The following is a 72,089-nucleotide window of genomic DNA, read 5'->3' on the forward strand; positions in this document are numbered from 1 at the left end:
CCCCTCTAAATTACTACAGAGATTGCCTCTTCATCACATGTGAACAATGGTGGGTGGCACAATATTTTTTCATTTTTAAGCTATGTAATGTACTGTGTATGCCAGTTTGTGTCAATGAACTTACAAAAATTCTAAAAAAACAGTCTACTCATTTCATCTTTGTTATGGCCCTTCAATCCCTTTGAATTTCATGGATTATGTCAGCATTGTTGAGAAGTGTTTTGTCAAACAGGCATAGAAACAAAGCAAAGGGACAAACAATTGCTATCTAGAAATTGGAGTATGCTTGTACAGCTTAAGTTCTAGCTCTTTCTCTCTCTCTCTTTAGTCAGCGCTTTATGTCCTTTAAATCAAATTAATATACGATAGTAGGAATAACAGGAACAAAGACAATTGGCTCATATGGAATCATCATGAAAACCTGACCATATAGTAACAGGGACCATTTCAGTGGCTCATGGAATTTGTGGGTCTATGTTCATTTGATGAATATTCTACTTATTACAGCTGTTGTTGCTGATTGCTTACACACTGAAAGCAAACGCTTAGACAAAAGCATCAAGCCCTTAACCTTTGTAACCATGCCTTAAACAAAGGCCCCAAAAGTACAAACACATTTTCTGCTTTGCACTTTCTTTGCAATTCTGAAACACACTTTGCAAAACTCTACACACTGTTTCTTACATTAGACACTTTGTTCAAGAATGAAATCTCTTGCAATCATTGGGAAAACAGTTCAAAATGGCAAAGCCCACACACATACATGAAAACACTTACACAGTAATTGAACACCAACTAGTCTGAGCCTAAGAACTACAAACAGACCTCAGCTAAGTTCTCCTCTTTTGTGAGAACTTTGCAAACATAGAGGCAGCGAGGAAGAGAGTGGAAAAGAGGAGGAATAGGAGGAGGACGAGGACAAGAGCAAAGAAGGGGATCAGGCAATAGACAGAGATATTTTCGACGGCTTTAGACATATGATTTGGGAATAAATAAATAATATGGTGAACCATGTCATAAATCATGGCCTGACAATGAGGGAGGCAGAGAGTCCAGCCCAACCGGAGTCGCTACACGGTAGCATAATTCATACAGATATTTAGAACAGGTATGTCTTCAACCTTTTACACTAGACTGTACCTACGTAATTGTTGCACATCATCCTCCATCAGTACAATACAATGTTGTTCTACAATATTAGGTGTATGCTCCAGCAGTATTTCCCAATTTAATACGCACTATTCTCTGAATAATATCCCAATATCCCTAAACTGTTGACACAAAGCCCATTATAAAAAGTCACATCTCCAAAACCTTACACATACAGGGAAAAATGAAATTCTGGCATAAAAACTATAAACACAGCCATCAAAATTGAATAATCGGGTCAGAATCACACACCTAGACATATCTATTGCCCACACAGAGCATTAAGAAAACACTGCATGTAGAAAAATTAAACTCTCTAATCAAAATGGAAGATTCCTGTAGGAAAAAAAAGAAAGAATGCACCAACCCAGCCAGTAAAGAAAAACTTTATTTTACATGAAGTTTGGTCCTGGCCACCAAAATATTTTTTCATGTAGTTATATATAACACATATACATTTTATATCAAGCAAGAAAAAGCTACAGTATTGTACAGTACACCTGAATGGAGAGAAAAGAAAATACTGAAACCTCAGGCATTGTCCTGCCTGACATGCAGAGTTGGCCACATGTTTTCATCCTCATTTACAGTTTTTTTCAATTGCTTAAGCACAATTTTGAAAACAGGAGAACACTACACCAAAGTAGCACAACACCTCAGATTATTTGCAAAATGTAACACCTTATTTTGAGGTCATAACATAAACCCAACCATCATATGCTCTGATTCTGTTTGAATCAGTCAAACACTCCTGTGCTCAAACTAAAACACTTTTAGCATTTAAACTGAGAAAGTGGAAACATTTATTCACCAACACCACGACACCAATTGTGCAGACTAATGAAAATATTTATTTTCATGTACTCAAGTCAATTTCAACAAAACATTCATAACATTTTCCATACAGTATTACTGAACCTACCATTGTACTGTAAGCCTACAGTAATAATGTAACAAATTACATATACAGTTCAGTACCGAACTTTGCTTGAACACTGTATTTACACTGGTCCAATTAAATAAGGCCACGCATCATACAGATGTCTTTTGATTATTTATTTCCACATTCTTCGTAAGACACAGTGAAAACTACAAAAAGAAAACACACAAAATACAATGAGTCGAATATACTTCTTTCAGTCATTTTGCAGACTCTTAAGCACATTTCTTAACTAGACGTTCCCCACAATGTTAGCGTCACAACAGTACAGAAAGTGCATTTAATGCAAAGAAATTACAACAAACATGATAAGGCTGAAATACAAAAGCACAATTACCGTGTGCGCCTCTTGGACCGTGCAAAATATTTGTTTTGAGGCCATAAATGTTTTCTCTGCAGCCATGTTAGCTCTCTCAGTATTCCTTTTACCCACAATGCAACAGGTTTGGCCTTTGCTAAGCTCTGGTAATTTCACCTTTGACCTCAACATAAAAAACAGCATTTGTAATAAAGAACGACAACCTTTAAAAATAAATATAATAAATATTTTATATTTTAGGTAAAATATTTTAGTAAAATTTTAGATAAAACACCCCTTTCTAAACTCTTATTACACTATTTTAATGTTTTTAATTACTGTATGAATTTAAACACTAATGAAATTATCAGCATGAAACCTCAGAAACACTGTCCCTCAGACAGTTACAAACACGTTTAGCAAAACTTGCCTCATTGTGTCAAGACTCTACACACAAGCAAATAAGACACAACACTGGGAAATAAACCATTCACATCTATGTCAAATTGAAACTCTGCTATCAAAACCTAACAATCCTTTGTCAAAATGTCACTCTGATGACAAAATGATACCCACTTGCATCATATGAATACACTTTCAGATCAGCAGCAACACACTAGTCTACTTTATATAAAAAACTGCAGTCTTTTGTTTTCAATGTTTTTATTCAGTTCCACAGAGGGCATGTTTTCACAACAACCAAAAAATGTATTACTGATTTCAAAATCATTACATTTCAGTAGTATATTTTACAGTACAGTAAATTCAGTTAAATCAAAAATAAAACAAACAATACACTACTGTAAACACAGAAAAACACAATTGTGTGCAAGTGGGCTTATGGATCCTGCCGTCTGTTGGGGTCACATGATCTCATCAACATCACAAACAATGTCTTCTCTCGCTAAGCATCGGGGAAAATATCCCCCTTGTGTGCCGAATCCAACCCTGGATTGACCTCACCTCAATGTCTCCGCAGGCCTGTTCCATTACCTGCAGAAGAGGCATGTGGTATACGTATACGGGCATATACGTGCCATCTCCAAGTGAAAAAAAATCCTCTATAGGATTTAGAAATGGCAAGTACAAATTGATCATGGTTGGTGAACCAGTTCTGGACCAGAGCAGCCCGATGGAAACAAACTTTATCCCAGACAACAACAAACCTGGGCTGCTCTGGTCCATCCTGTACAACTGCATCATGAAGTGCATCTAGAAATGTGATTATGTGTTGCGCATTATAGGGACCCAGTTTGGCATGATGGTGCAGTAAGCCCTCGAAGACTAGTGAGTTCAAGTTCAAGTTCCTTTATTTATATAGCACATTTAAACAGCTGCTAGACAGACCAAAGTGCTTTACAGAACAAGCATATAAAAAATAAAACCAGCAAAACAACCCATAAACATATAGGGAACATCTAGACTAAGATTAACTTTAAAACAAAGACACAAATGTAAAATAGTAAAAACAGCCCAATAGTAATGGCAGCACACAATGTGATATTTCCCCCGCACTGCCCTGGGACATGCATAATTGCCCTTTGGCCAATTATATTACATCCCCGTCGTCTGTTTGAGACAAAGTAAATACATTAATGCGGCTGGGCAGCTCCATCCATGTCCAAGATTCTCTGTAACAAAAAATATATATTGTGGATGGCTTTACTCAAAGCACACACCTACACTACTACACATACAGAACCGAACCACCCCACCACACAGGTACCTGTGTAGCTTTCTGAATGTATCTATGTGATGCAAATCCAGTGGTACATATTCAACTGTTACTGGACTGCACCCATTCTTTATTGTAAATGTAAAGGACTGAAACACGAAGTTCTTTGACCCTGACACTGTTCCTCTCAAATGGGACCCTGTACAATTGCTTCATGGTCATGTTGTGCTTTACCAAGATGCGTCTGATAGTTGTAATGCTTACTCGATGCATGTTGTTGAATTCTTGCCTATCTGGAAGTATTTGTTGCTGTAGCTGGTGGAGACGGATTGCATTGTTTGCTCTGACTAGGTTCACTACGGCAAGTTCCTGCTGTTGGGTGAACAGGCGTTGGCGTCCACCCCCAGTAGGTCTTCTAGCCATTCTGTAGAAAAATGCAACCACAAATTGTTCTCGTTTGCTTCTTTTTTACAGTACTGTGTATACTGAACTTTACTGTATTTACCATACACAGTACTGAAACATCTCAACACGTTATCACAGTATGTTTCAAAAAACTGGTTTTGAGCTGTAAATTGTGGGTGTTGATGAAACCAGTTTTGGACCAGAGCCGAACGACAGAAAGCTACATTGTCCCAGATGACAATGTATTGCATCTGATCCCTTTGGTTTGCTGCTGTGATAATATTTGTCACGATCCAAGGAGGGACACGGAGGCAAGCGCAGAGATTGAGGCTTATTTAATGAAAACAAAATGAAGTGCCGTGCACTACAAAAATAGCAGAGATGGGGACAAGTCACACATGGTCAAGTCCAAGCAAGTCTCAAGTCTAAACCATCAAGTCTCGAGTCAAGTCACAAGTCACAGTTCAGATAAATCAAGCAAGTCAAGTCAAGTCAAGGGTTCACTCTAAGCAAGTCAAGTCGAGTCCTTATAAGTTTCAAGTCAAGTCAAGTCACAGTACTAAAGAAATGAACACACACACACACCCTCTGTTTCTGACGTGCGCTCGGTGCGAAGCTCGATTTCAAAATCAAATATTTTTCTCCTCCGCGGTACAATTTTTTGGGGGGACGAAGCGGAAGGATCTTGAATCAGCCTGAAGGGGTTGTATTCGCTATAACAACCGCCTCGCTATACCTTATCCCGCTTATTACATGGCTACCTACCAAATAAATCTATAATTTCACACAAAATATTGATTTCAAAAGGAATTTATTGATTTAAAAACGATTGTATTGCTTCCTCTAAAGAAAATAGTCCGTTCCGTCTCTGGTTAGAATCCTGCTGCGTCAATTGCAATGAGCTGTTTTTCAAGGCAACGGTCTGTTATCAAGAAATACACGCATATTCTGCACTGGAATTCAAACTATCCATGTAATAAGGGCTAATAATAACAACAACCTTATAAACTAATTATTGTGACTGAAAAACTGCCTAATATGTAATTACGTTGTAATTATTCTTGTCTGTATGAGTAAAAAAAAAAACTCTTCGAAATGTTTAGGTGCTAATCACATCGGCGCCTCCATGTTAGCCTTTCATACAATAAAGTTAATGCTTTTTAGTTTCCACACGCAGTCCACAAACACTTGAAAATGCCCACATTTAATACAGACATTATAGCCTACGTGTAATAATATACATGCCCGCTCATTTTAAAGATGTCCATCAACATTAAAATTCAGGCTATGCCACTGTTATAGTCAAATTTCCTTACATCTATTTACCAGACGTATTCAGTAATGATAATGGTCACATTTCTAACAAGAAAAAAAACCAAACATAATATGCAACCAAGGCCAAATTATGACAAACAAAAGATTAATTAATTACATTAGTAACTTAATCGTAATAGAGTGAAACTGAATATAAAGAGATTACTTTCTTACCTTTCCTTGTGGTTCTTAAAATAACGAATGAAATTTGACGTTGTTGCATATTTTGCATCTGGCAAATCTTTTTTTATTCACACGGTCCAGTTCAACGTCTTTGTATCCAAACGATACTATTTGTGGAGCTCGACTAACGTTACTGTCTGCCATGTTTTGCGCGGTTTGAATTGTGCAGCGTTAAAGGCACATACGCTGATTAGTGGTGCTGATGTCACAACATGTAAAATAATTGTATTGCTGTTTGTTTATTATAAGTTCAAGTCATTGTCGAGTCTTCCACTTCAAGTCAAGTCAAGTCTCAAGTAACTTGTTCTCAAGTCAAAGTCAAGTCAAGTCATTTTCATACTTTAATCAAGCAAGTCACAAGTCCTGTCAGACTCGAGTCAAGTCATGTGACTCGAGTCCCCCACGTCTGAAAAATAGTGTCAGAAACACAGAACGTGACATGAACAAACACAATGACCGACCAGGACAGGGAGAAAATTGATGAACTAGAGCAGGGAGAGCAGGAGCCGGCGGTACAGGCCAGGGAGGTGGAGCCGGTGGTACAGGCCAGGGAGGCGGAGCCGGCGGAACAGGCCGCGGGACGGGACCACCTGGACAGGAGAGAAGCGGCCGGGACTGGAGAGGGCGGTGGAGCGGCCGGGACTGGAGAGGGCGACACGGGCTCAGGCGGCGGCTCCTGGGCAGGAGAGGCGGTCTCGGGTGGCGGTGGCCAGTCCTCCACAGGCTTGGATGGCGGCGTCCAATCCAAAATCTAAAGTGCGGGTTGCATCTGGAGCATGTGAGTGTGACAATTCCGGGCAAAGTGGTTGATGGGATTTGTAGTTCTAGAGATCTAGTTTAGCGCACGGCGTCTCTGCATTTGTGTTGTGTTGCTGTTGTTATTTTCTGCTGCCTCTTTTTAACAGAAATATCGTCAGTGATCGAGGATTTCTTATTTCCTTCGGAAATCTTATTGGAGAGATGCACGAAGGAAGAGTTGTTACAGATTGCCGAGCGCTTTGATGTAGAGGCAACAAGTAATGATAAGAAGCTTAAAGAAACGCTGGTGAAAGTTGTGAAAAATGCACTTTTTGAGCGGGGTGTTTTAGAGGTAAGAGCTCAAGATATTAATCCTGAAGAGTCTTTAATCTCTCTTCTTTATGCTGCTGATCGAAATGTGAAGTTTAGTGAGATGTCTTTGCAAGAGGAACAGTTAAGTGTTGATGCAGAAAGATTACGTGCTGAGCGTGATGCTTGTGCGTTGAAAGAAAGTGATTTAGAAATAAGAACTAGAGTTACAACAGAAACTTGAGTTGCGTAAACTGGAGTTGCAATCTGAAAGGGAGGAAAGAGATTTTCAGTTGAGGAAACTGGAGTTAGAATTGCATGCCCAAACTGAAACTCCACGTTGTGCAACGCCTGTTGATACCTCATCTACTGCACCTGTTTTTGATGTTTATAAAAACATTAGACTTGTGCGTTGTTTTCAGAGAAGGGAGTAGAGAAGTATTTTCAACATTTTGAGCGTGTTGCAGTCTTTGAAATGGCCAAAATAATTTTTGACCTTACTGTTGCAGTGCATTTTAGTAGGAAGAGCTCAGGAAATTTATTCAGCGCTGACTATGGAACAAAGTCGACTGCAGACTGTATTGCTCTCAAAAAGAAAGAGAAAAGTGTTAAAACTGTGGGTTTAATATCTACATCAAATGTGAATCATACTCCTGCTCAATTTAATGAACAGATTGAACAGGTAGATATTATCGAGATGGAGAGTGTTAAAAATAGTGTTGATTTTGCACCATTTCTCACTGAAGGGACCGTGGCTTTGCCAAATTCGGTTGAGACTGTCCCTGTGCGCATCCAACGAGATACTGGGGCGGGGCAATCCTTTTTGTTGGAAGGACTTTTGCCCTTGTCTGAATGTACTGATACAGGAACACATGTACTGATTAGAGGACTTGAGATGGGGTTCATGGAAGTTCCTCTACACCGCATTCATCTTGAGTCTAAACTCGTGTCAGGTGAGGTGGTAGTTGGAGTTTGTGCTATGCTTCCTGTCTCAGGTGTCACTTTCATCCTTGGCAATGATTTAGCCGGGGGAAATGTTTGGGATAAGTCAGACACTGGTATTCCACCTATAGTAGCTTCTGCTGTTGAGAAATTAGATGGATATTGTAACTGTCCAGATTTATACCCTGCATGTGCAATATGCCAGATGAAACTGAAAACATTCTTTGTGATACTTTTATTGTTTCTGAAAATTCCTCTCAGCCAGAACCCAGTACTGTGTGTACAGATGTGGAAGATGTGATCCCTGTGCATGATCCACATGCTGTTGATGACCATACGTCTGATTCTCTGTCGGAATGTCCATTCATCTGTGATGACCCTGTTAACGCATCTTGTTCTTTATCTCCACTCTATAGTGTGTCTCGGGATGATCTTATCAAAGCACAGCAGGCGGATGATACTCTTCAAGACTGTTCTCTTTAGCTCGTGAAGGAGGAGACAAGACTTCCCAGGAAGGCGTTCCGGAGGCATCTGAAACAGATGCCCAAGCCACCTCAGCTGACCCCTCTCGATGTGGAGGAGCAGCGGCTCTACTCTGAGCTCCTCCCGGGTGACCGAGCTTCTCACCCTATCTCTAAGGGATCGCCCAGCCACCCTGCGGAGAAAGCTCATTTCGGCTGCCTGTATCCGGGATCTTATCCTTTCGGTCATGACCCAAAGCTCATGACCATAGGTGAGAGTAGGAACGTAGATTGACTGGTAAATCGAGAGCTTCGCCTTGCGGCTCAGCTCTTTCTTCACCACGACAGACCGATACATCGACCGCATTACTGCAGAAGCTGCACCGATCCGTCTGTCAATCTCCCGTTCCATCCTTCCCTCACTCGTGAACAAGACCCCTAGATACTTAAACTCCTCCACTAGAGGCAGGCACTCTCCACCAACCTGAAGTGGGCAAGCCACCCTTTTCCGACTGAGGACCAAGGCCTCGGATTTGGAGGTACTGATTCTCATCCCCACCGCTTCACACTCGGCTGCAAACCGTCCCAGTGCATGCTGAAGGTCCTGGTTTGACGGGGCCAACACGACAACATCATCCGCAAAGAGCAGAGATGAAATCGTGTGTCCCCCAAACCTGACACCCTCCGGCCCCTGGCTGCGCCTAGAAATTCTGTCCATAAAAATTACGAACAGAACCGGTGACATAGGGCAGCCCTGCCGGAGTCCAACATGCACTGGGAACAAGTCTGACTTACTGCCGGCAATACGGACCAAGCTCCTGCTTCGGTCGTACAGGGACCTGACAGCCCTTAGCAAAGGACCCAGGACCCCATATTCCCGAAGCACTCTCCACAGGATGCCGCGAGGGACACAGTCGAATGCCTTCTCCAAATCCACAAAACACATGTGGATAGGTTGGGCAAACTCCCATGAACCCTCCAACACCCTGTAGAGGGTATGGAGCTGGTCCAGTGTTCCACAGCCCGGACGAAAACCACACTGTTCCTCCTGAATCCGAGGTTCTACTATCGGCCGTATTCTCCTCTCCAGAACCCTGGCATAGACTTTCCCGGGGAGGCTGAGAAGTGTGATCCCCCTATAGTTGGAACATACCCTCCGGTCCCCCTTCTTAAAAAAAGTTACCACCACCCCGGTCTTCCATCTCAGAGGCACTGTCCCCGACCGCCACGCGATGTTGCACAGGCGTGTCAACCAAGACAGCCCCACAACATCCAGAGACTTGAGGTACTCAGGGCGGATCTCATCCACCCCCGGTGCCTTGCCAGGAGTTTCTTGACCACCTCTGTGACTTCAGCCCGGGTGATGGACGAGTCCACCTCTGAGCCCTCATCCTCTGCTTCTTCAATGGAAGACGTGATGGCGGGATTGAGGAAATCCTCGAAGTACTCCTTCCACTGCCCGACGACATCCCCAGTTGAGGTCAACAGCTGCCCACCTCTACTGTAAACAGCATTGGTAGGGCACTGTTTCCCTCTCGTGAGGCGCCGGACGGTATGCCAGAATCTCTTCGAGGCCAGCCGATAGTCCTTGTCCATGGCCTCACCGAACTCCTCCCAGGCCCGAGTTTTTGCCTCCACAACCACCCGGGCTGCAGTCCGCTTGGCCTGTCGGTACCCGTCAGCTGCGTCAGGAGTCCCACAAGCCAACCAGGCCTGATAGGACTCCTTCATCAGCTTGACGGCATCCCTTACCTTCCGGTGTCCACAACCGGGTTCGGGGATTGCCGCCTCGACAGGCAACGGAGACCTTACAGCCACAGCTCCGAGCGGCCGCTTTGACAATGGCGGTGGAGAACATGGTCCACTCGGACTCAATATCTCCAGCCTCCCTCGGGATCCAGTCGAAGCTCTGCCGGAGGTGGGAGTTAAAGATCTCTCTGACAGGAGCTTCGACCAGACGTTTCCAGCAGACCCTTACAGTACGCTTGGGCCTGCCGAGTCTGTCCAGCTTCCTCCCCCGCCATCGGATCCAACTCACCACCAGGTGGTGATGAGTTGACAGCTCCGCCCCTCTCTTCACCGAGTGTCCAAGACATATGGCCGCAGGTCAGATGTAACAACAACAAAGTCGATCATCGACCTGCTGCCTAGGGTGTCCTGGTGCCACGTGCACTGATGGACACCCTTATGCTTGAAAATGGTGTTCGTTATGGACAAAGTGTGACTAGCACAGATAACTGAACACCGCTCGGGTTCAGATCAGGGGGGCCGTTCCTCCCAATCATGCCCCTCCAGGTGTCACTGTCGTTGTCCACGTGGGCGTTGAAGTCCCCCAGTAGAACGATAGAGTCCCCAGTCTGAGCACTTTCCAGCACCCCTCCCAGAGACCCCAAGAAGGTCGGGTAATCTGCACTGCCGTTCGGCCCGTAGGCACAAACAACAGTGAGAGACCTATCCCCGACCCGTAGGCGCAGGGAAACGACCCTCTCGTTCACCGGGGTAAACTCCAGCACATGGTGGCAGAGCTGGGGAGCTATAAGCAAACCCACACCAACCCGCCGCCTCTCACCATGGGCAACTCCAGAGTGGTGAAGAGTCCATCCTCTCTCAAGGAGTGTGGTTCCAGAGCCCAAGCCGTGCGTGGAGGTGATCCCGACTACCTCTAGTCGGAACCTCTCAACCTCATGCACGATCTCAGGCTCCTTCTCCGCCAGCGAGGTGACATTCCACGTCCCTAGAGCTAGTTTCTATGTCCAGGGATCAGGTTGTCTAGGCCCCCGCCTTTGACTGCCGCCCGATCCTCTCCGCACCAGCCCCTTATGGTCCCTCCTGTGGGTGGTGAGCCCACGGGAAGGCGACCCCACGTCGCTCCTTCGAGCTGAGCCCGGCCGGGCCCCATGGGGAAAGGCCCGGCCACCAGGTGCTCGCGTACGAGCCCCAACCCCGGCCCTGGCTCCAGGGTGGGGCCCCGGCTGCGCCATACCGGGCGACGTCACGGAACTCATAATTGTTGCTTTTGTTTAATTAGGAACATTTTAATTTGTTCGTTTTTTGTGTTTCTCTTATAACTAAGATGACATTTGTGTTTTATAGAAAACAAGTTAGATACTAAAAAGGTGACTGATTAAAATAGTCTCACCCTTGGTTCAGAGAGCAGTATAGGGGGAAGATTTCTAATGCCAACCCCCCACACATTGCCCTGGGGTAGCAAGAGTAACATAGGCTTACTTGGGTGGTCATGTCTGCTTTTGGAATGTCCACAAGAATGTTAAGTTATTGTATAGATATGACAAGCATATTTTTACAAACTGCACACAATACTAGTGATGGGTAGGACAATAAATCTGAACCTTCACTTAACAAAGGATATCGGCTAAGTTGAAAGAATAACATATGTTGCTACTGACAGTCTGAGGACCATGTACAGATTTTTAATATGGAAACCTACATTTCATACACATTTTAAATAATCCATTTGGACTTTATTTATGGCTAACCATAAGTGGGAGAAGTCAAGGGCTCCAGGAAGGGGGGCAGACCCCTAGGATGACCCCAAACTACCTCTCCCATTAAAGCAGGGTAGCCTAATACTAAGTTAAAGTTAAAGTTGGGTGTTCAGACTGGTCTCAACTGTGGTAATTTCCTCAACATGAGCATATTCAGTTTTGGGATGATCAAACATTAAGTGAAGGCTAAATACACTCACCTAAAGGATTATTAGGAACACCTGTTACATTTGTCATTAATGCAATTATCTAATCAACCAATCACATGGCAGTTGCTTCGATGCATTTAGGGGTGTGGTCCTGGTCAAGACAATTTCCAGAACTCCATACTGAATGTCAGAATGGGAAAGAAATGTGATTTATGCAATTTTGAGCGTGGCATGGTTGTTGGTGCCAGACGGGCCGGTCTGAGTATTTCACAATCTGCTCAGTTACTTGGGTTTTCACGCACAACCATTTCTAGGGTTTACAAAGAATGGTGTGAAAAGGGAAAAACAACCAGTATGCGGCAATCCTGTGGGCGAAAATGCCTTGTTGATGCTAGAGGTCAGAGGAGAATGGGCTGACTGATTCAAGCTGATAGAAGAGCAACTTGACTGAAATAACCACTTGTTACAACCGAGGTATGCAGCAAAGCATTTGTGAAGCCACAACACGCACAGCCTTAAGGCGGATGGGCTACAACAGCAGAAGACCCCACCGGGTACCACTCATCACTACAAATAGGAAAAAGAGGCTACAATTTGCACAAGCTCACCAAAATTGGACAGTTGAAGACTGGAAGAATGTTGCCTGGTCTGATGAGTCTCGATTTCTGTTGAGACATTCAGATGGTAGAGTCAGAATTTGGCGTAAACAGAATGAGAACATGGATCCATCATGCCTTGTTACCACTGTGCAGGCTGTTGGTGGTTGTGTAATGGTGTGGGGGATGTTTTCTTGGCACCCTTTAGGCCCCTTAGTGCCAATTGGGCATCGTTTAAATGCCACGGCCTACCTGAGCATTGTTTCTGACCATGTCCATCCCTTTACGACCACCATGTACCCATCCTCTGATGGCTACTTCCACCAGGATAATGCACCATGTCACAAAGCTCGAATCATTTCAAATTGGTTTCTTGAACATGACAATGAGTTCACTGTACTGAAATGGCCCCCACAGTCACCAGATCTCAACCCAATAGAGCATCTTTGGGATGTGGTGGAACGGGAGCTTCGTGCCCTGGATGTGTATCCCACAAATCTCCATCAACTGCAAGATGCTATCCTATCAATATGGGCCAACATTTCTAAAGAATGCTTTCAGCACCTTGTTGAATCAATGCCACGTAGAATTAAGGCAGTTCTGAAGGCGAAAGGGGGTCAAACCCAGTATTAGTATGGTGTTCCTAATAATCCTTTAGGTGAGTGTATATTTTCCACTCAATAGCTTTAACGTTGAAATTTATGATTTTGAAACCAACTACAGTGAGGGGGGAGACCAAAAGTCATCCTCCATTGTTGATGATAGTAATTTTTATGTCAATAGAACCACAGACGTGAACAAAATATAAGTTGTGATTTATTGTTTGGCTGACCGCCACTATCTGGAATACAAATGATTCAAACTTGGAGAATTTTACTTAAATGTAGAAGGTTAATCAAGACATTGTTTGTCACACGGTAGTTTGGTTGTTGCCTGTAAAAATGCTACATTTCGGTGCTGTAGATATGGTAATACAATTGCCCAGGTGGTTGCATTAGGTACACCATTTTTTCACTCCTACAATTTAGTTGCGCAGCTTATCCCCTAGTGGCAAAACCAATTTAATTAGGCATTTGCCAAGAAACTTCAGGATATTATAAAAACATGATAGCCAATTTCATAGACCTGTGGGAAGGTACTGAAATGACATCAATGTTAAGAGATGTTTAGCTCTGTAAGACAAATGTGTCAATAGGTGATATGGTTTATAATTCCTTTGCACAAGAGACTGTGTTACACATTGATGTCTTTGATTGTGCTTGTGAATGTTTGTGTTTTTAACATTTCCACTTTGTTGTTTTGAATGAATATACAGTATGCAACTCCATATTCCAGATCCCTCCCTATTACCAATTCTATATTTTTCATGTCTGTCCTGTAATGATGGCCAGTGTGGGTTCAGGATGGCGCCTCCTGTGGCCATATTCGCCGTGATTCTGCTTTCACTCATGGTGTCACTTTCCATTGACTTAATGAAGTGAAAGCAGGGGGGATGTACAATATGATAACTGATTATGATTGGAAAAAGTTGAGCGTAGGGCTTAAAGCAAATCAAATTGGTATTTATATGGAGCTACATGAAAGAAAAAAAATATAATCTGTTTGCATAGTTATAACAGAGCATTGGCATTTGTTATGTTTTTCATCTTCCATTCTTAGGATTTGTTTTAATTTGTTTGTTTGTAAGGTCTAACATTTTAATGGTGGAATAGCATAGATCTCATAGATCTCATAATTTTTTGATTTGGCTAAGCATAATCAGTGTCTGATCAGACAAGGGAATCTCATTCCACTGCCAAGTGTTATCCGGCATGAATATAACACATTGAACGAAACATCAACCAAGCCAGTTCTGAATGGAAAAGGAAAGTTGACAGACTTTTATGGAAACTTGTCTGAATAGGGTGTACGCTTCACTCTGAAGATGGAGTTGACAGAACAATACACAGTGGATGAATTTCCGATGGACTGTTGAACCACAGTAATCGTTGTTTTGCAGTTGTACATTCCACAGAGCGGGACATCACATCCCCTTTTCTGATGATAAGTCACGTCACTGACTGGACACAGACAACGGAGTGTGTGAGTACCACAACATGTTCAAGAAGGATTTCTACAACCACATGGGTCGAATCTGTTCCAAATCATCCTGACCACTTACAGGTGCTGGTCATAAAATTAGAATATCATCAAAATGTTGATTTATGTCAGTAATTCCATTCAAAAAGTGAAAATTGTATATTATATTCATTCATTACACACAGACTGATATATTTCAAATGTTTATTTCTTTTAATTGTGATGATTATAACTGACAACTAATGAAAATCCCAAATTCAGTATCTCAGAAAATTAGAATATTGTGAAAAGGTTCAATATTGAAGACACCTGGTTGCCACATTCTAATCAGCAAATTAACCCAAAACACCTGCAAAGGCCTTTAAATGGTGTCTCTGTCTAGTTCTGTAGGCTACACAATCACGGGGAAGACTGCTGACTTGACAGCTGTCCAAAAGACGACCATTGACCCCTTGCCCAAGGAGGGCAAGACACAAAAGATCATTGCTAAAAAGGCTGGCTGTTCACAGAGTTATATCAGTCTGTGTGGAATGAATGTATACATTATACAAGTTTCACTTTTTGAATGGAATTACTGAAATAAATCAACGTTTTGATGATATTCAAATTTTATGACCATCACCTTCACATGTTCATTCCTCACAAGACAGGTAGAAGACTACATATGATCACTACCCAAACATTGATACTTGTTTTTTTGTGAAGTTGCTTAATAGTCATACAGTGCTATGTGTCAGGGCAAAGTGTGTCCATTGCATCTTATTTTCATTTCATTTAAGGAATAATAAAGCCTTATAGGCCAGATTATCCGTTTTATTATTTTTCTTTATTGCTTTTTAACAGAAGTGTTTGGACCTTTTCAGGTAATTAGGAATTGGATTGTACTTTTATTTTTGCTAGTTTTATCAACATTTAATGTGTGAAGGGGGGACACACATGTGTGAAGGGGGGACTGATAGAAATTGGGCATGAAAAGTAGCTGAATTACACAATGTATGAGAGTATTAATGATATCTGTACGAAGGACACTAGGTAGGAAATGTGATGACCCATTTCTGATGTGTTCCACATATCCTGTCCATACCTCCTGATAGGAGATTTCCATGTAACTGTCATAGACTATGAATAGACCCATGGACCATAGGACCATTGTGAGGAAGCCTGTCTTTACCTGATGATGTGCATGTATTTTAGTTCTATTCTCTTTTTAGAGGAGTGGTTAGTTATCTTGTGCTACATGAGGTACCGTATTGCAAGCAGGTTGGTATTTACTACTGATGGGCCCCACACAATCTGATAAGCTGTGGAGCCAAGAAACTTAAGAGGGGACACTATTAGGCCATGTAAGGTTAGGATATAGAATACACGTATGTGATTGGAAGACAGCCAGATATTGGAGGGGATGTGCTGGGGCATAAAAAAAAACTAGAGAGATGGAAGGTTAACATCGTAGCCTCATGCTGAATAAAGATGGCTCTCCCTGACTTTTGGTTGCATTTATTTTGTTCATGGACCAAACTTGGACAGAATCTAGTACTACTTATAGCCTATGTTATGTTTTTGTCAGATGGGCATGACAAAAATAATAATAAAGCATTTCAGTGCATTTCAGCACACACATGCCTTATTATCATTATGACTCATTACCACTCAATTACACACTTAATCTCTCACCCACACTCACAAATAAGAACACTCACAAATAAGGCTGTTTTTGGTCGAACTTTTGAACTGTTTTTGATTACCTGGTCTGTATTATTCTCAATTGTAGTATTCTCTATTGGAGTTTAAGTAAATGTTCTTACTACACTATTAATGTGTTTGTGTCCTCTATACCTCTGTGCCGTGTTTTGGTTTCTCCAGGTTGTCGGGGCAACGCATTAGGGGGCGTGGCGTCACTCTTTGGAATAGAGCCGGTACCAGCTGGTCCCTATTACCTATCACACACCTGTTCCCGCTTGGTTCATCACCGGCTGTATATCTGAGGAGCCCTGACGACCCGTCCCTGCCGGATCGTTGATCCACATTCGTATGTGTTACGGCTCATAACGAATTCCTGAAATACGCCTTGCTATTCGGTCTAAACTAATCTTGTCTCCCTGTGACTATAGGAATCCTCCTGATGACCATCATCAGCCTGTGTACTGACCTCCTGCCTGTCCACTACTACTCTGCCTACTCCCTGCCTGTACCTCTCCCACCAGCCCGTGTACCAACCTCTTGCCCGTCCACTACTACTCTGCCTACTCCCTGTCTGTACCTCTGCCGCCAGCCCATGTACCAACCTCCTGCCCGTCCACTACTACTCTGCCTACTCCCTGCCTGTGCCTCCACCGCCAGCCCGTGTACCAAACCTCTGCTTGCCCACGACTACCCTGCACCTACTCCTGCCCTCAAACCTACCCCTCTCCTTCCCCGATCTTCACCACCCATATAAAAAAAATTTTCGCACTTCACTCATCCGGTCTGCGTTTGGGTTCCTTTCAGAACTGACAAAGATGAGAGAGGCCTGTAATTTTCATCATAGGTACACTTAAAAAAATCCAGATAATCACATTGTAGGATTTTTTAATGAATTTATTGGTAAATGATGGTGGAAAATAAGTATTTGGTCAATAACAAAAGTTCTCAATACTTTGTTATAAATCCTTTGTTGGCAATGACAGAGGTCAATCGTTTTCTGTCTTCACAAGGTTTTCACACACTGTTGCTGGTATTTTGGCCCATTCCTCCATGCAGATCTCCTCTAGAGCAGTGATGTTTTGGGGCTGTCGCTGGGCAACACGGACTTTCAACTCCCTCCAAAGATTTTCTATGGGGTTGAGATCTGGTGACTGGCTAGGCCACTCCAGGACCTTGAAATGCTTCTTACGAAGCCACTCCTTCGTTGCCCGGGCGATCATTGTCATGCTGAAAGACCCAGCCACGTTTCATCTTCAATGCCCTTGCTGATGGAAGGAGGTTTTCACTCAAAATCTCACGATACATGGCCCCATTCATTCTTTCCTTTACACGGATCAGTCGTCCTGGTCCCTTTGCAGAAAAACAGCCCCAAAGCATGATGTTTCCACCCCCATGCTTCACAGTAGGTATGGTGTTCTTTGGATGCAACTCAGCATTCTTTCTTCTCCAAACACGACGAGTTGAGTTTTTACCAAAAAGTTATATTTTGGTTTCATCTGACCATATGACATTTTTACAATCCTCTTCTGGACCATCCAAATGCTCTCTAGCAAACCTCAGATGGGCCTGGACATGTACTGGCTTAAGCAGCGGGACGCGTCTGGCACTGCAGGATTTGAGTCCCTGGCAGCGTAGTGTGTTACTGATGGTGGCCTTTGTTACTTTGGTCCCAGCGCTCTGCAGGTCATTCACTAGGTCTCCCTGTGTGGTTCTGGGATTTTTGCTCACCGTTCTTGTGATCATTTTGACCCCACGGGGTGAGATCTTGCATGAGATTATCAGTGGTCTTGTATGTCTTCCATTTTCTTATAATTGCTCCCACAGTTGATTTCTTCACACCAAGCTGCTTACCTATTGCAGATTCAGTCTTCCCAGCCTGGTGCAGGTCTACAATTTTGTTTCTGGTGTCCTTTGACAGCTCTTTGGTCTTGGCCATAGTGGAGTTTGGAGTGTGACTGTATGAGGTTGTGGACAGGTGTCTTTTATACTGATAACAAGTTCAAACAGGTGCCATTAATACAGGTAACGAGAGGAGGACAGAGGAGCCTCTTATAGAAGAAGTTACAGGTCTGTGAGTTTTTTTCCTCATTTTGTCTCTCATAGTTGAAGTGTACCTATGATGAAAATTACAGGCCTCTCACATCTTTTTAAGTGGGAGAACTTGCACAATTGCTGGCTGACTAAATACTTTTTTGCCCCACTGTAATCTAATGATTTTTGCCAGACAGCGTAAATGGAGATGGCCAAGAAGAGCGAATGTCTCTGACCGACCCTCCCACCCACCCTTGTTATATAGCGTAGTGGTTAGAGAAGTGGACCTGTGAACTTTAAGTCCTGAGTTCATATCTCCTCGTAGGCGAAGGGAAGTACACATAATTAATTATTCTGTATAGACAAACACTTCACTGGCTAAAAAATCCAGTGACTGCATTATTGTAAGCCTGAAATAAAACAGTTTATGGTTATAGTGCGACTGTTTCTGGTGGATTTTCTAAGTATGCATCTGTGCATGCGTTTTGGGTCAGGATAGGCAAACACATTTGCTGGCTACAACATACAGTAGTTACTTTATAGTGAGCCTTAACTAAAACTATACGGTTATATGGCAAATGTTTCTGGCATGGAAAAGTTCATCTTCAGTCTCACTAGAAATTGCTCAATTCTTATGATTAGATACCAGTAAGCCTATTAGCTAACAGTTCATAGATACTATTTGTCGTGGAGGTAAACTTAATAAGAAAAGTTAGTCAGTTTAACACAATGCTCAATAATGTTTAGTGACTGACAAAATGAATAATGCTTTGGCGTTATGGTTAAAGACAGTTTGAATCTATTTATTTATAAATTTTCTGGTCGTGTTACTTGATGAAAAAGTTAGTTATCGTCACCTTTCTTAATAATTATTGTATCAATGTAATTCACTAATGAAAGAAAAAAGTACATTGTTATGCCAAGAAAGAAAAAAATAGGTTCTTATGCCATGAAATGAAATAGCTTTGGCAGACTCGCTAGCAATTGCTCAGTTCCTATGACAATTCCAGTAAGTTAGTAGATACTGGTAAAGCATATTACTGGCTAATAAGTTGTTCAAACGGCCAGTGGCAAAAGCTAACAGTTCATAGACGCTATTTGTGGTGGAGGTAAACTTAGTAAGAAATGTTAGTCAGTTTTACTGTATCAATATGATTCACAATTGGCCAATTAGCTGTTAAAACAGACTGTGACAAAAGAGGATTTGTTCCGGATAGACACACCTGTCAAATGTAGTTCAGTGGTGTAGTGGTTAGCGACACAGTCTTTCACGTGGGGCGACCTGGGTTTGAATCTCAAGAGGGCAATACTTTCTTTAACAGGCTGGCTTTTTTTTACCATCTCATTACTGTGGATTTTAAAATGACTGAACAATTCATTTTGGGACCTGCAGAAAAAAATTTTCATTTAGCTACTAGCCTACAAACTATAAGAGGATATTGTTGAACTTGGAGCAGATTGCAAGTTAATAAATGCTTTTGCAAGGGATGAAGCAGCCACGTACACTATTGTGACATCAGCATGAAAGTGAACATTACAGTTTCTAACTGAGTAACAGATGTCATTAACATACAAAGTGAACAGTGAAGGACACAAAATGTAACCCTGGGTATGGCTGGTCCAGTGTGGAATTACACCACAGTCCACCACGTTCTAAGCACAGGACAAAGAAATTAGCTTGAGACAATGGTGTTCAACCTATTTACTTCATTGAACCATCTATTCAAAAAGTATAATACACCAATCCAGTGACCAGGACCTTCAATCACAACTAATACCTCTGCGTAACATCATGAATGGGGGTCCAGTCTGTGAGGGCCTACAAAATAAGATCTTGGTAAGACTATTAAATAACATTTTCATAATATGTAAACAGCATTTACTATTCACACCATATAATGAGAAACTATTGCTGGACCTGAGGTATGTGTGCGGTTAGACAAGTTTTGCTCATCTAGATAAATTGTAGTGTAGAAAGTCACTCAGAATGGATACAAATTATCCCAGATATCATTCATCCATTGAAGTCAGTGGTAACAGAATCAATGTTCCATCAGTGAATGGGTTTCAGCAAGAGACTCAACATTGATGTACTTGTGTATTCCTGATTTGTTTCTTAATCTAATTTTATGAAACAGGGGAGTGATGAAAGCTCTTACTGTTTTGTCTTTGGGGGCCAAGTTGATAGGTGCATGTCAAGTTAAGGCTGAGTTTAAATTGCTTCAGAGTCCTTGTGTGGAGATAAGAGAAGCTTCCAGAAGCTTGTAGTTTGCAAAAAGGCACCTAAAGGACTCTTAGACCATGAGAAACAAGATTCTCTGGTCTGATGAAAGCAAGATAGAACGGCCTAAATGCCAAATGTCTGGAGGAAACCACCTTGGTCTGGGTGCGACTAGTCAGTATTGAGAAAAAGATAAATGGTGTAAAGTACAAACAGTTAATTGATGAAAACCTGCTCCAGGCCACTCAAGACCTCAGACTGAGGCAAATGTTCACCTTTCAACACGACAAAGATCCCAAGCACACAGCCAAGACATTGCAGGAGTGGCTTGACAGGAGTGGCTTGAGGACAAGTCTGTGAATGTCCTTGTATGGTCCTGAATATTTTCTGAATACATGGTCTGAATACATCCCAAATGTACTATTTATAGTGATTCCGAAGCATTATTGTTGGAAAGAGCTCCCGAGTGTTGAATGAAATGCAATTAAATCCCAGTATTGGGACATAAAAAAACATCTTCCAAACTAAAAGCTCCTTCATCGTAAGTGAATCATAATGAATACTTCTGTTAGTCAGTTAAGAGGTGAAACGTGAGTCACTTAATTTAGTAGTTATAAAAGTGTTGGTATTTTATATTATGAATGTACTTTTGACATGAAAATGCATACGTCAAACACTGTAAGATTCTAGGTTGTTGTTGCTCAGTTAACACGTAGACACTACCTTACGCCCTGTTATTTTTGTACAGAACAATACTAGGTTGTGACACACAGGTTGGTCGCCACAACAATTCATGCCAGATATAAAACACAGAGGCGGGGTGAAAGATGAGCTGTTCTGCCTCTTTGTTGCCATGAAAACAGTAACCATTCCACTATCACAGGGCAAGAATGCCCAGAGGACATGGGGACAGATGCTCCGCCCTCAGTGGGTATTCAGGTGCTGCACTGACTGCCCTGGCAACCAATCTGACCAAAAACAAACTATCGTCTCAAGTACACCAAAGATTTTTCAAACCCCAACATGGCCATCTTTCAAAGTATCATTAAAATATATGTTAGTCATCTAAGTACCTGTGATTTGTTTTCATTTATATGAAGGATTGGCTGGATTTGAGGGTGTGTTATTGTTACTGGTAAGTGTAAAATCCGGTTGAACAGGTTCCGGGTTGTTTCAATCTGAATAGGCTGCACTGCCCTCCCTCTTCTCAAGCTTATTGTTCACTTTGGCTCATATGCTGGCTGTTTCAGTGAGAAGTCTCACTGCCTTCTGAACACCTGTTACCTGTAACCACCCGATTGAGCACCTGATAAAGGTATGTGACGATAAGGATTTTAGTAATGTAGCGCTGTTTCTCAATTGGTTCTGTATGGAAGAGTATTAAGTAAGGACGGTTCTTACATATGTGACACTTCAGAAATAACTGGATATTTGTCAGTTACATCCACTTGGAAATGCTGTACATTCAAATTATATATAATGGTAAACATTGTCTGTGGTTTTAACTTGTAGTAACTAGTCGCCTAGTTTTCCATCATTCCAGCACATCAGTATAAATGTCATCTCATTTAATCAATTAGATTTTCCCAAACCGTGACAATACACAAACTGTGTTAACTGAACTTTATTTTGAACAAACTGTGTGAAAAGTAGGAGGAGCACACAAATGTAACATAAAGATTCTTTGAGCAATGGAAGTAAGATAACATTTACCAAATGGATGACCTAAAATGGCAGATTGAACCATTACACATTACACTATGCTGACATTTCAAGATAATGTAAAGTAGTACAAAATACAAAAATGTATATATGCTATATAATTTTTATCATGCTATTAAAAGCTATTCAATCCCTTGGCTTAAAGAAAATCTCTGAATCGAAAATGCAAAGTGGACAATCCTGTTTGCTTTGACAAGGCTGCTGAATGCATATTTTGAATTCCAACAGACAATATTGCTGTACCTCAAGGATCGCGTCAACTAAATTACTCCCCATAGTTTTACCCTGAATGATAATTGCATGGGCATTAATTTAGTCTCTTGTTCCCAAAATCCAATAATACAGAGTTTGCAGACTCCTATAACAAACATTCTGGAAAGTTTGATTAGAAAACATGGTGGGTTTGCTTCCAACCGTGGGAATTAATTGTGTCTCTGACCCTGAATCATTCTAATCCAAATGAAGGTCAAAGCCAATCTAATAGCATCAGCACTTTATCTCTTGGGTTGGTGTAGATAGATTCTAATTTTATTAAAAGATAAAGATAGTCAAATTACCCAATCACTTATAGAGAGCTTGCTTTTTTGTAGTATGTGCCAAGTATGTTTTGAGAATATGACAATTATGAATGCCATTTTGGAATCGTGGGCTGATTTTTATTCTTTTTGTGTTTTTGTGGGGAACATAATGATCCAGATTCTAAAACCATATTTTTTGCTATTCATATCAATTTGGATGGTTTTCCACATAATACTGTAAATACTGTTAGGATCTTTCTGATTCAGATGCTACAACATTGAGACATCACTGAATCCAGATTGTGTGCATTGAATAGATCTCTATATTGTATTCTGCTGGCCCAATCATGTTACAAAAATGTTTTGCCAGAGTAAATATTTTTTGCAGTAATACACAACCTAATCACTTAATCAATATGTGGAAGGATACTCCCAATATATTTTGAATCTTTCATTTACTCAAGGGTTTCCATTATATTGGCAGTTATTTTGTAGTTACAATCAAATTGGGGCTGCAGGCCATAAGATGTTTTAGCCATAATGGCAAAATTAATTAAACATTTGTGGAGAACTAACCTTGACTCATTCTATCTAACATGCATACTTTGTTTTGAACAGGAAGGTGATACACAGGATGAACCTGTACAACATCATCAATGTTGTCCTGCTATTGCAACTGCAGGGTTTCCATTCAGCCTGGCTTCAGACAACAACAGACACACCAGGACGTGCAATTGATCCACATTGGCTTCGTCACCTCAAAAAGATTGCACAAGCTCTGACCAGTGGCAGTGGCGATGTGAATGAAGATGGTACTGCAGAAGCCTCCATGGTCAAATTTGATGGTTCCAACATCATGCCATCCACGTTGTCAGAAGCTACAACAGAGGATCCGGAATTACTAGAGAACCTTGAATCTCAAGTAACCACTGTGGAACCAGAACTGCCAGTGAGCGTTGCTTTAAATTCAAGCCATGCTGATAATGAAGAGGACAGTGGATTACAAACCACAACAATCACACCAAACACAACCCATCAAATCACAGAAAACCCAAATGCTTTCAATTACACTTTCAATGAAACTGAATTCAACGAGACCAGCACAGTGCCAGACATCAATAGCACAGAGGCCAGTCCAAATCCTAATGGGGAGAAGGGAGTTTTCAATGATACAGTGGATAACTCGAATGTAACGACCACAGTGACAGAGTTCCCCTCAGACACCCCTAAGACAACAACTCCTGAAATAAGTCCCAAATTGACAAATACCACAGCCCCCAGCACAACAGATGACCTTACGATGTCGACAGTGATGGAATCTGGTTCCACTTTAGCAAACATCTCTGACAGAGGTGAGGAGTTTTCGAGTGTCTAGGTAAATTCTTTGTCTAAAGGGTACTGCTGTAAGCACTTGTAACCTGCAGGACCTGCATGGGCAATGGAGACTATAACAACTTTTAGGGAGATACTGACAGAGCACTGCAATCTGTTTCAATTTGGTTGTTTTCACTTAATTTATCCATTGTGATATTGTTTCAAGTGGTTTCGGAGATTCTTAAATGAGTCAACTAGACAGAGACCATGCAATCAAACGTTCAACTGGGGCAACTGAGTCTTTCATTTTCCCACTTGAGGGACCTGGTTTCTAGGTAACACAATATCCAATGCCGATGGCACAGAGCTTTTTTTGCGGTCTCTGACCTACATTGGCCAGATCAATTTTTTCAAAGTTTTCTTTGCACAAACTCTCCTTGTTTAACCGGCTGTGTGGTCTTGAGTTTCAAACATTATCTACGTACCCACAGTTGGTGTGGAGGCTTCCATTACAAACACCTTTTTCAGGGGACAATGGACTTCTGTGTTAGTCTGGCAACAGTAAAGACGGGGTCATTAGCTAAGGTCAGTGCTAGACCATTGCTCCCGTAAAGGGCGTGAGAGTACTTTTCTCCAGTTTCTATTATACCATAAAAAAGTGAGTGGATGGTTGGGTGACATTTCCCGAGTAGTTCTTATTGTAATTCATCAGTTTCCAACACACATGATTTATCAGCTACTGTCATGAATTTCAATATATAGTAACTTTTACTTACAAACATTAGTTGACTGCAATATTTGTGTCGAAAACAATGTTGTCATTGCAATAGGGCACATTATACATTACAGCCGGTGATTAGTTAGACTGTGGCTTGTTTGACCAGTTCATTTACCTGATTTGCATGTTGCTTTTGAGCTTTGTACACCATGCTTCTTAGGTGTAGAGTTCTTCATAACTAAGTCACACAAAAGCAGATTTTATCTGGACTTAGATAATTGTTCATGGGTTATTCATGGGTTGCCCTAGCATGTTAGAGCATTTTCTTGAATATCCAAAATGATCAGTCTTGGAGAAAGGAAATTATTAAAAAACACATTTAAAATCTTATCAGGTTTGCAGATAGGCAAGTGGTGGAACTGTTGGACCAATAATATAAAGGTTGCTGGTTAGGATCGCTAAGCCATCAAGTTTAAAACATTTCATTGTGCCCTTGAGCTAGGCACTCAACCCTAATTGTCCCTGTAAGTTGTCCTGGAAAAAAGTGTTCTCTCTCTGTGGAGAGTCATTTTATGGATTTCTTGTCTTTTAATGGCAATTGAAAAGATGAAAAAATTGCAATAAACAAGTTATTTTAGGTAATTACAGTGATAGTGAGTTTAATTACATGACTGGGAAATAGTACTTGCCTAACCAATGTAAAACTATATGTATCCTTTGCCACATTTGAAAGACAACTTTTTAATATACATTAATATTTGAATTATCTTAGAAAACATTGTAATGTTGCATTGGTTTTCCCAACCTCTTTCCAAGTATATCTTGATAAAAAATTAATTAAAGTAATAATATAGTCTGTTTATTTTCCAAGCCTTGGAATCAGGTACCACAAAGAACAAGAATTCAGTGGCATGGGGTGCCATTCTTGGCACAGGGTTGGCAGTGTGCTTTGTGGCAATGGTGGCCTATGTCCTCCTGAGAAAGAGGGGTCGACGGGATTTCACACACCGAAAGCTTGTTGAGGAATTTCCATCAGATCCAGGTATGCGGTTTTGGCTACATTTACATTGGCAGTCTAATTTTGTATATTTTGTGAATTAATTGGGCAACAGATCAGAATTGTACTGTCTGTGTAAAGGCAAAATCCTTGTTCTTTCTCTGATAAGACTGGAATGGTGAATTGAAATTACCAGTGATCATAAATTGCACTTGAAAAATTCACATCTCTGTTTCTTACTTCTAGTTTTACGCCTGGACAACAATGAGCCTTTGGACTTGAAATATGATGGGTCAGCTTACTACAATCCTGGACTTCAAATGGACCACATCCAAATGACCAACTTTCCACAAGGACATCAACATTAAAAATGACTTCAAAAATAACCCTTAAAACTTAAAGAAGATATAAACACAAAACAGTTATTGAGATGTGGGCTTGGGCTAAATAGTTAAGGGATTTGAAGGAAAGTTAAAAAAAAATAATAATACACATTTTTATTACCCATGTGTAAGATATTCTTCAACATAATTCTCAGTGATCTCAGTAAGAAGGTAATGCATGGATCTGGAATCTAACCATTTCAGCACAGTCTATTTAGAAGTAGCAGTAACCTAAAATGAAGACTTGATTATGTATTATATTTTCCAAAAGAAGCGAAACATATTGTAGACCTAAATTCAAAGGTTATTTATGTACCTTATTCTGATCTGAAATGTAGTCTCACTTCAACTCAATATTAACATGAATAAGGTACTATCTTTTATTTTAATCAACCTAAATGACAAAACATGTTCCTGCCGGTCTGTTACACCCTCATTTAAGGCGCTGGCATAAGAGCAATTGCCACTGCCATTATAAGCCATTACCGGGGTTGCAGGACGTCAGCCTTTGGAACAATCAAAAGAGCTTTATCACCTAAGTACCACAAATAATTATTCACTAGTATAAACCTGCTGCTTGACTAGCTTAAGTGACTGATGTAGATTCTCAAGATACTCAAATACCTTTCTTTATATTTGACACATTTAGTCATTTAGCAGACACATCCAGCAACTTACAATTGTGGGTACATACATTTTTTATATAGTTTTTCATATTGACCCCTGTGGGAATTGACCCCACAATCCATGCTCTTACAAAGTGAGCCTATCTCTATTTATTTACTTCATCATAGGTTTAGAAGCTGCTTGCTGTTTATCAGAGTATTGTTGTAACTGCCTTCAGAGAATGTGAAGCCTTCAGAAACTTCACATGAGGAAATTCCTGAAAAAAAGAACAATTTAAAACTGTATTCCTTGTTAAAGAATGTGATATGATCTCAGGTTTATTTTTTAAGATCAAGGCACCACAGTTTTTCACAAAACAATGTGTATCATGTGGTACCAGAAATGGTAAAATTCACAAGTAACTAAAAGGACTCCTCTCTGATTCGCTTTGCAAAAAATAATTACTATTTATGCTCCATAACATTAATTGAAAAGGAATATCTTTATATTCATTTTTTTTATACTTTAGTTTTCCAGCACTCCAGGTATTTGCAGCTAGATTCCATTTTAAAACTGATCAGTTTGAGGCAATTGTTAATAGTCCAAAAACTCAACATGGTTTGTCAGTCTTGTTCAAGGCCAAAGGTGTGCTACAGTTTCATTGGCTAAGGGAAGGTGAGCCTAAAATGGCATCCAATTTGAAATGTGATTTATATTGAACAAAATCCAGAGGTATAGGAAATCATAATGCATAATTTTCAGATATTGTTATGGTTTGCTTACAGTACTTATAATCCCTAGCATTTTACACAGATCTGTATGGTAACAAAACTCAGCATGTCTTGTTGTCATAATATAATGGGCTGGTTTCCTGGAGCCAGATAAGCTTGCTCCTGGAATGAAAAGCACTTTCATTGGAGATTCTCAGTTTAGCTTGTTTCCTTTTTGTCCAGAAATAGGCTTTTTTCCGGTTCTGAATTTTTTTATAGGTGTACATTAGAAAAGACAAAAAGGATTGGAGATATTTAACTTAGTTTTCCATTCAGTCATTAAGAGCTTAGGTACATACAGTATTGGAAAGTATTCAGACCCCTTCACTTTCTCCACATTTTGTTGTGTTACATACTTAACTTATAAAAAAAAATCGCCATCAATCTACATAAGATACCCTAGAGGAAAGAAAGAGGAAAAACTGTTTTAAAATGTGTGCCAATTTAATGATAATAAAAGATTGAAATATCTAATGTATTCAGGCCATTCATTCAGTAAAGAAGTGCCTTTGGCCTCAATCACAGCTTAGAATCTTGTTGGGTATGCCTCTATCTTTGCACACCAGGGTTTTGGTAGTTTCACCAATTCTTCCTTGCAGATCTTCTCAGCCTCTGTCAGATTTAATAGCGAGCGTTTGTGAACTGTGATCTTCACTGCTCCCCACAGATTGGGTTCAAGTCCAAGCATTGGCTGGGTCAGTCAAGGACATTCATACACTTGACCCGAAGCCACTCCAGTATTGTCTTGGCTGAGTGCTTTGGATTGTTGCCATGCTGAAAGATGAATATTCACCCATGAGTTGAAGGTCTTGTAAATGCTGGATCTGGTAAATCAAATTCAAATGTACACTGCTCATAAAATTAAGGAAACACCGAAATCACACATTGGGTCTTGATGAATCAAATATATTAAAGATCAAAATCATTACTGTGCATTATATAATTTGTTGAAAACAAAATTATGGAAGCATATAGTTAACTTAATTCAAATGTTAATGCAATCCCACATTTCCCACTCTTGCCTGCATTATTTCAGTCAATATGAAAATGTAAATGCAATCATGTGATTTGCATTTAAATTTTCATGTACTGGTATGCGCATTCACTGTCACTATTAAAATGTAAATGAAAAGCCACATGGCATTTTATTTTCAATGTTGTACTCCGCTTTGTGGTTCACAAAATTCAAATGTTAATTCAAATGTGAAGAGGGAGAAGCAGTGCCACCTTTCGAAATTGAATTTCCAAGCTCCAACACTGTTTTCCTAATTTAAGGAAAATAACAATGCAATGTGATTGCATTTTTATGTTCTAACGCCCTGTCAGTCATTCTCTGAAGGCAGGAAACTGTTTAACGTGTCAACCGGAAATAGGTAGTCTACAATCATAGATGTATGGGTATAATGGCAACTGCAGGGCCAGTGTGAGTAATGTTGGATTTCACAGATTGTAACGCTGAAATTTGATTCCTGGCCAGATGGTCATGATAGAAAAGAAATTATAATTGAAAATGTAGCTGAATTCTCTGCGATTGCTAAAAGTTAGAGTTTGCTAATTTGATTTACCGATCTTACTAAGCCCTTTTTACATCAGCAGTTGTCGTCAAATGCTTATACAGATACACAGCCCAGGTACCTGAAAGAGAAAGCAATAACAAGAGTTGATGCACAGTGGAATGAAAAACTTAAACTATGAAAAATTCCATACCTGGGTTGGAACCTAGAAAAAAGCCTAGAGAGGTGCTGGACTCTTAGGGGTGGCCAGTCCTCTTCTGGTTGTGCTAGTTAAGATTGTAAAATGACTGTACTTTACTTTTTTGGGCCACATGCATGTTATGATGAACAAATACAGGTAGGCAGTGTCCGGAGTCATTAGGCAGAATCTAGGTCAGCTGTTAAACCTGGTAGACAAGGACATGGATTATCCAATGACTTTGGGAAGGGTCAGCTAGGAGTTGTCAAACCAGGTAGTCCTTTATAAAATTCAAAAGGACACCAGGGAGATTAGATGGAACATTCTAAAGATCAAAAGCAATACCGCAGCATGAAATTCAGACTGACCTTTGGCATAAATTACCCCCTACACATAAATGATTGCAGTGTAAGAACTAAGGATTGAGATGGAGAGGCTGTTTAAGTGTTTTTGTATTGTTTTTAAAAAATTAATAATTCAGTTTTAATAATACACGGTATATTGATCCACAGGGCTTGGTTTGTAAAAAAGCTGCTGACTGTTTTTATTTAAAATAAGATATTAAATGACAGTAAGGGGCATGGTGATACTAGTGTCTTTTGTGAAGTGAGCTCATCTCTCAATTTTTGCAATGTGAACTTATTCATTTATTGAGGTGCTGGTAGCTTCTGGCCTAGAGAATGGCATCAATCCTGGTGGCTGATACAAACTGTTTGAGGAGTGTTTTTCCAAGGAGTCCCCAGAAAGGGTGAAGATGGGGTACTCTGAGCCATTACTTTGGATGAGCCATTACTTTGGGTGACCAAGGATCCCCTGCTTATATCCACTGCAAACCCACCAGGGCTTGCAGACGAGCCGTGTGCTCTTCTGTTTTCTGATGTTCCTTGTCAATATACAGTGGGGAGAACAAGTATTTGATACACTGCCGATTTTGCAGATTTTCCTACTTACAAAGCATGTAGAGGTCTGTAATTTTTATCATAGGTACACTTCAACTGTGAGACGGAATCTAAAACAAAAATCCAGAAAATCACATTGTATGATTTTTTTAATAATTAATTTGCATTTTATTGCATGACGTAAGTATTTGATCACCTACCAATCAGTAAGAATTCTGGCTCTCACAGACCTGTTTTTTTTTTAAGAAGACCTCCTGTTCTCCACTCATTACCTGTATTAACTGCACCTGTTTGAACTTGTTACCTGTATAAAAGACATCTGTCCACACCTTCAATCAAACAGAGTCCAACCTCTCCACAATGACCACAAATACCAGAGAGCTGTGTAAGGACATCAGGGATAAAATTGTAGACCTGCACAAGGCTGGGATGGGCTACAGGACAATAGGTAAGCACCTTGATGAGAAGGCAACAACTGTTGGCGCAATTTTTAGAAAATGGAAGAGGTTCAAGATGATGGTCAATCTCCCTCGGTCTGGGGCTCCATGCAAGATCTCACCTCGTGGGGCATCAATGATCATGAGGAAGGTGAGGGATCAGCTCAGAACTACACGGCAGGGCCTGACCACTGACCTGAAGAGAGCTGGGACCACAGTCTCAAAGAAAACCTTTAGTAACACATTACGCCATCATGGATTAAAATCCTGCAGTGCACGCAAGCTCCCCTTGCTCAAGCCAGCGCATGTCCAGGCCCGTCTGAAGTTTGCCAATGACCATCTGGATGATCCAGAGGAGGAATGGGAGAAGGTCATGTGGTCTGATGAGACAAAAATAGAGCTTTTTGGTCTAAACTCCACTCGCTGTGTTTGGAGGAAGAAGAAGGATTAGTATAACCCCAAGAACACCATCCCAACCGTGAAGCATGGAGGTGGAAACATCATTCTTTGGGGTGCTTTTCTGCAAAGGGGACAGGACAACTGAGGGGTGGATGGATGGGATCATGTATCGCGAGATCTTGGCCAACAACCTCCTTCCCTCAGTAAGAGCATTGAAGATGGGTCATGGCTGGGTCTTCCAGCATGACAACGACCAAGCATCTCAAGGTCCTGGAGTGGCCTAGCCAGTCGCCAGACCTGAACCCAATAGAAAATCTTTGGAGGGAGCTGAAAGTCTGTATTGCCCAGCGACAGCCCTGAAACCTTAAGGATCTGGAGAAGGTCTATATAGAGGAGTGGGCTAAAATCCCTGCTGCAGTGTGTGCAAACCTGGTCAAGAACTACAGGAAACATATGATCTCTGTAATTGCAAACAAATCTTTCTATTAAATATTAAGTTATGCTTTTCGGATGTGTCAAATACTTATGTCATGCAATAATTTCCATAATTTCCAATCCTTTCCATGGTAAAGAAAAACCCCTTCTCAACATCCAGCCAAGTGAAGAATACTCTCCTGGAAGTAGGCATATCATTATCCAAGTCTATCATGAAGAGAAGACTTCACAGGAGTAAATACAGAGGGTTCATCACAAGGTGAAACCATCCAATATTGGTTTTTGGTCTTGCCCCTTGTGTACAGAGATTTTTCCAGATTCTCTGGATCTTTTATTCATATTATGTACCGTAGATGATGAGATCCCCAAAGTCTTAGCAATTTTATGTTGCCTGCACAGACTGGTGAACCTCTACCCATCTTTACTCATGCTAGACTCAACCACTCTGGGATGTTCTTTTATACCAAATCACGTTACTGACGTGTTGCAATTAACTTAATTCATTGTGATATATTCCACCACGCTCTCTTTTTGTATTACACAACTTGTATAGTATATTGTCCCAGCCTTTTAAAAATGTGTCACTGGCATCAAATACAAAGTAGGAATATCTTTTTCATGGAACAATTACATTTTTCAGTTTCATCATTTTGATGTTGTCTCTGTTCTACTTTCTATTGAATGTAGGGTTTGAATTCAAATCTTTGCAATGTGTTTTTGTTTCCATTTTACACAGTGTCCCAACGTTTTTGGGGAAAGGATTGTAGTTACCATGGCATGTTTGAGTAGTACAGCAGTGATGGATACAGAGTGGCATGTTGTCCATGGAGAAGGTGAACCCTCTGACTCCAAGGCAGGATAAGGATTGAATGCTGTGGGCATCGGTAGTGCTAAGGATTAAATGCCATAAAATTGCAGGAGGATTTAAGCTTAATGTTACTTACTGTAGTAATTACAACAGTAGGTGTGACGATTGTCTTCTGGGTTGTTTTGTCAGTCTAGCTTATTTTTTCTGAGTGTAAAACCATTTCAGAATTGTAATTCCTTTATCTCTAATGGACTCCTTCATACTTTTCCTTCCAAAGAGAAAATACCAGTCAAATATAAACATGGGACCGTTGCTCATTGTTAATCCTGCAAACCAAAAATATATTGTAGCAGCATCCCGGAACGTCAGGTGGTTGTGTCGTGGTTCCCTGGATGTTCTTGGAAAGTCCCGTTTGCAGGAGTAACAGTTTTAATATTGGCTGTATGGTTGAAATAGTATACAGTATCAGTGAATGTCTCATCTCATTATTGCGTATTTCTTCAAAATATTTCTGTCATTTTATAGTACAACTTTGGTTTATGAACATCCCTAGTGGTTAAAGTTTTGTAAAGTTCAGTCCTAGCCTTTCATCCATATTTACTATCATGCAGCAAAAGCATTATTGGGTGAGATGTATTGGGTCTGAAGGTGAGATCTAGATGTGCTTTAGGTCACAGCGATCCATGTTGTCGGTCTTGATAAAACACAGCCATTACTCTAACTGCAATTTGAGTCAGTCCTGAAAAAGATTTGACAGGCTTGGTGGCTGAACATGGTGAGGTGCAGCTGCTATCACAGAGGGTGTTCAGGAAGCCACTTTCCTCACACCACCCCCAAAAGCCCCCACCAACCTGTTTAGTTCATAAAAAATAAAAATGCTGGTGGTATTGCAGCTGCTTCTCAAAAGGGGGTGCTATAGCATTAGTAAACTAAAGCACTGCCATCGCATATGTATTTTGTCTGAAAGCTGCCTACCTGCTGCTTGCACAGTAGGTGTTAGACATGCCTGGGTAGATGCTAGTTGCAGGCCAGACAGCACAGGTCACAGGAAAACAAAAACACAGTCATCATTAATGAGGTCAGCTAAATTCAGTTTGCTTGTATGAGAACCAGGCAGTTGTCAAGGAAAGGCAGACATACCTTATACACCCCATTGTAGACACTGAAAAAAGGCATCCTCAAAACCCATAGCCCATACAGAGACGAGTAAAATAATCACGTTCTGAAAATGAGAGGACTGTAAAATGCTAAACATGTATGATGCATGTGTTTCTTGTTCATCTGTGTTTCCTTGACAATGTGCTGCATCTAAATTTAGAGGGTATCAACTAATACAATACATGCCTAAAACTTACACTCTATTAAAAAAGGTGGGATCTTCTTTAAATGCGTGTTTTCAGTTATATTACAGTTAGGTCCAGAAATAATTGGACACTGACACAAATTTTGTTATTTTGGCTGTTCACCAACATATATTCAAGTTACAGTTAAATAATGAAATTATGGACTTAAAGTGCAGTCTCTCAGTTTAAATTTGAGGGTTTAGTAATTACAGCTCTTTAATATGTAGACTCCTCTTTTTCAAAGACCAAAAGTAATTGGACAATTATCTCAAAAGCTGTTTCATGGACAGGTGTGGGCAATTCCTTTGTTATTTCTTAATCAATTAAGCAGATAAAAGGTCTGGAGTTGGCCAAATAAACAGTTTGGTACATTCTGAGGGAAAATAAGAATGCACTGGTGAGCTCTGCAACACAAAAAGGCCTGGACGTCCATGGAAGGCAACAGTGGTGGATGATCGTAGGATCCATTCCATGAGAGGAAATACAGAGGGTTCACCACAAGGTGCACCATTCATCAGCCTCAAGAATAGAATGGCCAGTTTAGACTTTGCCAAAAAAACATCTAAAAAAGCCAGACGAGTTCAGGAACAGCTTTCTTTGGACAGATGTAACTAAATCAACATATACCAGAATGATGGGAAGAAAAAACTATAGAGAAGGCTTGGAATGGTTCATGAATTCTGGAGTGTATAGGGATATACTGTCTGCCCAGATTCAGCCAAATTCAGCACTTGGACAGCACTTCAATTTACAGATAGAAAATGACCCAAAACATACTGTGAAATCAACCCAGGAGTTTATTAAGGCAAATATGTGGAATATTCCTGAATGGGCAAGTCAGTCACCTGATCTCAATCCGATCGAGCATGCATTTCACCTGCTGAAGACAAAACTTAAGGCAGATAGACTCACGAACAATAAAACAACAACTGAAGACAGCAGCTGTAAAGGTCTTGCAAAGCATCACAACTGATGAAACCCAGCGTTTGGTGATTTCCATGCGTTCCAGACTTCAAGCAGTCATTGCCTGTAAATGATTCTCTAAGTATTAAAAATGATAATTTCATTTATGATTGTGTTAATTTGTCCAATTACATTTGAGTCCCTGAAATAAGGGGAATGTGTATGAAAATGGTTGCAACTCCTAGACGTTTCATACAATATTTCTGTTTAACCACTTGAATTAAAGCTGAAAGTCTGCACTTCAGCTGAATCTCGCTTGTTTAATTTTCAAATCCATTGTGGTGGCGTACAGAGACAAAATTATGAAAATTGTGTCAGTGTCAAAATATCTCTGGATGTATATGATCTGTATATGATATCGCAATCTAGTCTCAGGGGATTATGTAGACTATTTCACTTAAATCTTTGACAGCCGAAGTCATAAGCTATTTTATGTTAGGTAAAGTAATGTTAGAGTAATAATCCAGAAAAAAAAGTGAAAGGCCACCCACAGACATTATATATTGACATATCTTTCAGAAAATGTTTTAATATGTGCCTATATTTTTTTTAAACATGTACTAATGTATAGCTCCAGAAAAAATTAAGAGACCACTGCACCTTTTTCTTTCCTTTCCAAAAAAGTCGAAAAGGAAGGTTTTGAGTGAGCAACAGAAGGGTTATAGTTCAGATTGCAAACTGAACACTTCTGTTCCTCATTCAAAACTTTTCTTTTCAAATTTTTTGGAAAGGAAATAAAATGGTGCAGTGGTCTCTTAATTATTTCTGGAGCTGTATGTGTTATATGTATTACTAATGTATGGCCATGTGTCATATATTTATGTAAATATTTGATTTTGGCTGTTTTCAAATATGTTTAAATATTTCTTAAATATATGTAAATATATTTACATAAATGCCAAAATTATAGTTGGTAATTTGCATTTAGCATTTACATCTAAATGAAATAAAATCATATTTGTATTGCTTCCTGTCATGTGTTTATTATGTTATCTAGTCGTTTCTTTGAAGGACTTTTACAGAGAGGAATAGCATTCATGATACTGTATTAACATGTATGCATATTGTTTTCATAGTCTCTTTTTCTCTAGAAAATAATGAAAAAGTTATTTCATTTGAACACAGTATCAAAAGTTAATTAATGATGTGTTGATGAGAAATGCTTAATGAACTGCATATTCATATATTTCATTATTTTAACACATAATATTAAATGTTAAAACGACATGCATTGTAATATGGTATTCTGATAATCGCAAGTTATATATTTCATAAACATATACAAGGCACATATGCAAATATATGTTGAGAAATCCTCTACATCTATATGCATATATGTTTTGCATGAGTTTTCGGTGTGGGCATGTTTTGAAGCAAGGTCTTTCTGCTCCACAGACGGGGTCTCTACCCACTGCTCCAAATAGGAACTACTTGATATCAGCAGTGAATACTGGTGTTACAACGTCAATATGTTACAAACTCTAACCTTAACCCCAGTGCCGTGATACCTAACTTTAATCCAAACCCTAACCTTAACCCCAATGCTGTGATGCCTAACCCAAACCAAACCTTAACCTAACAATATTTGTTTTCTAACCTTACCCCGAGTGCTGTGATACCTACCCCTAACCTTAACCCCAGTGCTGAGATACCTAACATTAACCATTAACTGTAACATTAAAATGCATTTATTACATATTTTAGCGTCATTAGTAAGGCCATTACTTGTCCCCCAAAATCATAATCCCTGTGTGGAGCAGTGGATAGGGCGTGAGCCGCACCTCACCAGTTTGATACATGGCTTGGATGTTTTGTGCAAATTCGTAATGTATGATAAGTTTTCCTGCCGTTTGTACCATATGATACGTTTGTCTGGCATTGGTAAAATATTATACGTTTTTTTAGCATTCGTAACATATTAAACATTTTAGTAGCGTTTGTAACATGTTACGTTTTAGCCAATTTGTAATTTACTATACATTTTGGTAGCGCATTGTCATGTAACCTAACATAATGTAACATATCATACGAAATCGGGTCCCAGGGATTTACGTAAGATAGTCTGGGTAGTCCCCTGAGATCAGGTTGCGAATCAGTGACGTGCTTCTGCACACAAGTAATCCTCTAAATCGACAGACCTTCACCCCTGAACAAAGCTTCTAGACTTTTTATTTCTTTTTTGATGTACTGGAGAGACAAAGTAAAATGTTATGGAATAATATTCCCACTCCACCTCCTACCTTATATGGACCAGTGGGAATTCTGTTAGCATAAGTTTCCACGAGCAGTTTTTCCTCTGAGTCCCTCTGATTAATTTATTTGTGCATACACTCATTTAAAAATAAATGTTACTACCGGAGGTAAAATGAGTCATTTGTAAAGAGAGTTTAATTGTCTATTTATGTATGTTTACCAAATAATTTGAACAATTAGTGCCCTTCAAAAGTTAGAGGAAAATTACGAAAATTGCTAATAAAAAAATCTAAAAGAAGCGGACAGGCATTGAATATTGAAACACATTATATCACACAGACCAATTCAGAATCTGGAAGAGACAATGTATCACAGGCAGAAAATTAGGCCCTATTCACTGCATGGCAGCGTAATCAGAAACCAATGAAAAGCCATCCTGATTTCTGGAAATAATTTCAATGTCCACAAAATATAACTGCAAATAAACAAGGTTTTATATTTAGTCAATACCTCTTTTTGAAATCACTACAAACTGTCAATCACATTGCACGCAAAGGTAAGAGGACAAAGTCAGAGGGGAGGGACTTAGGACCTTCTCCTCCAATGCACTTGAAATAGAGTTGAGCAAGTGAGGTTGAATGAGAACTGTGGAAGCAAAGATTTGATGCTAGTAATGTTTTGAGACAGGCCAATGCTGTTTATGGCCTCTTTCTGTGGGGGAAGGAGTTCATTCCACTTCATGCTGCTCCCGTTGTGGGAGTCCTCATTTCCCCTCCAAGCTCCGTCAGCTTTAGATGTGCAAGGCATGCAAAATCCTGCCTCTGTTTCTCACATCTGACATTGCCCTCTCAGCACAACAGCTGGATTCACTTAGCCTATTGAAAGTGCCTCAGCCATTCTTCCTCAGGAGACAACACCTGAGGCCTTGTCACAGGGACAGTTTTATGACCACACCAAAAAAAGGGCTACTTAATTCAAGACTGACTGTTGGCTAGGGTGATGGAGTTCATTAGCAAGAACTTCAGATATTTTGATGATCCCATACTAATATGTGCTGCATGTTTAAATCTGTTGCACCAGCACATGCGTACATTCAGTAACTAAACAGTATTGAAAGCATCATAACATTAACAGCACTTCCTTCTCCTGTAAGGTGCATGATATCATATCTTTCTGTAACCAAAGGTGATGTGTTGCAAGGAGCCCATCTCAGTGCCTCTGCTCAACAGCTCAATGAAAAATGAGGGGGCATAGCACCAGCAGAACTCACTGGGGAAAATGTAGAGCAAAAGTAATCAATTATCACACCTTCCACTGCTTTCCCTTTGCCGGGGCCCCTTGATTATGTAAGGGAATTAGCTATCGATCAGCTAAGTGAGCCAGCAGGATGGCCACCAACCAGCCACACAACTCAATGGCATCCGCCGAAGCAGAGGCCTGAGTTATGGCTGACGAGGAGTGAGTGAATTAACACCTGCCTAATCATATATTGGAGGCAGTCTTATAGTAAGGTCAGCAAAAGTGAGGAAGCATGGCGAGATCTCACACCATATGCCACACTTTGAGATGCAGCTCTCTCAGCTTATCTCAGCTTAATTATTATAATGTTATATCCCAGGAGGACCACAAGGTTTTTACTATAGTTTCTCAATGAAACAACTGATTATTATCCTCACTATTACTGCTGCGTTATATATATAATTTTAGCTCTAACCTCGCTGATGGTAAATATTTGAGTAAAGTGTAGTTTTCTCTCTAAGCTATCTTAAGATGAAGTCTAAGATAGCTTAGAGAGTCACTCTAGCTGTGTCAGTAAAAATCTGTAAAAGGTCAGTGGCACAGATCCAATATGGTATTTGGTAAGCGATGACAGAATGCACATATACACAAAATACACTTCAGTTGTAGAATTGCTTTGCGCTCCCTATGTGAAATGGACTTCCTTGTCTCCAGATCCCATGTTGTTTTACAAGTGCCACAGGCATTAGCCACCAAAGTGACTGTTAACACTCCGAGCAAGGAGTCTTTTGAAACCAAACAACCATGATCGTTTACTTTTCATTTATGAAACACAATTTAACAGACAATGTTCTCCCATCCTAATTTCCTGTGGACTTTGCAATAATGACCTTTCCTTGTCGCAACATATCCCCGTTTTGCCAAGCTCTTCGACTAGAATGTACTCGCCAACACACACATTCACAATTTAGTTTTTTGACAACTAAGCGGCCAACCACCCACAGGAGTCGCTATAGCGCAACAAGACAAAGCAACCCTGTCCGGCAACCATTCCACCAACCCAAATGGTGCTGAGCCAATTTGCAGCACCCTAAGACCCTCTGGCACTGTTGGTATACTGTAGCCAAGATACCTCCGATGGTTGTTACAGGGTCGATGATTCATTGGTTCTGTCTGTCCTCTTATTCCTGACCTGCTGTAGTAATACAAATCTCTCCACCTACCTCCCTCCCTGCTTACATTAATAACGCTTAGTTAATTCCAGTATTGTAAAGCAAGCATTTGCCTTTCATAAACAATTTTCAGACCTTGCTTTGTAGTCAATTTGTGTAAATAAAAATGTTCCACTGTGTATTACAGTTAGATATGAATTATAATATAATAAACATCTGTTCTGTTACAGAATATGCAGACGTAATTATATTTTAACGGTTTAAGCTATACCAGCTACTAAGCCGGGCAGATTGCTAGGGTTTGCCAGAGTTGTTACAGTTGTTTTTTGTATCCGTTTTTATAGTTTTTTTTACTGAATTTTGTAATTCAGTCTATTTTCATTTAGTGTTCAAACTGTTTTATCGATTTTAGTTTAAATTCTTCAGATATAATCACACTTCCTTATATAGTTACATTTAAGTTTTAGTTTTAATAGTTTCAGTTTTTGCTTAGAACTATTATAATGTAAGAAGCTACTTGTGGACATCTACCTACAAATAGCTACTATAAGGAAGACAATAGCTTACCTCTCTGTGGCAGTTGCCTTGAGTAAAACACAGGCACAAACACATTGACACTCTCCTATTGGTTTCGTTCAACTTAAATCATTTTACAAAATGTACTTGACCCAAGTGCCTTTTATTTGATGTTAGATGTGTGAGAGGAAGGAATAATATTTACAGACCATATGGACAATCGGCAAAGGATTTTCAAAAGTAAACATTCAGAAATTAATTACAATGGACACCTGCATTTTACCATAAACTCAACAAAAATGCATGTTAGCAGCCAGTATAAGCTAGTCATTCTACTAAATGGCTGCACTTTAACTTTTGAAAAGCTTTTTAAAAATATATATATATTATTAGGTATTTTATTGGGCAGAAGACATCCTTAAATGCAGAGCTGTGCATAGACCTAGAGGAGCATGGGCTGAAATGACAAAAAGGGCTCACTGGAAAGAGACACCAGAACAGCTTCAATGCAACTTTGCATAGATTCTACTAATCTCTGGAGCAATACTAGAGAGATGGAACACCATTCTTCCAGAAGATATTCCCTCATTTGATGTGTTGATGATGGTTGTGGAAAATTCTGTCTTACACTTCAGACCAAAATCTCCCATAGGTGTTCAACTGGGTTGAGATCTGGTGACTGCGAAGGCCCTAAAATATGACACATTTTCATACTCATAAAACCATTCCATGACCCCCTTGTTCACTGTGGATGGAGGCATTGTCTTCCCGGAAGAGACAAATCTATAAACCTTCTTGCCATCTTGATCCAAAATGGAGATTAACTGGGCCTGCTCAGCATTTTTCTACATGCTACACAGAGCATGATAAGGATGTTAAGGATTGCATTGAATCCTGCAGTACACCTGTATGGAAGCATCTGCATTTATTATGTCCCTCCATTTATTTATTCAGGTTTTTCCTTTAATTTGTCACCAGTCTGTATGTACGGGGTAAACAAATCTTTCTCTCCCATAATCATGCAACATTAAAAACCATATAACAGACACAATTTCATTAACAATAATTTAAATAAAAGAAATAGTACTTCATGCTTTTTTCTTGGATTTTTTTTTTTATGTTATCCTTCAGCTGACCGTTTTTTAATTTAAGATCACTAGAAACCTCTGTGCCATTGGTCTACTCAGACTTACTCAGCCTTTTATTTTACCCAACAAGTTTTGCCCATGTGATGCTTAGTAACAGGCCAGGGAACAGGGATTAATCAGATAATGTCATCAAACAGGTACCAAATTGTGTCTTCCTGAGCTGGCAAGAAGAGTCTGTTGTTTCCAATGCGGTACATACTGTATAACCTGTGTATGTCTGTCTTTGATGGCCAAAATGATGCCAGTTAGAGATCAGGACACACAATTTCTCCTAATTACATAACTTTAAGTGCATAAATAATGTGGTAACTTAAAGTGCATAAATTATGTGGTAACCTAATGCACACTAACCGTAATGTAACTAAAGCTGTTTTTTTATGTAATTGTAATTAAATAAAATTTTAAGGAACAGAATTTTAACCCTTCTGTTCCTCACTATAAACCTTCCTTTTTGACTTTTTTGGAAAGGAAAGAAAAAGGTGCAGTGGTCATGTAATTTTTTCCAGAGCTGTATGTATTCATGTCAACCCTGTAACCATTATGTCAATCCTGTCAGTACTCTTGTCTATACCCTTAAAAAGGAAACAAGGTTAATGGTAATGGGGTTGATGCTTTAGGCCTCAACTAGCCGTTACCAGCCATGTGATGAAGCAAATGAGACCACATGGTCAGCAGTGTTGACATGTTTTTACTAGTTTTTACTAGTTGACATGTTTTTACAATTATCTTGAAATTTAACAGTTCAGTAATTTACTATCTGAATTCACGATAACACGGATGGCATGTTAAGTTTGTCCCCCTGTCAAAATCAGAAAGCCTGAAGAAAAACTAATAGGCGATGGTTACTTCCCCTTAGGCTAAAGATGCATTTAATATCACTTCCTGTAAGTGACTTATTGAATATTTTGATAATATCAAAGGGGGATTTCAGGTTTAATGGAAAATTAGGAACGCAAGTAAAAATAAAATCTTGAAATACACACTACCGTTAAAAAGTTTAGGGTCACTTAGAAAAGTCCTTGTTTTCCATGAAAACATACATTAAATGAGTTTTAATAGAATATGTAGCAAAATGAATAGGAAATATAATCATTGACAAGGTTAGAAATAATCATTTTTATTATTGTGTCCTTCAAACTTTGAAGAATTCTCCATTTGCTGCAATTACGGCCTTGCAGAAATTTGGCATTCTACTTGTCAGTTTGTTGAGATAATCTAAAGAGATTTCACCACATGCTCCCTGAAGCTCCTCCCACAATAAGGATTGACTTGATGAGCACTTCTTACATGTCGTACAGTCAAGCTGCTCTCACAACAGCTCAATAGGGTTGAGATCTGGTGACTGTGCTGGCCACTGCATTATAGACAGAATACCAGCTAACTGCTTCTTCCCTAAACAATCCTTGCCAAATTTGGAACTGTGCTTTGGATAATTGTAGGGATAGGACGAATGAAACCGAAGCTCCAAGCACCGTTCAGTTTTCCGAGCTCTACCGCTTTGATGCAGTGTATCAGAAGTTTCAAAGTACAACACCACGTGACCAATGATGTTCGAAGCTTTGGATGTCACAAAATCCATTTCCAACCAGTGCCGTTTTCACAATGGCTCTTTTGAAACTGAGTGCATAAAATGTTAATAAAATCCAGTCACTTCGAGGGCTGTCAGTAGACGAGGGAAGGAGGTGTGGGAGTGAATGAAAACGTTGACATAACTTTACAGCTTCAGAGGGACATAATCACATCATTGATTATGTCTGAATCTTTGTTTGACCAAGTTCTTTTCAAACCAGAACGTAACACCCCACAAATGACCAAAGACCAAATCAACATGTCTAATACTGTGGCGCAACCGTACTACTCTAGAATACTGTTCATAAGGTCACGATTGATTCTTCCTGTTGCGGGTAATCCGATTTTGTTCAACACAAAATGTCAGCCTTTCTTCATCAACAACATTCCTGTTTTATTGAACTTAACATTTTCAGTTGTCTTTATTATTCATTCATCCTTACCATTACTTCGAAGGCACCGATAACAACTAAGGAAAGGGCTGGTGGCCGCGAACCCCTCAAAAATATGTACCGCTCCAAATACCATACCATCTTCTTCCGCTTATCCGGGGCCGGGTCGCGGGGGCAGCAGTCTAAGCAGGGATGCCCAGACTTCCCTCTCCCCAGACACTTCCTCTAGCTCTTCCGGGGGGACACCGAGGCGTTCCCAGGCCAGCCGGGAGACATAGTCCCTCCAGCGTGTCCTAGGTCTTCCCCGGGATCTCCTCCCGGTGGGACGGGACCGGAACACCTTCCCAGGAAGGCGTTCCGGAGGCATCCGAAAAAGATGCCCAAGCCACCTCAGCTGACCCCTCTCGATATGGAGGAGCAGCGGCTCTACTCTGAGCTCCTCCCGGGTGACCGAGCTTTTCACCCTATCTCTAAGGGATCGCCCGGCCACCCTGCGGAGAAAGCTCATTTCGGCCGCCTGTATCCGGGATCTTGTCCTTTCGGTCATGACCCAAAGCTCATGACCATAGGTGAGAGTAGGAACGTAGATTGACTGGTAAATCGAGAGCTTCGCCTTGCGGCTCAGCTCTTTCTTCACCACGACAGACCGATACATCGACTGCATTACTGCAGAAGCTGCACCGATCCGTCTGTCAATCTCCCGTTCCATCCTTCCCTCACTCGTGAACAAGACCCCTAGATACTTAAACTCCTCCACTTGAGGCAGGCACTCTCCACCAACCTGAAGTGGGCAAGCCACCCTTTTCCGACTGAGGACCATGGCCTCGGATTTGGAGGTACTGATTTTCATCCCCACCGCTTCACACTTGGCTGCAAACCGTCCCAGTGCATGCTGAAGGTCCTGGTTAGAAGGGGCCAACACGACAACATCATCTGCAAAAAGCAGAGACGAAATTGTGTGGTCCCCAAACCTGACACCCTCCGGCCCCTGGCTGCGCCTAGAAATTCTGTCCATAAAAATTCTGTCTGCTCCAAATACAATACGTCTAAATCAAACATGTTATATTACATTTTGTCCAGCAGATGTGCACTGATGTGCACTGATTTGGAAAGCTTCAAGCAAATAAGCATTTTTTTCTAAACGAACACATGGTTCAGAAAGCCTCGGATTCCCATTCCTAGTCCTGTTGTAGGATGAAATTGGCTCCAGTCAAGCGCCGTGCACAGAGTATTGCATGATGTTGCAAAATGGAGTGATAGTCCTTCTTCAAGATCCCTTTTATCTGTCATGGCTGTAAGGCAGGAAAAGAAAAGAGACATTCCTTTATTGGTTTCCAGAAAATAAAAGCTGAGAAACCCAGGAACTTAAATAGGATCCCCAATAAGAGACAACACAAGACAGCTGCTGATAACTGGGGAACAACATAACATAGAGATGTCTAGAGGGCATCCCTGCAGTCAGACCCTGACAATCCTGTACTTTACCACCACCAAATCTCCCACTTTGCCACCACCAAAGCACCCTCAAACCATCACATTGCCTCCACCATGCTTGACAGATGGCATCAAGCACTCCTCCAGCTAAATCATGTGGTAATTTGTTCTTGGTGATCTGAACACCTCAAACGTAGATTTGCCTGTCCATAACACTTTTTTCCTTTCATCCTCTGTCCAGTGTCTGTGTTGCCATAAATTTTAAATTGAGCATGTATTTTCTAAGAAACAGTTACATTTCTCCGTTTCAACATTTGACATGTTGTCTTGGTAGTATTTTCTATTGAATATAGGGTTTAAATGATTTGCACATCATTGCATTCTGTTTTTATTTCCATTTTACACTGCATCCCAACTTTTTTGGAAAAGGGGTTGTAGAATGAGCCATAAGCCTATCTGCATATGCAGGAGATGTTGAAGGATCCACATAAAATCATCACATTCTATGACTTGGAATAACTGTGCACGGCACTTATTGTGACACTTTTCCTCCGCACAAATGGTACATAGTTCCAAATATGTTTCATGTTAATCCCAAAATATTGAAGGTAATGTGATGCCACAGCTATCTTCAGAGAGTATGTAGCGAACGATTATAAAAAGAAATCTCAGTTAACAAAAATGTTTATAGCTGGTTATATGTGTCGGTTTAGTCTAGGTTTAGTCTACTCTCATTACCTTGGTGGATTGGTATGGTGGATGGGCCCAGTGGTCATACTGTATGTACAATTCCTAACCTTAAACTAACAATTACTAAACCTAGTTTCACTTTTGCAGAGTTTGACTGACATTTAAAACATGGCATCCTTAAAATGTCAAGCCATGATATAATTCTGTTGCTCTGGTTTTTCAGCATATGGTCAGGTTATATTAGGAGATTAGGTTGATAAAATATACTGTACATATATATCAAATATTACACCACCACATTGTGGTCATGAAAGCTACTGCTTTAATAAATCTGTTGGGAGAAGCTATAGTCGGCTACAGTGACGGTCCCTCAGAGCAACATATCACTATATGTGTTCATGGTTATGAGAATTTCAAGGCCTCTGGGAGAGACGACATCTCTGTTGCCAAGATAATAAAGATGCAGACGCATACAGTCTTATATGTGTCCCCCAGCAAACATTATAGTTGCTTTCAATCAGATATTGAGAGGTTATGCCTGGCTGAAATTGGAAACTTGTCAAACCTGCGTTGTCATAAAACAGAAATACACCCCTTTCCCCAATATAAAAAAAATACTTTCACCTGACCCTCTTGTACTGGAAAGAAAATTAAGCACTCTCCCCTCATAAAATTAACAAAAACAAATACTTATTAAAGCCACAAATAACAATCACTGTAGCAATTTTATGTTTATTAAAGTAAAAGTCTACTTTACCACATGATGTAAATTTGCTCAGTCTTTATCCCATACATTTTGCCAAACAATTTTTGTGATATTGTGTTCCTGGCCTTGCCATGTTGCAGCAACTTCACAACAGTTGCGAGGGAGTCAGAGATCTTACCAAGGCATTCTGCCTCTTGTCACAGCTCGCTCAACCAGGAAGTTTATCTCAGCAAACACACGCTGAACATGAATGCATTCCCCAGCAGCCACTTAGACAAACACCTGGCTGGAATGACGCAGTTGTACTGCAAGGCAGTTAATTACAACCCTGTACCACTTCAGGGCCTGAAATCTGGTTTCTCCCTTCTAACACTGCTAAGTTGTGTAATAATTCCCCATCAACAGTCTATACTACTAGCTAGTTAAGTGCTTTATTGTTGAACCTGCATTTAAAACATTTCAATTGTGCATTGAGCATGTCAACAGCAACAAGCCATCAGAGCCGAGGTGTCAAACCAATTCCATGGAGGGCCTAATGTAGGAGTATTAAAATCTTATCCTATGAGGGCTGTAGCAATCTGTATTTCTTCAATCTCATTTTATATGAAATGCCAATGTTTTTAAGTATACTAGATAAAATCTGCTGATATTATTAGGGAATTATTTTATAAACACTTTCTTATATATGCCATTAGCTAGCAAAATGTTCTCTCATATTCTGTTGATGTAAATTATATTTCATTGTTCATTGTTGTTGCAATACTCATACTAGTTGGTTCCTCTTTAGATCCTAACTCCTGGAAAGTGTCTAACTGATATTTTCATCTCTGTCACATGAAGAAGATTGCATTTGAGCTTTGCTTTAAGAATTGCATTTTGGAACAATTGCGGTGCATATGTAGTAAAGAAATAATTTATACTCGACAATGGTTTTCTAGTAATTACTTTTTGATAAAAATGCTAGTTAGAAAACTGTACAAATGCACAAAAATTGGGGCACAGAAAGCAATACTGCCCAAGAGGCCGGTGTCCATTTTCTCAATCAACCTCAGCTCGAACACTATTATTAATGGGCTCTCAAACAGAGTTGTTACACTTAAAGGTCTGCACTCCACCAAGCCTCTCAACTGCATTCACTTCCTGTGGGCAGCCACCTGGAACACTGAGGCTGCACTCCTAAACGTAAAGTAGACAGCCCCTAAGCACTCGCCCTCTTGCCACTTTCCCTTGGGGGAATCCCCATAGGAACCGGAAGCAGTTTTGATTTAATGCCCCCTCGAGCCTTGATTTAGCTTGCGGGGATGAGTGAACAACATTACTCACTTGCAGAGCTTATACCACAATTCAATGCAAACTCACTGAACTGTAATCACATTTATAATGCTAGTTAATGCAAAGGTTCATATTTTATCAAAACGTCTACTATTTTGTGTCAGATTCAAAACCTGAATGGTCAGACTTCTTGTGAGGTACATAAACTCATAAAAAGAGTTAATAAATTCTGGTCACCACTCCTATTCTTGGGCAAGTGAACTTGCAAGTACACTAGGATGTGAACACGTAAAACATTATTCAAGGTCTGAGAATGTAGGGTTTCAGGGTTTCTTCTTTCCTTTTGGAGGAAAAACAGCAAGGTTTTCAATACACTGAATCTGAACCAAATGTTTTTTAATTTGTTAAATAACGTATTTGGTTAAAAATGCCAAAAGCAGTGTAAAGTTTTGTAGTAAAAAACAGCCACAGCTTTAGTTTCTACTCCAACCCTCACATTTTACCTCAGCATGTTCTGTAGCTACACATGCATCAAGGCTGAGCTGTGCATGGAATTCTTGAAAAGTGTAATTTCACACTGAGCAGCACAAAGCCTCTTGTGAAGTAGCCCTGCTTGAGAATCCCCTTTATTTATTTCTATTTATTTATTTATTTGAACATACTGACACTGTTACTTGGTGTAATGGTTCTGCCGGTGGTCGACAATATACAGAGACAGAATACAAAATATCTACACCGATCAGCCATAACATTATGACCACCTGCCTAATATTGTGTAGGTCCCTCTTTTGCTGCCAAAACAGCCCAAGACGTTATCAGCAGATCCTTTAAGTGCTGTAAGTTGCAAGGTGGAGCCTCCATGGATCAGACTTGTTTGTCCAGCACGTCCCACAGATGCTTGACTGGATTGAGATCTGGAGAATTTGGAGGCCACTGAACTCATTGTTATGTTCCTCAAACAATTCCTGAATTTTTTTTGCTTTGTGACAGGGCGCATTATCCTGCTGAAAGAGGCCAATGCCATCAGGGAATACCATTGGCATGAAAGTGTGCCCATGGTCTGCAACAATAATTAGGTAGGTGGTACATGTCAAATGCCATGTGATGTAAAAGAAAACGTGATTCATCAGACCAGGCCACCTTCTTCCATTGCTCTGTGGTCCAGTTCTGATGCTCACATGCTCATTGTAGGCGCTTTCGGACAACCTGACTGGTCTGCGGCTACGCAGGCCCATATACCAGTTTTCACTCCCCATGTGCAACAATGAACTTTGGGCGCCTATGACCAATGTCGCCGGTTCACCACTTTTCCTTCCTTGGAGCACTTTTGGTAGGTACTGACCATTGCAGACCGGAAACACCCCACAAGGGCTGCAGTTTTGGAGGTGCTCTGACCCAGTCGTCTAGCCATCACATCTAGCCCTTGTCAAAGTCACTCAGATCCTTATGTTTGCCCATTTTTCCTGCTTCTAACACATCAACTTTGAGGACAGAATGTTAACTTGCTGCTTAATACAGGTGCTGGTAATATAATTAGAATATCATCAAAATTTTGATTTATTTCAGTAATTCCATTCAAAAAGTGAAACTTGTGTAATGTATACATTCATTCCACACAGACTGATATATTTCAAGTGTTTATTTCTTTTAATTTTGATGATTATAATTGACAGCTAATGAAAACCCCAAATTCAGTATCTCAGAAAATTAGAATATTGTGAAAAGGTTCAATATTGGAGACACCTGGTGCCACACTCTAATCAGCTAATTAACTCAAAACACCTGCAAAGGCCTTTAAATGGTCTCTCAGTCTAGTTCTGTAGACTACACAATCATGGGGAAGACTGCTGACTTGACAGCTGTCCAAAAGACGACCATTGACACCTTGCACAAGGAGGGCAAGACACAAAAGGTCATTGCTAAAGAGGGTGGCTGTTCACAGAGCTCTGTGTCCAAGCACATTAATAGAGAGGCAAAGGGAAGGAAAAGATGTGGTAGAAAAAAGTGTACAAGCAATAGGGATAACCGCACCCTGGAGAGGATTGTGAAACAAAACCCATTCAAAAGAGGAGAGGCACAGAATCCACGTTGCTTGAAGTCCAGTGTAAAGTTTCCACAGTCAGTGATGCTTTGGGGTGCCATGTCATCTGCTGGTGTTGGTCCACTGTGTTTTCTGAGGTCCAAGGTCAACGCAGCCATCTACCAGGAGATTTTAGAGCACTTCATGCTTCCTGCTGCTGACCAACTTTATGGAGATGTAGATTTCATTTTCCAACAGGACTTGGCACCCGCACACAGTGCCAAAGCTACCAGTACCTGGTTAAAGGACCATGGTATCCCTGTTCTTAATTGGCCAGCAAACTAGCCTGACCTTAACCCTATAGAAAATCTATGGGGTATTGTGAAGAGGAAGATGTGATACGCCAGATACAACAATGCTGAATAGCTGAAGGCCACTATCAGAGCAACCTGGGCTTTCATAACACCTGAGCAGTGCCACAGACTGATCGACTCCATGCCACGCCGCATTGCTGCAGTAATTCAGGCAAAAGGAGCCCCAACTAAGTATTGAGTGCTGTACATGCTCATACTTTTCATGTTCATACTTTTCAGTTGGCCAACATTTCTAAAAATCCTTTTTTTGTATTGGTCTTAAGGAAATATCAAATTTTCTTAGATACTGAATTTGGGATTTTCATTAGTTGTTAGTTATAATCATCACAATTAAAATAAATAAACATTTGAAATATATCCGTCTGTGTGTAATGAATGAATATAATATACAAGTTTCACTTTTTGAATGGAATTACTGACATAAATCAACTTTTTGATGATATTCTAATTATATGACCAGCACCTGTACACTCACCTAAAGGATTATTAGGAACACCATACTAATACTGTGTTTGACCCCCTTTTGCCTTCAGAACTGCCTTAATTCTACGTGGCATTGATTCAACAAGGTGCTGAAAGCATTCTTTAGAAATGTTGGCCCATATTGATAGGATAGCATCTTGCAGTTGATGGAGATTTGTGGGATGCACATCCAGGGCACGAAGCTCCCGTTCAACCACATCCCAAAGATGCTCTATTGGGTTGAGATCTGGTGACTGTGGGGGCCATTTCAGTACAGTGAACTCATTGTCATGTTCAAGAAACCAATTTGAAATGATTCGAGCTTTGTGACATGGTGCATTATCCTGCTGGAAGTAGCCATCAGAGGATGGGTACATGGTGGTCATAAAGGGATGGACATGGTCAGAAACAATGCTCAGGTAGGCCGTGGCATTTAAACGATGCCCAATTGGCACTAAGGGGCCTAAAGGGTGCCAAGAAAACATCCCCCACACCATTACACAACCACCAACAGCCTGCACAGTGGTAACAAGGCATGATGGATCCATGTTCTCATTCTGTTTACGCCAAATTCTGACTCTACCATCTGAATGTCTCAACAGAAATCGAGACTCATCAGACCAGGCAACATTCTTCCAGTCTTCAACTGTCCAATTTTGGTGAGCCCGTGCAAATTGTAGCCTCTTTTTCCTATTTGTAGTGGAGATGAGTGGTACCCGGTGGGGTCTTCTGCTGTTGTAGCCCATTCGCCTCAAGGTTGTGCGTGGTGTGGCTTCACAAATGCTTTGCTGCATACTTCGGTTGTAACGAGTGGTTATTTCAGTCAAAGTTGCTCTTCTATCAGCTTGAATCAGTCGGCCCATTCTCCTCTGACCTCTAGCATCAACAAGGCATTTTCGCCCACAGGACTGCCGCATACTGGATGTTTCTCCCTTTTCACACCATTCTTTGTAAACCCTAGAAATGGTTGTGCGTGAAAATCCCAGTAACAGAGCAGATTGTGAAATGATTGCTTAAATCATCTTTCTTTCCCATTCTGACATTTAGTTTGGAGTTCAGGAGATTGTCTTGACCAGGACCACACCCCTAAATGCATTGAAGCAACTGCCATGTGATTGGTTGATTAGATAATTGCATTAATGAGAAATTTAACAGGTGTTCCTAATAATCCTTTAGGTGAGTGTATATCCCACCCTCTGACAGGTGCCATTATGACAAGATTATCAGCATTATTCACTTCACATGTCAGTGGTCATAATGTTATGGCTGATCAGTGTCCAATAATAAATGTCTGGAAATATTTGGTCACTGACACAATTTACATAATTTTGTCTCTGTACGCCACCACAATGGATTTTTGTCACGGTCGTGGGATGAAGAGGACACAGGCGCAGAGTAGAGGTAGGTAAGGTAATCCATGTTTAATACAAAATAAAGAAAGAAGGACTCCAACAAAACAAAAGGCAGCAACCAGTGACGTGGGTATTCCTTACACAGGATAAACAAAACCAAAATGAACCACGCCTTGGGGCCTACAAACTAAATTTAAATAGGGTCCCCAATTGGAGGCAATAACTAACACCTGCCTCCAATTGGGGAAACCAAAAAAAGGAGTAGAGGTGGCTAAAGGCCACCTCCTGTCCTGTCCTGGCTATGCCCCGAGCCCAGCGCAGAGATGGCTAGGGGCACAGCCAGGACGTGACAATTTTAAATGAAACAACCGAGATGCAATTGAAGTGCAGACTTTCAGCATTAATTCAAGAGGTTGAACTAAAATATTGTATGAAACAAAATTAATTTAATTCACAGTCCCGTTATTTCAGGGGCTCAAATGTAGTTGGACAAATTAACACAATCATAAACAAAAAGTAAATTTTCAACAGCTGAAAATCCTTTGCAGGCAATTACTGCTTGAAGTCTGGAACGCATGGACATTACCAAATGTTGGGTTTCCTCTTTTGTGATGCTTTGCCAGGCCTTTACTGCAGCTCTCTTCAGTTGTTTTTTGTTCGTGGGTCTATCTGCCTTATGTTTTGTCGTCAGCAAGTGAAATGCATGCTTGATCGGGTTGAGATCAGTTGATTGACTCAGCCATTGCAGAATTTTCCACCTCTTTGCCTTAATAAACTCCTGGGTTGCTTTCACAGTATGTTTTGGGTCAATGTCCATTGTCTTTAAAGTGAAGCGCCGTCCAACCAATTTCACTGAATTTGGCTGAATTTGAGCAGACAATATATCCCTATACACTTCAGAATGAAATGCCTTCTCCATACTTTTTTCTTCTGATCAATCTGGTACAGGTTAATCTTAGTTTCATCTGTCCAAAGAATACTGTTCCGGAACTGAAATGCTACACCTGGAATCAACTCCAGACCTTTGATCTGCTTAATTGATGAAGAAATAACAAAGGAGTAGCCCACTCCTGTCCATTAAACAACTTTTGAATCAATTGCCCAATAACTTTTGTTCCCTTGACAAAGAGGGTGCAACATTTTAAAGCTTTAATTCGTAAACCTTTCCTCCAAATGAATACCCTCAAATTAAAGCTGAGACACTGCACTTTAAGCCCATATTCATTAATTCACTGTAACTTGAATATATTTTGGTAAACAGCTAAAATAACAAAACTTGTGTCAGTGTCCAATTATTTCCGGACCTAACTGTAAATATCATAATATAAGATAATTTAGGATGGATTATTGGCATTTTTGTATATAAAATGGAGTGACATAAGATGTTATCTGCTATACCTTATTTTATCTACTATACCTTACTAGAACATACTGTATGCAGCATAATGCAGGTACTGCATTTAGTTAACAGTTTTGAAGTGGCTTAATGTGGTGAACATAGTCTTATTAGTCTTTAAAGGACAAATGTCTGGTTGCTGTGGGTCAATACAAAGGGAAAGAAACTGTTCAGGCAGCTGGATTTTTTTGTCATAATTTACCTGTACTACTTGGTAGCCCTTGTACTGCCGGAGGAGGGTTTTTGGAATAATAGGTGATTGGGGTGACAGGGGTCAGCATTGATCTTGCCTGCATGCTTCCTTGCCCTGAAGTAATGCCAACTGCAATGCTTTGTACACTCTCCTGAATTTACAATGCATTTAAGTTCACCACTTCAACGGGCAGACATAGACACAAACCAGAGTGACAGAGGAGAAAATAATGGACTACAATTGATACAGTAGGTCAAGCCATGAAGCCTTATGCTTAGGTCTATTTTTTTATTAGTGTCTCATGTTTTGCAAAAGTCACATAGTTTAACACAGCTGGAGAACAATGTTGTGTCTGTGTAATTATATCAGTCAGCTGCTTTGGTATATCAGTGGTCCCAGATGAGCTATCTTCTATGATCAATGTCATGGAGTGACGAGGTGGATCTGGAATGTTGCTTGTTGCTGACTGGCCATGCTCCTGGGCTCAATGGGGGGGCCAAAAACATTTTCTGTTTCTACCTGCTATTTTGTGGCACTCAAGTGGTGTTCCCAGCTCTAATTAGTCACTGATTAGAAGAGGTCTTCCATCAAAGTGGTAATGGACTATTCTGATAACAGTTCAGCTATTTTGCTATCCCCTATCACTGCACACGGTGCTGATTTAGAACAAGGGTTGTTGCTGACACGCCAAGCTTCTGTAGAGTTGTTTTAACAAACTGGTGCTGTGTCGGTGATACATGTATTTATTTATGGGGAAGCACACTGTGTTTCACATCTTTGAACTGGGCATAACATTTTCAAAACACTTATTTTCATACCAAACTAAATAAAAAGAGATGTTTGCCTTCAGCAATAGTTTATGACCAGTCTGTTGTCCCCCTCATGGAGGATTTGAGGATAGTAGAATGCAAAAGCTGGTGCCGTTACAAACAGAGGGTTAGATAAACACCATTTGGTTGTGAGATCTCACAGTAAACCGCCGGAAAATTAACACTAATGCGAAGTAATGGGAAGCTGAAAGCCCGCGTGGAAATAGGCCTGTATTGTCTCTGTAGGGCAAGGGCTGAGTGCGGAGCATCAACAGCAGAAGCAGCAGCAACAGTGATAACTGATTAGAAAACAAGCAGATGGTGAGATGCCCATTTGGAGTGAACATGGTGGAGCCTACTTTTCCCAGTGGTGGCCATTTTGAGTTGGCTTTTATCACTTTAGCAAGTTCTATTCAGTTGTTTCTTTCAGATGTGACCCAGTGTAACCAAACCATAGGCGTAGAGGAGGTAGTATTTTAACTCCAGAAATGGCTATGGGAAAAGACCATCACACGCTACAGTTGTTTTTTCCTGCTTATTGATAACTGTTACGCCTGTTTCAAAAGGGCTTTTTTTCTTCACTTAGGCTTAGGAATAAACAAAGATTTTATTTTGGAAGCTTTATTTTTGAGCCCTAATGAATTGTGGTGTCCTGCAGCATGGTTGGGCTCTAACTAAGTGGCATATTCCGCTGTCAGTTATTGATGTCCTGTGTTATTAGCCTCTTTCTGTGCCATTAAGTGCTCCTCAGTGTCAGCCACTGCGGTTCTTCTGTATTTCCAGGTCCCACAGCTCCCATAGTGAGTATCATGCTGTGACCAGGGCTGGAAGCTGATTAAAATCGGCTACATCTGAGTGCACAGAGGACACTGAAAGCCTTGCAATGCAGAAGATAATACTCTTTCAAATGGCACACTGTCATCAAACCAATTTTACCTTTCTTCATGCTATTCTGCTCATTCACATCCCCCTCCCGTAAAGGTGGGAAAAAGGCAGACTTTTCACTAACTTCAAAGTAATGTTGAAGGACCTCAATCAGTTTCTCAGAGCAAAATGGTTTCTAAGGAAACAGCTATATGTGAGCTTTCAGAGGACAAATCAAAGGAGTGTTTTTTTGTTGTAGTACAAATAGTAGGACTTGTTTTTGTGATGCAGTGAACAAACATAAATTAACAGATACTCTTATACTCAGAGCAACTCATAGTACATTTTCAAACATTTTTGTCTTTCCAGTTAGAACCCCTGCACTCTTGTGAGAAACCCCCACCACTTGAGCCATACCAATAGTAGCAGTGGTAGTTATAGTGTCACTGCAAATCAAATGTGCAAGTTCCAGTAATCCAGTCCCAGAAATCACATATAAATGAGCTTTCAGCCACAATTCCATTATGTTATTAAAAACTGTTTGGCTGGATGACTCCATTAAAATGCTACAGTATAAGGCTACCATACACCTGTTACTTTAACAACCTGCTCTCCCAACCAGACCCAAAGCATATAAAACTGAACATCAACCCACACCACTAACCACTTATGTCATCATTATTATTATATGACAATGGCTAGTAGCCATTCAGTCATGAGAAAGTAATAATACGCTTCAAGCTGGACACAGGAGCAGCTGTGACAACCATTCCTGAGAGGATCTTAAAATGGGAACAAATTGGCAGGATGGTGAATCCAACCTACAGTCATGTGAAAAGTAAAAACCCTCGAAATCTTTTTTACATTTGTTTTTTTTACATTTTTGGACTTATGGGTTTGCAATCTCCACTTCAACACTGTTGACAAAGATAACCTAATATAACAACATTTAACAAATATTATATTTGAAAGATAATTATACACTGAAAGATTATTCATCATATATTCATAAAAAAATCTACAGAAATCAAAATGTATAGTGGAATAAAAAATGAATAAAGCACCTTGCTTTCAAAGCTGATGTCACCTGCTTTCGCTGAAATAACTTCAGAGCCGTTTCTTGTAAATGTCCATCCATCTCTTACAGTACATCAGCTGGGAGGAATTTTTCCACACTCATATTTACAGTACAACTTCAACTGTGTCATATACAAGGGATTTCTTGCATGCACAGTTTGCACAAAGTCCCAAACAATATTTGAACAGGTCCAAGACCTAGGCGTTTGACCCGGCAATCTTATAACCTTCCATTTCTTCTTTCTGCACCATTCTGTTGTAGCTATTCTTGTGTGTCTTGGATCATTGTCCTGCTACAAGAACCATGTCTGGTTGAGCTTCAGCTTTTTCACAGATGGCCTCATATTTTCCTCAAGAATTCTGTGGTACAAAATAGAATTCATGGTTGACTCAGTGATGTCAAGTTGGCCAGGCCATAAGGCAGCAAAGCAGCCCTCAACCAATCCCACATGATTCACCAATCCAGAGCACACTGTTCTTGTACTTAATTTTTTTACCCAGGTGTTTTCTGGCAAATGCCAATCTTGTCTTTATATTATTTTTCAAGAGAAGAGGCTTAGTGTTTCTTGACCTCCCTTTCTGCCCATGTTTGTGCAGTCTCTTTATGACCTCACTCAAAACTTTCCTTTTTGACTTTTTTGGAAAGGAAATACAATTTTTTTTATTCTGGAGCTGTATGTGTATATATGTTTTGCATGAGTTTTCCGTGTGGGCATTCAACTATATACTTATTTCTTGACTTAAAATATGGATAACTATAATTTGTTATCATTATCAGCACATATAAGCACAGTGGCAGTAGATTCTCTCAAAGAACATTGCATGTAACTGATTACGTGTCAGAAAATATGGGTTACTTTATAACTGGGATTGCGACTTTGCTGGACAATTAAAGAAAGTTCAAACCAGCAGAACACGAGAAAATTATCCTGATTGACTGCACGAAGAAGTTCATAAAATCACATAATTCTTAAGGGGGATGCCACTGTTCCGGCGCGAATTCGTCTGCAAACGCGCCGCCTTGCCCAAGATGCTTTGCGCAACCGTCAACCACGCCTTGAAGCTGTTCATAGAAAATGAATTGTATCCATCGGAGGCAGCGGGTGCCGCGTCCAAGCCGCACTGTTCAAATACAAAAAGTGAGTACTATAAGTACTTCAAGTGAGTACAGAAAGTGAATACTATAACCTAATTATGTTCCTTAATACAGGCCTACGTGATTTTGAAAAGTATTCGACTTGTATAGAGCCATTCAGCATATAAGCATCTTGAAAACCCATTAAAATGTTCAGTAACCATTACACAAGACAGGATGTGTAAGATATTTGCTATATCAAGAAATAATAATAGGCCTATAAACTAGTATGCATAGGTCTATGGCTAGCAATCATTATGTAAAACAAATCTTTTTAGATATGGCTACTGGTGTTAAAACCATAGGTTTGCTACAACATTGGAGGAAGCAGTCTGTCTACCTGTCTAATGTCTTTGTATCTGGCTATTGAACATTTAGTAGAACAGTGGCATCATAAAACTAAAGAAAATTCAGATTACTCAAGACACATTAAATAACATGCATGGAACAAGCCCACAAGACTCTTATAAAATAGTATTACACTGTGATGTTTCAATATGATTATTCCAATAAGGTTCCCTAAACACTCTTCAGGAATTGCTTGTCTAGATATGTGGTTCTGTAAATGTAAAACAGAGATAATCTCTCAAACATCCATGAAAACTATAAAGAGTCTGATATTGCAGTGTGTGGCATTACACAAGACACATCATTATATGTTATTAGGGTATTATAATAGCACATTAGGGAACTAGACAACCATATGAGACCTTTATATAATAATTATGTTATATAAAGGTAATGTTCAAATATAAGCTAGTTATAATTTTATTTAGCAGGGAGGCTACAGGGATTTAGAAGGACATTCTTTTATCATTATTTATGTTACACACTTTACACTGATCAGCCATAACATTATGACAACCTGCCTGATATTGTGTAGGTCCACCTTTTGCCGCCAAAACAGCCCTGACCCATCAGGGCATGGACTCCACTAGTCCTCTGAAGGAGTACTGTGGTATCTGGCTCCACGACTTTATGAGCAGATCCTTTAAGTCCTGTAAGTTGCGAGGTGGGGCCTCCATGGATCGGACTTGTTTGTCCAGCACATCCCACAGATGCTCGATTGGATTGAGATCTGGGGAATTTGGAGGCAAAGTCAACACCTTGAACTCATTGTTGAGTTGACTTGCCTCCTTCCCACAGAGCATCCAGGTGCCATGTGTTCTCCAAGTAAGCAATGCACACGCACTGAGCAATCCATATGATGTAAAAGGAAATGTGATTCATTAGCCCAGGCCACTTTCTTCCATTGCTCCCTCACGTGCCCATTGTAGGCAATTCAGCAGTGACAGGTGTCAGCATGGGCACCCTGACTGGTCTGCGGCTCTGTAGCCCCATACGCAACAAACTGCAATGCACTGTGTGTTTTGACATTTTTCTATCAATTTGAGCTACAGTAGCTTGTCTGTTGGATCAGACCACACGGGCCAGCTTTCGCTCCCCACGTGCATCAATGACCCTTGGCTGCCCATGACCCTGTCACCGGTTCACAGTTTTTTCTTCCTTGGACCACTCTTGATAGGTACTGACCACTGAAGACTGGGAACACCCCACCAGGGCTGCAGATTTGGAGATGCTCTGACCCAGTCGTCTAGCCATGTCCCTCAGATCCTTATGCTTGCCCATTTTTCCTTCTTCTAACACATCAACTTTGAGGACAGAATTTTCATTTCCTGCCTAATATATCCAACCCACTAACAGGTGCCATGATAACGAGATTACCAGTGTTATTCACTTCACCTGTCAGTGGTCATAATGTTATGGCTGATCGGTATTTATGAAGCTGTCGAGTCAAATTATTTGCCTTTCATTAGGAGTATACCACAAGAAGTATAATTTCCAACTTTAAAATGTCAAAGTTTTCCTTATGTAAAGTTCCAGACTGTGGAGATATATGCTCATTCTTACACTTAACCACAAAAATGAAAGCCTCTTGTAATGTCCCGAATCGTTCCCAAAACCTAATGATTTGGTTTACTAGGACATCTCACAGATGGTCAAAGACTAACGCAGATTACATTTTGGAACAGAGAATCCAGAACTATGTGTATGAATAAACAAACGAGAGCCTGTCAAAGCCAATAGGCAAAAAATATGCATCACTTTCAACACGTACATTTCTGTGATTACCCTCTCTTCAAATCTCTCTCTGTCAATCATTAATTATATTTACTTATGTTTTACAGGTGATCAATGTTGATGCAGCGTTTTCTTACAAACTATTTAATTCCAATTATTATCATGTGAATATGAATTTGTCTTGAGTTATGTCCAGTCTTGTTACAAAGAAGGGTTGCTTTAAATTATGAATAGTGAGCAGAGTTTAGAGCAGATTGTTTTAATAACAGCTCATAGTTTACTTAGTAACATGCTTTTGAGGTTATTTAAAAAATCTAATTAAATGTTATAGATGTTTGTCTTACAGAAATACTATTATGGTATCATAATGCGATCTTGCAGTAATAAAGTATATTCTTTTGTACAGGGAAAAATTGTCATATGATGAACCCGCTCAAAATAGCACTTTTCAAAGAAACATCGCCAGTTCAGACAGGAAACCTGAGTGGTCATTGGATAGTTACGTACCAGCTGACGTCAGGGATTGCTCAGATCAAAATATCAGGGGCCATATTCACAAAACATTTGATCTTATACTAGGAGGACTCCTAAACAGCACTAAAAGTTTTTAGCTAAGAGTTTCTTCTTAAAAACTATTCACAAAGCTGCTAACACCAACTTTTACTAAGGAATGGTGAGAAATCTTAGGTTAAAAGAAAAGGCGGGGTTGACCCCATGGCTATGGAAGATGTCGTGTTCCATGAGCAAGCCTACTTAATATGCCCACGGTGATTGGCTGATAGTTGAGGGGTCTCTGTCAGTGAATTCATCGTAGCAATATTGTAGAACAATGTGTCATATTGCCATATTGAAATAAAGATGTTAAAATAAAAATGTAGGCCAAGTGTCACTGATTAAACATCCAAGAATGACCCAGAATGATATACTGACTAGTCAAGATATGTTCATATAATTGTCAGCCTCTTACATGTCCGGCAGCTCATAAAGAACTGTGCATTCATCTTTTGATTGTGCAATAATTAGTGCAATTATATGTCCCATCTATAGCACCAACTACACCGGGTGGTCCACCTTTGTTTCTTTGTAGTTGGAGAATGAGGAAGCCGGTGTCGGGATATGGGGTCTGGAGAGGGCATTTATTGTTTGATGCAATATTCTACTGACAGATTACTGAGATACTAGGTAAGTCATCTGCGCTGCATAGCTACATTTTCCCTGTGGCCAAGTGGCGAAGAGTTGTCACAACATTGATCTCTGGTGTTATTGGGTTGTTTCTGTTGGTGAAGTGACTGCATCCCTGACTAGCTCTACTGTGATCATAATACCATCGCAATTAAGGTAATACCTTTTTAAAAGGTCAGTATCAATAAATGGTTCTAAAACATCTACCTGATTATGAGGCGGATTGCCGTCAGCAGCCCTTTTAGGATTGTTTGTGACTTGGTCTTAGTGACTTAGGAGTCCTCTTGACTACTTCAAAATTTTCCCAGATTTAGGAGCTGGTTTTAGCACTAAAATGCTTTGTGAAATACTCTTAGGACAAAAATGTAGGAGTCCTAAAGTAAGGACTAACATGCCCATTTTTTAAAAAGAGTTACAGATTAAATACCGACTGTTCTTATGTGCGCCAGTCTCATTAGCATGCAGGTGCACACCCACCAGCCACCACTGGCTCCACCTGTTTGCTTCTGTGTTTCCTTCGGTGGGGGGATCAGTACTGCGTACTTTGCACATTGCCTATCGGGATTGATGTTAATGATATTACTTTTAAGATAATACGTGGTGTTTTCTTTTTGAGCTATGATTTATTTGGAAGTGCTTCTGATTTCACCTTGTCTAAAGGTGACCACACCTTGTCTCAAACATATCGCCACCAATATCAATCAAAATCAAGTTCAAGTGTGCAGCAGGTCATTTTGGAAGTGGGATGAGCCCTTTGTTTTTCAAAGGGCTCAAATAGTCCTTATTTTGTTTTTCAATCTATATCTGTGACACCAAACCATTCCTTTAAAACTAGCAAGGTTTGGGTGGCACTAAGTTACCATTCTCCATACATCAATTAAATCTGCCAGAGTATCTTATTTAATCTGCGCAACCAAACTATTACAGCAGAGACCGTCTGTGAATTAGAGAATCGTGTGCAAGAAAAATGTGTCCAAATTGGTTATTAAACAGGCACTGCATGAATTGTAATCAAAATGTACTGCCCGTTTTTGTTTATGTACTGTACCACTGAAATAAAAAAGTATGATCAAAGAATAACATACAAAACACAGAACAGAGAAGTTACCAAATTACACTCACCCTGCTGCCAGACATGGTATCCTGTTGTATTTGTGTCTCACAGCATATCCAGTACAGGCACTAAACCAAGTCTTACAAATTCCAAGCAATCATGAGGCTACTGAAGTATGATAATTCATGCATATTGTTGTTTGGTGAGCTTCCAGGGCCTTTGTGGCTATTAGTAATAATAGCATCACCCAACTGTTAGTCGGGATGAACGACTCTAACCATAAGCCAGAGGACAGAGATCTTCAGGGGATGTTGAAGTACTTTGCTGAGACTCCCTCCATGACCATTAAATGAAGTCACTTATGCTCTTGATATAATCTGAATTACTTCTTGTTCTGAACTGCATAAGGTATTGATAAAGAAATAACACCTTTGTAGATCGATTAATTATGTAAACATAACCACCTTTGTAAATATGACTCATGTAACAGTAACATTTCCAGTGACCTTTTGGTTGTTTGGATTTTAAATCTGTGCAATACATACTGTACACAAGACATATTTCCTCTTTTATGTATAAAGTGCACTTTACAGCAAAACACAATATTTAGAACTAACAATACTTAGAAATATAATTTTATGTGTCTAGCTATGATCTATTGAACAAGCATTTCTCAGGAACATGTCTATTGACAAGGTCCCAGAGTCTGGAGGAAGAGTGGAGAGGGACAGAAACTTGCTTGAAGTCCATTCAGTAATAATTTGAGGTGCCATGTCATCTGTTGGTGTTGGTCCACAGTGTTTTATCCAGAATCAAGTCCAGAATCAATCACAATAAAGTTTTCCCATTATTGTGATTGTGTGTATTGGGATGCTCAGGGAGATCATTAGCTGATTAGAGCTCTTCTCAGGTCGACATTTCTTAATATATATTTTTTATTCCAAAGATTTTAGATACTGGATTTATGATTTCCATGAGCTCTAGACTGTAATCATCAAAACTGAAACAAATAAGGCTTGAAATGTTTCACTTCATGTGTAATGAACCTAGAATATACATCTCTGGAAAAAATTAAGAGACCACTGCACTTTTTTCTTTCCTTTCCAAAAAAGTTGAAAAGGAAAGTTTTGAGTGAGAAACAGAAGAGTTCAATTTGCAGGGGTATCTTAATTTTAACCCTTCTGTTCCTCACTCAAAACCTTTTTGATTTGAAATATTTAGAATTATTATTTTTTGATGCACCTGTACTCTATTAATGGAGATTCTTATTTAGTTGAAGTTCCGCTTAACCTGAGTTCTTTCAATTCATGAATTGGAACTGTGTAGCCCAAGTGAAAAAAGCTGCATTACAAGTAGAAACAAACTAAAATAAAAAAACTTAAAGTGTGCCAAGAAAACCTCCCCCACACCATTACACCACCACCACCAGCCTGCACAGTGGTAACAAGGCATGATGGATCCATGTTCTCATTCTGTTTACGCCAAATTCTGACTCTACCATCTGAATGTCTCAACATAAATCGAGACTCATCAGACCAGGCAACATTCTTCCAGTCATCAACTGTCCAATGTTGGTGAGCTCGTGCAAATTGTAGCCTCTTTTTCCTATTTGTAGTGGAGATGAGTGGTACCCGGTGGGTTCTTCTGCTGTTGTAGCCCATCCGCCTCAAGGTTGTGCGTGTTGTGGCTTCACAAATGCTTTGCTGCATACCTCGGTTGAAAACGATACTGGATGTTTTTCCCTTTTTACACCATTCTTTGTAAACCCTAGAAATGGTTGTGCGTGAAAATCCCAGTAACTGAGCAGATTGTGAAATACTCAGACCGGCCCGTCTGGCACCAACAACCATGCCACGCTCAAAATTGCTTAAATCACCTTTCTTTCCCATTCTGACATTCAGTTTGGAGTTCAGGAGATTGTCTTGACCAGGACCACAACCCTAAATGCATTGAAGCAACTGCCATGTGATTGGTTGATTAGATAATTGCATTAATGAGAAATTGAACAGGTGTTCCTAATAATCCTTTAGGTGAGTGTATATACTGTATATATATATATATATATATATATGCAATACATGGATATATATGGACAATACAGCTCTTTGGGCCCTGCTTGACAGACAATTGAGCTTTAAGTTTGGGGTGCTGATCCGAAAATAATGATTAGGGAAAGGCACAAAACTGCTTTTGGCTCTGACAATGCTTGCCAGGTAATAGTTGTGATTGACAGAAGGTCATACTTCAGTGTTACAAATTGGAAATATGCAGTAAAATTATTTTTCATTTGACAGTATTTATACTTAACCACACTTAAAAAATACACTGTGAAAATTCTGAGTGAGCTTGCAGTGGGGTTTCCTTTTATCAGCAGTCATTATTTGTCATGGTCTCATTATAGCATGCTGGTAAACATTACACCCTCAAGGTCAATTCACTATGCTTTGTCTAATTGCTGCTTTCAGCTACATCTTTATTTATTTTCCATTCGACTGCACATTTTCTTTCAGTAGGAATTCATTTGGGCCACAAAATTGGGCCTTATCCCCAATTCAGTCAATTGTATTTTATTCTTCACCACAAGGGTTAACTGCTGTCTTCAAGAAGTGTCTTGAGAGGGAGTTGTCTTTTCAAGTCATGTGCTGGGCTTGATATACCTAATCATTGCACACATGCTCTGCTATGCTGGGCTGGAACGCAAAGCAGGAACTGCCTAAAACCTACAGTGGGATTAAAAGCAAGCTTTGCATAGCTAAACAGTTAGATCCTTGAAGCTGACAGTTGTTAGAGACTGCCAGCTCTGTAAATCAATAGCGACATCAAATGTGACAGCTATAGATTTAACAACTTCTCCCCACCTCAAAGAGAAAGTTCACTTCAGTGGTTTGTTCCAGTGTGGAGCTCCCAATAAGACACTATTGACTCTGACTACCATTGCGAGTTGGCATTTCAATTCTCTTTTAATCCCCCCTCGGCTGGTTTTTGAAAATCATCAGCAGTTTTGACACCTGCAGCTTTTACCTGGGATATAGAATTTTTTTGTTAAAATTAGAAACACGTAATCTATTGGAAATCTTTCTGTCTCTCTTCAACCCTGAAACATCCGGAAATAAATAAGCACAAAGAAACACAGTCCGGGGGGAGGAGATCACTGGGGCTGCTTGTGGAATTTTAAAGATCCATTATCTCAAACTGGCCTGATTTAATAAGCACTGGGGGACACGGCAGTATTAAATCTATCCTTTCTCTAATGAGAATCCACCTAAATTATGACATTTCCAACAGAAAACCATCTCCAGCTTCCTCGGGTGCAGATTGAACCGCAAGGAGTAAATCAGTGCAGGAGACACAGGGACATTAAGCATTTCTAGATATGAAGAAAATGACCCTTTTTTGCTGATCCAGCATAGTTTGTGAAGATATAGTTTAGAAGATATGTTCTCAGAATGATTGAAATGGTGAGATAATGAATTCTGCAGTTTGTGGACTCAATTCATTCAAGTTCAAATAATATGAATTGCCATATTAATAAATTACATAATTATTTTAGTAATGTGCATAAATCACCCATTAGAACACGTTAATCTGATACCATAGCTGCAGGTCTAAAATACTTGTGTAGTTTGGTATTTCTCCCAATCTAAGGCTATAATTAAAAAACACAGCAGCGGTTTAAATGTATCTATTGATCTTCACTAATGAAATGGTTGAGAAAATGCTTTTAGTGGTAAAATAACTATTTCCTGACCACACCTACTGAAAGAATACAATTAAATGACCAAGGAAGGTGCATGTTTGCTTTAATGGCCACATTTCTCTGTGGTGTAATTTCCTCTGTCTAATCCATCAAGCAATAATTAATCACACACACTAACTGACTTGGAGAAGGGACTATGTGGAACATTTCAACATTTACGGAAATGTAACGATTTTGGCCTGATTTATTATACAAGTGATTTATAAATAAATAAATGTTGCTATGGAGATAAAAGCCAAAGAAAAACGATGAGGCTTTCAAGCTGTTAATTAAAATCCATTATTAGTGTGAATCAAAACATCAAAACAATAGATGCACCAGTCCCTGTAACCTGGGCACTTGCAATCCAACAGTTCTGAGCTATATAACCCATAACAAATGCCTAATTAGTGTCGAGCCGCACTCTCTGAAAAGACAGCCAAACCAGAGAAAGACCTATTTATCCAGTCACTAGCTTGCCACTATACAATGTGTTTCTCCTGGGTCTTCTCTCTCTCTCTCTCTCATTGGTAGTACTGCAGACTGCTTTCTAGATTGCTAAAGAATGATTTATCACTAATAATGAGTTGGTGCACTCCCTGATAAAACCAATGGAATGAAGAACTACAGTGCAGCTGCATAGCGGAAAGGTTTGCACCTGTAATGTCCAATCTACAACCCTTCAAAGAAACACACGACATCGTTAACCCAAATTTCTGCACCCCCCACCCACCCACACACACCCGCACACCCACATATACTTTAGATAGGCAGGTCGGGGATGCAGTCAGCATGCAGCATACTGATTATAGTGAATGTGAAATAGTGCTTCCATAAAGCAGGAGCAATGCTCCCAGGGCAGCTATTTCACAACACTCCTCTGGTACCTGTGTCACTTCAAAATGCTTTACAACATCTCGGTTCTTCAATTAAGTTGAATTTATACCACTTTTTTACAACTGCAGTGAGGAGCAACTCTTCCTTCTGGTTGAAAACGAGAAGTCCCCCATATTGAGTTTTAATTACAATTACGTATGTCAGTAAGTCACATCCTTGTTTGCCAAAAATGGGATGCAACGGCTTTATAGACCAGGCTCTACATGTGTGAACCTAGCCACAATAATGGAATTTGCAGTTCATCTTTAAAATAAAGGTCCACCATTGGAAGATAAGCTAATGAGTATAAACAGTGGAGTTATGCAACATGTAGACTAGATAATAATAAAAAGTTTGGGATATTGTCTGAAAATGTACAGTGAGGGAAAAAGGTATTTGATCCCCTGCTGATTTTGTATGTTTGCCCACTGACAAAGAAATTATCAGTCTATAATTAATGGTAGGTTTATTTGAACAGTGTGAGACAGAATAACAACAACAAAAATGATGTCAAAAATATTATAAATTGATTTGCCTTTTAATGAGTGTAATAAGTATTCGACCCCTCTGTAAAACATGACTTAGTACTTGGTTGCAAAACCCTTGTTGGCAGTCACAGAGCTCAGACATTTCTTGTAGTTGGCCACCAGGTTTGCACACATCTAAGGAGGGATTTTTTCCCCACTCTTTGCAGATCTTCTCCAAGTCATTCAGGTTTTGAGGCTGACGTTTGGCAACTCAAACCTTCAGCTCCCTCCACAGATATTCTATGGGATTAAGGTCTGGAGTCTGGCTAGGCCACTCCAGGACCCTAATGTGCTTCTTCTTGAGCCACTCCTTTGTTGTCTTGGCCGTGTGTTTTGGGTCATTGTCATGATGGAATACCCATCCACGACCCATTTTCAATGCCCTGGCTGAGGGAAGGAGGTTCTCACACAAGATTTGACCCAAATCGTCCATCGTCCCTTTGATCCAGTTAAGTTGTCCTGTCCCCTAAGCAGAAAAACACCCCCAAAGCATAATGTTTCCACCTCCATGTTTGACGGTGGGGATAGTGTTCTTGGGGTTGTACTCATCCTTCTTCTTCCTCCAAACATGGCGAGTGGAGTTTAGACCAAAAAGCTCTATTTTTGTCTCATCAGACCACATGACTTTCTCCCATTCCTCCTCTGGATCATCCAGATGGTCATTGGCAAACTTCAGATGGGCCTGGACATGCCCTGGCTTGAGCAGGGGGACCTTGCGTGCGCTGCTGGATTTTAATCCATGACGGCGTAGTGTGTTACTAATGGTTTTCTTTGAGACTGTGGTCCCAGCTCTTCAGGTCAGTGGTCAGGCCCTGCCGTGTAGTTCTGGGCTGATCCTTCACCTTCCTCATGATCATTGATGCCCCACGAGGTGAGATCTTGCATGGAGCCCCAGACCGAGGGAGATTGACTGTCATCTTGAACTTCTTGCATTTTCTAATAATTGCGCCAACAGTTGTTGCCTTCTCACCAAGCTGCTTGCCTATTGTCCTGTAGCCCATCACAGCCTTGTGCAGGTCTACAATTTTTTTCCTGATGTCCTTACACAGCTCTCTGGTCTTGGCCATTGTGGAGAGGTGGGAGTCTGTTTCTTACTGTTTCTTACTGGTTGGTAGGTGATCCAATACTTATGTCATGCAATAAAATGCAAATTCAATATTTAAAAATCATGCAATGGGATTTTCTGGATTTTTGTTGTAGTGTACCTATGATAAAAATGACAGACCTCTACATGCTTTGTAAGTACGAAAACCTGCAAAATCGGCAGTATATCAAATACTTGTTCTCCCCACTGTATACTAGGTTACATGATAGCAACTTAACTACTCTAGCAACCGTATAGCTTACAAGCACAAAAATAAAAATGTACCAAATCTCAAAAACATGCTTAAAAATACCTTGCTAAATTAAATACTTGTTCTCCCCACTGTATGTGTATATTATAATTGCAAGCATATTTCATTTTCTGAGTTACAACAAGAGCATTTAAGACAACAATACATGCATAGGTGCATGTTTGCAGACTCACAGACCTTTACAAGTTTACTATGTGGAAATGTTGTGTTTCAAGGTTTGTAAGTTTGTAAATTGAGGCTCAAAGCAAGAGGGCAATAATTTTACTACTGACCAATCAGTCACCACGGCATTGCTACAAACAATTCAATTGGTGGGATAATTCTACTAATCATATAGAAAGGATAACACCACTTCCAACCTTTGCCCACGACTCATTTTGGGAAAAGAAAGTGGACGCTATGGACTTGGATAAAATTAAAATGTTCATTTAACATGTTACATAGCATGTAAAGTGAAACAGTGCTCCCAGCAAGCACCCATGTTTTCTTTCCAGGGGATGGGGGCAGACCATCTGTCCTTTAAAACCTGAAGCAAACCTGAAGCAGGGTCAACCCATCATGGGGGTGACTAAAAAGCCTTACCACACCTGGATGCCTGTAAAGAGTAATTGAAATATGGCTGCTGAATACAGTGAATGCATGGCAGGTGAGGACCAACAGTAACTACATATTTACAATGACCACTGGACAGGAGAAGACATCTTGAATCATGCAACAAGTGAATATTCAGATTTCTCACACAGTTAAATAGTGTTCATTTTGACAACTGTTCAGTAAGTTTAGTTCATCAGTCCACTATAACTCTGGACTAGCTGGACAAGGCTGTCTGATTATTTATTTAGGCTAATATCCTCCAATCCTTGGCAGAATCAAAAAGCGTTGACCAACTACATTAGAGCTGTTGTCCAGCATGTTAGGATACTGATAAAAACTCTGAATTAGTAAGAATAAAATGAGGCAATTAACAAAAATAATAATAATGTCCTTAACAGGACAAGCAAGATCTATAGCAATTGAGGTTTCAATTGAGCATAAAAAAGTACTGGGCTGAACTTGAAAAATGGGTGGCTGAGATTATTACAAAAAGCCCCAGTTTATGTAGTCAGTTCTCCACTAAGTTCTCCTTCTCCACTATAAATCGTTGTTGATATGAGGAATGCATTTTCTGAATTTTCCCAGTCTCCTTCCGTTTTAAACTTTAGGAGGACATGAGGTCCTGGTCCACACCTGAGCAGTACCTGGTTTGGGGGGCCCATTGCTGTCCCTGTCCAAAATCCTCCTGGTTGTGTTGCAGATCAAGATGATACCTGACGATTTCAGCTGCCACTGTGCTGACACCTCCTCCCTGTCCTTGTTCATCTGGTCATGCTTCTGACCTGGTCTAAATTTAAATAGACTCTGGATATAGCCCACATGCATTTATTAATTATTCCAATTGGACTCTTAATATTTCACCTGGCACAGCCAGAAGAGGACTGGTCACTCCTCTGAGCCTGGGTCCTTTCTTGGTTTTTGTTATGGAAATTTTGAACTAAGGTACATTTGAGAAATGTCTGTCTTTCTATTGACTGGTATGTAAATCTTTACTTTGATTGTGACACACGTCTGTCTCATATTTGCATAATAGTTAATAAAACTGTTAGAATGTGCCAAGAGAACTTTGTCTCTGTTTCTTACTCCTTTAAGAGTGTCGATACATGGAATTTCCATCACAGTTTCTTCCTAAATTTCGGCCTTTTAGGGAGTTTTTCCTAGCCACTGATATTCAACACTACTGTTGTTTTCTCCTTGGGGTTTAAGGCAGGGTGTTTTTTTAAAAGCAGTTTGTGACAACTGCTGTTGTAAAAAGGGCTTTATAAATACATTTGATTGATTGATGATTGAAGGAGCTTAATTCTACAGCAATCCACGTGTGAGAGTTGCAATCATCCCTGTGGGTGGGTTCTCGTACATCTCCTGTTTCCATAGCCCCTTTTAACATGGCTGGTTGACCTATACGATCAGCATCTTCCTCCTCAAACTTCTTTTTCAGTATGCTGGACTACATATGCTGGACTACAATCATTAAAAAGGTGTTTTGGGATAATAGCGGTCTAAAAAACAAATGTAATAAAATGAACAGAAATAACTCATTCACAAATAAATAATCGTTTTTGAGCATGCCCTGTACTATCCCTAAAACAAATGATCCTCAACTACTTCCACAAATCCCTCCCCGGTCCCAAAATATCAACCCATTCCAACATTATCCATTCCTGATAATGCTACTTCTCAGCTTTTTCTCACTTCCACATGTGCAAAACTATTCAGCAACACATGCTTAACTGTTTTAATACATAGGCCATTGATGTGCTTACCAATCAAATATAATGATGAATTCAACATTGTCCCAGGCACAATTAGGCAAAGACCACCTCTTGCACTGCTTTACAACATCAAAATCTTAAACCAGTGACCATTCTCTGCACGGGATAGAACCCCTGCCACAAAAGTATCATAGTAGCTCTAATCTTACATTTAATTTCCACTCTACCCAAAGGAACACGGACATCCCATACAACTGGTTTTAAAGCCCACTTTGCCAACTGATCTACAATTTCATTTCTCCTCACACCACTATGGGCTGGGAGCCAGCAGAAATAACCACAATACCCAATCCTCCATAACAGCATCGAAGCCTCTAATAATAAGTCACTCCTCTCAGACAGTCCAGATATTAAAGTACATAGAATCCAAACAAATTACCACTGTTGCAGCTGTCACACCTTCTACCGCTATAAAGCAAGTATTATAGCCACCATTTCAACCGAGTAAATTGACAACTCATCAAGCAATCTCTGTGTCGATATATTCATGGAGACCACTCACTGGATTTGTAAATCTGTAAATATGCCTCCTGGAACTGCAAAGTGGCACTTAATTTATAGGGGACAGGGAGAGATAATTAACCCCTCAATTAGTGCAGCTGCCCATTACTCACTTTGTTGACGGGGCTGCTGCTGGATCTCAAGTTCCACGTAACAGCGGAACTGTCACAATGGTTAAGTACTGGTTACATAGCTAGTTAGCTAATGCTATGTAGACAGGAGGGACCATAAGGGGCCGGTGCGAAGAGGATCGGGCGGCAGTCGAAGGCAGGGGCCTAGACAACCCGATCTCTGGACACGGAAACTAGCTCTAGGGACGTGGAATGTCACCTCGCTGGCGGGGAAGGAGCCTGAGTTAGTGCGTGAGGTTGAGAGGTTCCGATTAGAGGTAGTCGGGATCACCTCTACGCACGGCTTGGGCTCTGGAACCACACTCCTTGAGAGAGGATGGACTCTTCACCACTCTGGAGTTGCCCATGGTGAGAGGCGGCGGGCTGGTGTGGGTTTGCTTATAGCTCCCCAGCTCTGCCGCCATGTGTTGGAGTTTACCCCGGTGAACGAGAGGGTCGTTTTCCTGCGCCTACGGGTCGGGGATAGGTCTCTCACTGTTGTTTGTGCCTACGGGCCGAACGGCAGTGCAGAGTACCCGACCTTCTTGGAGTCTCTGGGAGGTGTGCTGGAAAGTGCTCCGACTGGGGACTCTATTGTTCTACTGGGGGACTTCAACGCCCACGTGGGCAACGACAGTGACACCTGGAGGGGCGTGATTAGGAGGAACGGCCCCCCTGATCTGAACCCGAGTGGTGTTCAGTTATTGGACTTCTGTGCTAGTCACAGTTTGTCCATAACGAACACCATGTTCAAGCATAAGGGTGTCCATCAGTGCACGTGGCACCAGGACACCCTAGGCCGCAGGTCGATGATCGACTTTGTTGTCGTCTCATCTGACCTGCGGTCGTATGTCTTGGACACTCGGGTGAAGAGAGGGGCGGAGCTGTCAACTGATCACCACCTGGTGGTGAGTTGGATCCGATGGCGGGGGAGAAAGCTGGACAGACTCGGCAGGCCCAAGCGTACTGTAAGGGTCTGCTGGGAACGTCTGGCCGAGTCTCCTGTCAGAGAGAACTTTAACTCCCACCTCCGGCAGTGGATCCCGAGGGAGGCTGGAGATATTGAGTCCGAGTGGACCATGTTCTCCACCGCCATTGTCGAAGCGGCCGCTCGGAGCTGTGGCCGTAAGGTCTCCGGTGCCTGTCGAGGCGGCAATCCCCGAACCCGGTGGTGGACACCGGAAGTAAGGGATGCCGTCAAGCTGAAGAAGGAGTCCTATCAGGCCTGGTTGGCTTGTGGGACTCCTGACGCAGCTGACGGGTACCGACAGGCCAAGCGGGCTGCAGCCCGGGTGGTTGTGGAGGCAAAAACTCGGGCCTGGGAGGAGTTCGGTGAGGCTATGGAGAAGGACTATCGGCTGGCCTCGAAGAGATTCTGGCAAACCATCCGGCGCCTCAGGAGAGGGAAACAGTGCCCTACCAACGCTGTTTACAGTAGAGGTGGGCAGTTGTTGACCTCAACTGAGGATGTCGTCGGGCGGTGGAAGTAATACTTCGAGGATCTCCTCAATCCCGCTGTCATTTCTTCCATTGAGGAAGCAGAGGATGAGGGCTCAGAGGTGGACTCGTCCATCACCCGGGCTGAAGTCACTGAGGTGGTCAAG

The 72,089-nt window shown here is 40.5% G+C and overlaps 1 protein-coding gene across 1 annotated transcript; it reads left to right on the forward strand.

Annotated features, from left to right (window-relative positions):
• The first annotated feature begins 21,892 nt into the window (after positions 1–21,892).
• On the forward strand, positions 21,893–28,178 carry muc15 (mucin 15, cell surface associated). The gene is made up of 4 exons (XM_010897051.4): positions 21,893–21,994; positions 23,538–24,271; positions 25,823–25,993; positions 26,195–28,178. Exons 2-4 carry the CDS (start codon positions 23,554–23,556, stop codon positions 26,314–26,316), a joined length of 1,011 nt encoding a protein of 336 aa, XP_010895353.1. The 5' UTR covers positions 21,893–21,994; positions 23,538–23,553; the 3' UTR covers positions 26,317–28,178.
• Positions 28,179–72,089: the final 43,911 nt, after the last annotated feature.

The sequence above is a fragment of the Esox lucius genome, chromosome 2 (genome assembly GCF_011004845.1).
Source record: "Esox lucius isolate fEsoLuc1 chromosome 2, fEsoLuc1.pri, whole genome shotgun sequence".
NCBI lineage: Eukaryota > Metazoa > Chordata > Actinopteri > Esociformes > Esocidae > Esox > Esox lucius.

Excerpts from the sequence above, each read along its gene's own strand:
- muc15 (XM_010897051.4), top strand. The coding sequence starts at position 23,554 with ATGAACCTGTACAACATCATCAATGTTGTCCTGCTATTGCAACTGCAG. Across the intron at positions 24,272-25,822 it reads AGCAAACATCTCTGACAGAG|CCTTGGAATCAGGTACCACA; the intron begins GTGAGGAGTTTT and ends TTATTTTCCAAG. Across the intron at positions 25,994-26,194 it reads GGAATTTCCATCAGATCCAG|TTTTACGCCTGGACAACAAT; the intron begins GTATGCGGTTTT and ends TCTTACTTCTAG.